The sequence below is a fragment of the Microtus oregoni genome, unplaced genomic scaffold, assembly GCF_018167655.1.
Source record: "Microtus oregoni isolate MIOR12 unplaced genomic scaffold, Mior012 000007F_ref0000211, whole genome shotgun sequence".
Taxonomy (NCBI): Eukaryota; Metazoa; Chordata; class Mammalia; order Rodentia; family Cricetidae; genus Microtus; species Microtus oregoni.
In genome coordinates this window covers 20,150,253-20,222,341 of record NW_024543066.1, presented here as the reverse complement: position 1 = coordinate 20,222,341, position 72,089 = coordinate 20,150,253, and the positions used below count along the sequence as shown (strand labels likewise).

At 46.0% G+C, this 72,089-nt stretch overlaps 1 protein-coding gene across 1 annotated transcript; it reads right to left on the bottom strand.

Annotated features, from left to right (window-relative positions):
• Positions 1-29,594: 29,594 nt before the first annotated feature.
• On the bottom strand, positions 29,595-65,078 carry Lonrf2 (LON peptidase N-terminal domain and ring finger 2). The gene is made up of 12 exons (XM_041655717.1): positions 64,006-65,078; positions 51,719-51,837; positions 48,852-48,974; positions 47,765-47,917; positions 46,798-47,002; positions 46,355-46,448; positions 45,459-45,573; positions 43,692-43,813; positions 42,881-43,039; positions 39,904-40,066; positions 36,399-36,548; positions 29,595-33,085 (listed from the first exon to the last, which is right to left on the bottom strand). The coding sequence occupies exons 1-12, from the start codon at positions 64,670-64,672 to the stop codon at positions 32,891-32,893; spliced, it is 2,265 nt and encodes a 754-aa protein (XP_041511651.1). The 5' UTR covers positions 64,673-65,078; the 3' UTR covers positions 29,595-32,890.
• Positions 65,079-72,089: the final 7,011 nt, after the last annotated feature.

The window sequence follows — 72,089 nt, the reverse complement described above, 5'->3', positions numbered from 1 at the left end:
CTAGAGTAATTTATATAGATAGATGGCATCTTACAGCAAATGTGTTCCATCCACCATGGTAACAAAGTCCTGGTTTTAGGAACGGCTCCTTGAGAGACCTGGAAAGTTCTGATGGGATATAAAAACCGGCAATTAATTTCTGAATGAATGTTTGAGAAACTAATGAGCTTCGTATGTTTCCTCTTTTCAGAAAGAGGCTGACTGAGTTGTGTTATTCACACATTTCAGGTGTGAATCCTAGGGAAAGTGGGCTTACCTAGGCTTAGGTCAAGTGCTGTGGGAGCCAAACACAACCTGTCTCCAGAAATTAAAGTCATGAAGAGAGCACCACTAACGAAAGCATTTTCCTTTGAATAAAAACGAACAATAAACAGATAGAGTTGCTGGGCGCATGCGTATACACAGATTTGCCTTCTGTCAGGCAGGGACCCCAGAGAAGGTGGTGGCATATTAATTCCAGGAATATGTGTCTGAGAGGAGAAACACAGAGCGTGTTTTGTGAGCAATTCCTCTTAGGGGCAGAGGTCCAAGTCTGCTCTAGGGGTGGTCTTGAGGCCACCTGGATAAGTTGGGTTCCTTGCCAGTTTTGAAACTGGCTCATTTCCAAGAGTCATTAGGAGAGGGTTAAAATAGAGAAGGAGGGAGGAAAGGAGGGAGGTCAGGCTGTCTGGGGAATCTGGACAGAGTGGACGCCATGCACTCCAGGGCTCTTCAGAGTCAGGGTAGAGTTAGAACCATTCACCGGCACGGGGCATGAATGAGGCTGGTGCTGGATGAGAAGCAGCTAAACAGTTCAGAAGTGGGAAAGATGAGGAAATATGGAGGTGGCAGCAGGCCAACAGAAAGGAGACGCTGAGCCAGGCTTTACCAACATGACCCGCTGGGCCTGACTGCTGGAGAAGGACACCTTGCTGCACAAGGCTCCTCGGTGTCCTTATTGTCTCTGCTCTCAGTCACATTTGTCTCCAGGAGACAGAGACCAACTTGGGTGTGAGTTTTTAATATGATTTCATAACCCATAACTGGACCATCGGAAGTGTGTGTTAGTGCCTGTATCCCGAAAGACACTTGGCCTTGGCTCTGCGGGTGGGGTGTCCTTTCGGCTCCTGTTTGCCTTCCTGCTTATTTGTGGGCTCTTGTCATCCATGCACTAAGAGATGAGAGAAGAGGCAAGAAGCAGAATCTGCTGGAAGGGAGAAACTGTGTGTGTGTGTGTGTGTGTGTGTGTGTGTGTGTGCGCGCGCGCGCGCGCGCAAATCGAACTGCAGTGATATGTGCTCCATTGCTGAGGCTGAACAAACTGGAGAAAGACCGAGGACCACCAACCCCAGTGCATGTCCAGGGAACACGCTGGTGTACACTACCACGGGTTTACAAGTTAGCAATACCCCTGGATGCAGAACACATGTACAATCCACCCCATGTTTCCACCGCTAAGATGTCAGCCTCTACGACCGCCTATGAAGGCTCAGACTTAAGAATGCACTTGGTTTTCTTTTGAAAAAGTTGCACATGGAAACATGGAGGAGTGAGCCAAGCAAACCCCAAGGACAAATATTAAATTGTGCGTTTCCATGGTGGAATACTATACAGCCTATCCCGAGAACACGCTGGGGCTCTGGGTATTGACACGAACAGTAAATATGTTGTTGTCACAGCAGCTCTGACATGAGGAGCCCACACTCAGAACAATCCACAGCAACAGGAATAGGGAATGAAACGGAGACCTATGCTCCCCGCCCCTGTGCCTTTCTTTAGTCTCTCTGTAAGTTACAGCTTATACGATTCCTGTAAGTGTCCCGAGTCTCTAAAACTTGGTACTGTGTAATCAGAGGGCCCATCCCCCTCTACTCTGAATCAAACACGTTTTCAAGCCCCGGACCTTTGCAGGGGTTGTTTGAATGCACTTGAGGACATGGGGGCCCGTGAGGAGATGCTTTACAGAGGCTGAGAGAGATACATGTCCTTTGTGAGTAAACAATGCGATATGAAGGCCCATCTGTGGGCCAGCTCTGCTTAGATCCCGTGCTCAATTGCAAGAAAATGTGTGCCCTTAAGAATGGTTAGGCTTAGCCAGGCGGTGGTAGCTTGTCCCTTTAATCCCAGCACTTAGGAGACAGAGACAGGTGGATCCTGAGTTCGAGGACAGTCTGCTCTCTACAAAGAGAGTTTCGTGGCAGCCAGGGTTACACAGAGAAACCCTGTCTCAACCATCACCCCCAAAGAAGAAGAGTTAAGCTTCCTGAAGTGGCTTCCTCTTCTGCAGTGCACATTTGAGCGGGGACTCTCTTTTCAGCTTCCCTCTAGTTGAGCTGGGCTCAGCACACACTGTCAAACGGGAGCAGACCTGGTGTGGTGATGTCTCCCAGTGGGGTCAGATGTCGGGCACATGCTGATGACGTCAATAAGATGCAGGACCCCAGACTGGATAGGCGTCCTCACAGATTCTTTCTAGAATAATCTACGTGTCCTCCCCTACTCCAGGACATTTCTGCTTCCCCATCTCTACTTGTTTGAAATAAATTACAGGGGAAGGCAAAGAGACAGACAGACACGCTGCCGGGAAGAAAGGACAAACAGTGAAGGGACTTGATCAGGGGAGGGCAGCCAGAGATGAGTTCCTTTGGGTGCGAGTCACACTAACAACATAGTATGAAAAACAGGCCATGGCCCAGCGACGTGATGACTGACACACAGCTACAAACCAGCGGTCCCAGAGGAGCGCTCCACTCCACAACGTGGCCATTGATGCAGCCCAGGTGCGCACAGCCTCCGCTACTCTCATTTTCCCTGCCTGCCTGGCCTCCCTGCTGCTCAGGAAGCTGTGCAGTCAATCCTGGCTGTGCATGCAGAACTCCACAGCAGGTCAGGAGTCTGGGGAACTGGAGGACTGGACCAGTTCACACTGTAACTGCAGTGTCTGGAGCAATGGCAAGTTCACAGCCTCTGAGTCCTTTGGGGACAGCCTTGCCGAGCTCACAGCTTTCCTGACTGCTAGGGTCGGGCTTGGGAGGGAGGATGAAGTCGCCTATGATGTTAGAGTCACCACTGCGTGTTTGCTGAGCACTCTATGACAGCCCGTCCTTCCTAACAACTGTACGGATGGGACTTAAAGAGAGTATCACTCACAAGGGAAAGTCAGGAACTTGTCTAATGTCACCCATCCAGAGGGTACTGGAGTCTGGACTCAAATATAAGTGCTTCCCATCACTCCACTAACACTGCCTTTGAAGACTGCCTTTGGCTCTTGCCAGATGTAGCTCCCATCCATCTTCCTGCTTCCCTGCCCCTGGCCACCAAAGAATTCTCCTGTAAGACACTATGCCCAAAGCAGGATTTCTGCTTCTCTCTCTCCATGATGCTTCTAACACATACTCAAAAGTCAATGAGAAACCTTAGTGGTAATTGCAAAACGATCAAAACAACAACGTCACATCACCTCTCGGTGCCTGAGGGAGCAGCTGCAGTTGTTAGGCTCTCTGCTGTGAGTCACCGTGTGTATGAGTGAGACTTTACACACTCAGAGGGTTCAGCCTGCTAGTCTGGCCTCACATTCCTGCCTCTCAACTCTTCTTTGTTTGGGCTATGCCAGCACTAGTCACATTGTGTGTGTGGGGGGGGGGGGGCAGAGGAGCCCCACCCACCTTCTGGTAGATGACAAGGTTACAGCATTTCTATATGAAACTCTGTATACAAGAGAATTACACATGTGTCAAACTTGGAAGTCGGGGAGACACTACCTGAGGGAATTAGCTGCTGTCTCTTCTGGAAACTGAAGCTATCTTAAGATGCAAAGGGGTTTTTGGAAACCTGTGGAAGAAGAGGGTGAAGAGGGAGCTTTAGGAGGGGACGGAGGGCAGGAGCTGGGGGTGGTTCTCAGTTTCCAAAATCATGTAGCCCAGGAAGAAGGCTTCACTGATGTTATAAGTTGAAGAATGTAACCCCTCAGCCACATTCCGATGTCCCAAACCCTTCTATAATTTGAATCTGGAATGTCCTTTGAAATCTCATGTGATTTAAGATTTGACCTGTAGCCCATGGCATTATTGGGAGGTGTGTTGGCTAGCTTTATGTCAACTTGATACAAACTCTAGTCATTTAGGAAAAGGGACTCTCAAATGAGAAAATACCTCCATAGGATTACTTTAAGCAAGTCTGTATGATGTATGAGGACCCAGCCCACTCTAGGTAGCACCATCCCTGGGCAGGTTGTCCCAGGTACCATAAGTAGGCTGAGCAAGGCACAGGGAGAAAGTCAGTGAACAGTGTTTCTTTGTGGTCACTGCATTAACGCCACCCTCCAGGTTCTTGTCCTAAGTTCTTGCCATCCCTTCCTTCAGTCATGGATTGTGACCCGAGAGTTATGCCCTGGAATAAACCATCTCCTTCCCACGTTGCTTCTGGCCATGGTGTTTTATCACAGCAATAGAAACCCTAATTAAGACAGGACATAATGAAAATCTTTAAAGAGTGGGGCTTCATGGCAACCTTTCAAGCACTGAAGAAGGTGTCCTTGATGGAGACTGTGGGACACCAGGCTCCCTCTTCCCCTCCTGTTGTCCTTGCCTGAGGCGAGCAGCTCTGTCAGGCTCTCTCCACTACAGTCAAAACAATGGCACCGACTATCCATGGGTGGAAACCTTCAAAACTGAGAAACAAAATGTTCGTTTCCTCTTTATAAGTTGATCGGCTCAGGCGTCTTGCTGCAGTCGAGGAAGAAGCAACTGGCAATGTCCCATAACATCTGAACATCTGAATGTAACCGTATTTAGAGCAGGGTCAGTGTAGACATAGCTGGTAATGCAGAACTCTATCCATACAAAAGGGAGTGCTGGGGGCTGGGAAGGCTAGCTCGACTGGGAATGTACTTATCTTGCAAACACAAGCACATTTGTTCGATCCGGAAGCCTTCTTTAAGAAGCCAGGTGTGGTGGCATACACTGGCAATCCCAGTGCTGGGGAGATGAAGACAACAGCATCCCCGGGGCTTGATGATCAGGCCAGCCTTGCTTAATTGATGGGCTCCAGGCCAATAGAGACCCTATCCCAAAAGAGGTAGACATAGCTGAGGTTGTCTTCTGACCTTATGCGTGTGCATACATGTGCATGCTTACCTGCACACACACACACATACATGCACACATGTTACAGGGGGGAAACATCTGGACACACACATACAAAGGCAATGAATGGCATTTGATCATGAAGGTATCTACCTCCAAGGCACCAAGGAAAGCATGGAGTGGACCCTTGTGTTCGGCTGCCCAAGAATGAATGAATTCCTGCTACTGAAGCAGCCTGTGGTATTTCGTGGCCATCCTCAGGAACAAACATAACTGTTCATTTTCCAGATCTGCCATTGCCTCTGGGAGTCCTGGACTTCCTCCCTCTGACCTCAGGTGTTTAGTTGCACTAATATGGCAAGGGGAGACTTAGGTGCTTTCATCCCGAAACACAGTCCTGGGTCTTGGTGCATTTGGCTCCCTTCTGGAGGATCAGGCAGCTCTGGGCTTCCTGGAGAAGATACTTGTGTCTTAATTGACAGGCTTTATATAAGCACAAAACCCCAGGGATCTGATACTCTAAGCACAAAATCCCAAATACTAGATGGTAACTCGATTAAATGCATATCGGTTACATCGAGCTGTGTGTGCTTGGCTGGGCTCTGTAATTGCCAGTTGGAAAATCAACGTATCTGACAAAATAACCTAACTTTCACTCACCATTCTTATGTCTTAAATCATATTGGAGAAACACGCATTTGTAGAATACAGGCCTCCAAACAAACAGAATCAAACCACGATGTCCTTTGTTTAAGGAACACATTCAGAATTAGGGCCATGAGAACATTCTCAATCTCGTGGCAATTTACTCTGATGACTTGATTAAACTCCGCACTCTAATTTTATCTCCAGACATTCTGATTTTTCTGTAATTTGATATGCATTGTGCTGGGTGAAAGTAGAAACATGCATTCCATATTTGAAGTTTTTCCCACGTCACCCCAACAGCCTAAGGACTGAGGAGCGAGCTCACGGATGGAGAAGCCCTGTATTCCCGTGGTTGGTAACAGCTCTGGAGGACCTTCACCCGTGCACTCAAAAGGAGTCTCCTTGCAGTGAAGTAATACAACGCTATTCTCTCTGTACACACTTAGTTGATATCTGTGGACCCCACCACCTCGTTTAAGATGGCTTGGGGCAAGGGACAGTTTTCCATTTGTCCTCTGAGGGTCCCGCCAGGTCATGCTGGCAGCCAGGTTTGGTTGGCCCTTTCCAGAGGGACAGAGTGAAAGGCTGTAACGCAGCCTGTCTTTTCTAGTTTACTGGTTTTGACTAAAATCATAACATTCCCTCCGACATAATGACGGCATCAGTGAGACTTGGGCAAAGGAAACTCCCTGATGGAAGAAATTTAGTTGTAGGAATGGAAACCTCTGCAGGAGACCCTGAAGCAATGATCTGTGGCCTCTCAGGAGGTTGGGGGACAGATGTGGGCAGACGGGAAGTCCACAGGGATGGATACCCAAACTTGAGCAAGTCCCTGACTGCTTCTCTTGCCCCTTTATTCCTGTGTTGCCCTCCAGCACTCGGAGCAGGGCTTGAGGGGCACCCAAGACCCAAAAAACCATAGGCTGAAACCACTGAGACTCTTACCCTGGAAGAACATTTCGGGTGACAGGGACTCATATCCAGATGTGCAAACAGCAAATGCCCAGTCAGTGAAAGAATACACCATCCAATTTTAAGAATGTTAAAATCTCCTTTAGATGAGCCCAGGACTTGGGGTATTTATATGACTTCCCTCAGTGCAAGTCATCCACTTACAAACTTAGAGTGGCTTCTGGGATATTGCTACAATTTCTTGAGGTCCTGAGTTTACATATCAGTAGGCGTTAGTCATTTTCCCAGGGTGACTTCAAAAGCAAACAAAGTAAAATGAAGGTCCTATAGAAAGTAATTTTGAGTAATTGTTTACGACACGAATGTCACACCAGTACTGACAGAATCAAATGTTTATCTCTTTCTTTTCTTTCTTCTTTTTTTTTATTTAAAGAAAAAACAAACCTGCCAACCAAGTTGAAAAATTCTTTTTATCCTGGCTACTGCTCAGGAGGAGGAATGAGGTGAATCGGGCATCAGCTACAGACACCACAGATCCTGCAGACACCTCCAAGCTGCAGCCCTCCCCAGGGATGCTATTAGTGTCCCAGGTTCTTGTACAGAAAGGGAGACAGGAGAAACTGATTGCTATTCAGATCAGCCTCAAGGCCAGGGCTGTCTGGGCCGGCACTGCCAGGTAAATAAAAGACGACCACTGTGGGCTGAGCACATCCTGGGCCCCCAGAGTGGAACGGGCATAGGCTGCTTCCATAGTGTCTGATGTCTGTGAAATGCCACTCGCTAACCCCTGCCCACCCACCCACCCCCAACCAAAGCAGTAACGGGTGCATCTTCAATATCTGCTGTCATTCAGCCTCCTTTCCACCTCTGCCACCCCTAGCAGGCACGCGCTGAGCCTCGATGGAGTGTTCCAAGGAAAGGACTGTTTGTTTGTTTCCTGGGAGATAGCCCCTCTACATAGCGACACTGTCCACCCACTTATCGGGACAGAATCAACAATAGCAGTAAGGTCACTGGCACCATGGCTTAAGTGAACTAACTAAACGGTCTCACGACAATGGCTGACATTCACTGTGCCTGAGGCTGCTTAATATTCATCATTTCAGCGGAGCTCTGTGCGGGAGTTAATACCCTCACTTTATAGGTAAGAAAGCCAAGACACGGGGAGGTTAAGCAACCTGTCCCAGGGTCACACAGCTTGATTGGATGGTAGCTTTGGCGGACGACAAAGCCAAACCCTCCCCAATTTCCATAGTCTCAAGGCAGACAAGCACCTACCCATGCTGTACCGCTGCTCCTTTCCCCGGCTCTCTGGGGTCAACACAATCAATCAAGTCACTTAAAGAGATGCATTGTCTCATACCAAAAAAAAAAAAATCCCTTTTCCTTGAGTATCAACCGGGCTTTATCTAACCCTCCATCTTCAAGCTGACTTGCAGGGAGCAGAAGGGCTGTGGTCCATGGGAGTTCAGGGCCCCTCCTGGGAATGTCTGTCTGTGTAAGACTAAACCGTGCCATATAAATCTTGTCCGGGAGAAAGAAAAGAACGGTTGTGCGGGAGTAGAGTTACTCCAGCTGCCAGGACCCCCTGTGCACAGCCCTGGGAGATCAGAGGGGAGCCAGACCGATTGATTCCTGGCCCAGAGGGCCCTGTGTGAAGTGAGCCCTCCTCAGGTTTCCAAGGTTTCCAGGAGGGCAGGTTGGCTGGGAGCCTTGTGGTGCTGCCTAGACTGAAGGATGCATTCTGCCATGTGGCTCGAAAGATAAGTTGGGGGCGGCAGACTGGATAACAAGCTAGACTCCCTTCTACTTCTGATAAGATAGAGGGCCTCTCTCTTTGAACGGGTTATTAATACCCTGCTCAGCCCTATGGCCAGGGGAAGAGTGGTGAGCCTGTTCCTTTCATCAGAAGAACCAGGGCCTCCCCGGGGCTGTGGGAGGGAGGATACAGACAGAGCTGAGGGCCCAGGATACCACTCCACATCTGGGTTCTTTCTCGGGCTCCTGAGGAGTAAGGTTGGGGGGGAGCTCAGCCCCAGCTTAGCCTTGAGGCTTCTGCCACAAATGTCTCCCTTGCTATGTAACCAGGTTTAATAAAACATGGATATTGTATAATAAATACTGCATTTTCATGAATCTGCCTGTGAGATCAAGTGCTGTGCTAGAAAATATTATGAAATATGTATCAAAATCTATTACGGCCTCCTCTGAGCATTTTATATAAATCGCTACCTGTCAGAAGGGTTTGTGGAGAGAATCCAGACGCACTCCATGGAAGGTCCAAAGCCTTTTCTCTGTTGCTATGAGATATTAATATATTAGCATAACATTTTTAAAAATGCAAATCTGCCCCTGGTATCCACATACTCCGAGTGGCATCCTAAGAAACATGGTTTCCCTCTGCTTGATCAATGACCTGCTCCTGCCCGGGATGGCTCTCTGCAGGTCCCCTTGCCAAGCAGCAGCCAACTCTGCTCGACAGTGCCCTCTACTGCCAGGGAGTGAGAACTTGCTTCCTCAACGCCAAGCTTCCTCTTTTTAAAGGGTCGGACCACTTTTTCTGCATCTCCTTCCTCCTTGCTGCACCCTACCTTCAAGTGTGCAGCAGCTCATTGTATACCTGGTTAAAGGTGCTGTGGCCCTCCCCAGCGCGCGTGCGCACCCGTCTAGCTCCTTTCTGTGTTGTTCTCCCTTCTGACTCTCTTGCAACTCTCTGGCGTTTTTGTTTTTGTTTTTTTCCTGGGAAAATCTTATTCGCGTTTCATTTAAGACCAAATACAACAAACCTCAGGATTGTCTGATGCAGATTTAGTGTTGGTGATTGACCGTAGGCAAAGCACGTGCCTGTGTTTTGCCATGGAGGGGAAAGCAGCTGCTTCGGTGCCCTCCGTTTCCGAAACTCGGGGAAAGTTCCTGAATAAGGCGTTCTCGTCTCTCATTCTGCTTCTATAGTGAAACCAACCCACACACACTGATGGAAATGAACTTTGAATAGACGGCTGCACTCAACCTGATTAGTTGTCTGCTGACTTTGAAAACCAAACCTTGGCACTGCTGGCCCTGTATAACTCAGCTAGAGGAGGGGTCAAGCTGCGGGCAGACTGGTCCAGCAGGCTGTATACTGCCATGGATCGCGTAGTGTTCTGCTCGTGTATGGCGGATTGTCGTGGGAATCACTACCCAGTTCTCTGCCGAGGCCAGCAGCTTTAGGGCCATTCTTGAGAACCTCTAAGGTTCTTACTGCTCTTATTTTTAATCCAGGTCCTGCCACAGATGCCAGGTTTTTGCACAGATGTGAGCCAATTGCGCGCCTCACACCAAAGCTCCTCACGACTTCCTGACTCAAGGCTGAAGTGTAGTCAGCCCAGAGGAACTGGTTTACAGATTTGTCACCTTCCTGTGCATGACAGCTGCACCCTGAGATGTTTAGCAGGGGGGGCTCAGCGAGTCTTCTCCCTTTCTCAGCTTTCTCAGGTGAAGGGTTCAAAGTCTCAGCCCAGAACATTCTACCTAGAGTCCCAAGGGGTGCTTCAGATGACCTGGGTAATGACGTCATTATTCCCCGCCCTGTCCTCCATCCCCCTAACCCCATGCATTTTGGGACGCTGCATCCCTGAGTTAAGTCACCTTCTCATTGGACCTCAACTTGGGATAGATTTGGAACACAGCTAAATGGTTTCCATCTCGCACACATGAGTATCACCTGAGAAACCAGGAGGAGGGTATCTCCTCAGAGGAGCAACCTGCCAACAAGACCGTGGATTCCTTTTGCTCTGCTGGGTGCTCAGACTAGACACTCCTAGGTGACACGCCTAGAGAAGTTCCCGTTTGCACACATTTCCACAAAGATAGGGAAAGACTCCTGGTGGCTATTCTAGAGTGAGGGAAGTTTATTATCCAGGTAACTAAACACAGGTGCATAAAAGTGGTTCTTGGAGCAGGTGTGCCCAACCCGCTGCCCACAGGCAACATGCACCCCAAGATAACTATGGGTGTAACCTAACACACACACAAACTCTTAAACCAGCTTACAATATGATGAAGGTGTGTGTGTGTGTGTGTGTGTGTGTGTGTGTGTGGTGATTTTTTTCGTCACTGTATTACATGGTAGATAACATCCTGTCACCACGACAAAAGGTTGGACGTACCTGTTAGGCAACACAGAGAAATTCTGACATCAATTTTCAGTTACCCACGTCACCAAGCACAATGTTTTTAACTGCTTGAGAAGAAGAGAACCTATTGTCCTTTGAGCCTTTTTTCTTTTCTAGATTTTCCTACCTTAGAAAATCTGCACAATCATTTCTAGAATCAAAGTTGAGCCTCGGAATTTCACTTTCTCAAAAACCTCTGCGAACTGCCTTTCTCTATCTGGAAGGTGGCACCCCCTACAGGCTGCCGAGCTCTGGTCTTGGGGGCGAGGGACTCATCTCTGATACTTAGCCCCTGGCTTGACCTGCTACAGAAACTAACCAGGAGGTTCAGTCCCTGCCTTTTCGTAGAGAAAAGTCGTATCCTGACTGGGTCAGAGCTGAAAAGGGATTCCCCACGGGGCAGAAACATTCTCCACGCAGTGCTGGGGGCGAGAGGGATGAGGGAAGAGAGTCCCTGTCTAGCTATTTCCTGCCTCAAATGATGAGCCACAAAGGGAAGACACAGCTGTCTGGATGGTGTGGTTATGTGCTCAGCTCCCCAGGAACAAGTGCTGTGACCTTTTGTAAAGAACAAGATGGGGAAGGAAGGGAAAAGAAAGGGGAAAACCCTTGGGGCTGTCACTCCAGCGCCCTCTGAGAGAGTTTACTGGGATGGAGGTGGGGCATAGGTAAGCAAAGGCCTGACAAGCTGAGTCCTTTTTATCAATGTATTCCAGTTTCTTGGACTGGGAAGAGTATAAGATACGAGTTACTTTACCCTGGGAAGAAACCTCAACTGCCAGGCTCTGGTCAGGTCCTTCGGAAGGAAGCTGGGGACCTTCTGCTGGTATTCTCTTCCCCCTTCTGGAAAACTTGCTGTTGACTTCCCTAAACGATACAGGGCACCCTTAGCCCACGGGTGTAGGAGACTCTGACCTAAGACAGTTATTGTCTCTAGAGGCTGAGGCCGCCTAAGTGCTGAGAGGGAAGCCAGCTGTTTGTGCATTGGAGATAAAGCAAGCCTGTTAGCAAAGCCCTATCGACTTGCTATGAGCAGGTCCCGGAGGCCCAACCTCACACCTGGCAAGGCCAGGTCAGTCATTCCCTCAGACTCCAAGGCAATCTGGAGAGAAAGGCTGGTAAAGGCACTGTGCTGGCAGCTTCCTCTGGAATGCAGGTTTTATTTTCTTCACATTTAATCTTGCCAGATGTTTTTCAACTCTACCCTCAGAACTTAAGAGGGAAAATGTTACTTTTATGAACTAACATCGAATAAGTAGAAAAATCTACACTTCTTGACTCAAATTCTATTACTTCCCTTGATTCTTCTTTTGAAGAATTTCCTTAGCCCTCAGCCAGGAGTGTCTTACAAGCTGCTTTGTGTAATTTTGAGTGGCTTTGAAAAGTCCCTTTGAAACCACTGGTTCTTAAAACTCCCAACTCTGGGGGCCTCTTCTCAGAAGAAATATAATGAGCCCATACACAAGGTGACATACGGGATTCTAATGCATGAGCCAGTCACCCACCTCTCTCCGAGCCAGGTAGTTTTTTTGGGGTGGGTTAAAAAGTTCTAGGTGTCCCCTCCCCTCCACAATGGCTATATGTACAATACAAATCCTGCATCTGTGGCTCAAAGAACATCAAGGAGGTGGGGGTGGGGGGGGGAGCATAAAGATTGCAAGGGCCAGAACACGGGAAAGGCTGCTGCATGATGTTGTCTCCTAGAAATGGCAGGGGAGCGTCACCCAGGACACCTCAATAATATGGCTGCTGTGTTAAGACCTGAGCACCAATAGACATACTAAAAGGGAGGGGCATTCTGTGAGGGCCCAACCCCTGGGGGGAAAGTGCACAACCTATAGGCAAACGAGGAACGCCAACACTAGAAGAAATAGTCCTCCATGGAAGAAGTCCCCCAGTTGTCTGTCCCATACCAAGTGGTCAGTTCTGAAACCATATACACACTTTTGTATGCATATACATCACAAAACAGCATTAACAGAAAGCAATGATTTCAAGAGGTAGCGAGGAGGTAGGGGTTAGTACATGGGAGGAACTGGAGGGAGAAAAGGGAAGGCGATAATAAAGTCATATTTTGATTTAAAAAAAATGAAGAAGAATGAGAAAATGAATTCCCCCGTCACCTCCTCTCTGCCATGTGCCCAGAGGCCGAGCACTGCAGCTGGAAGCCTTTAGAAGCCATATTCTCAGGCTGCAGAGATGGCTCAGAGGTTAAGACCACTGGCTGCTCTTCCAGAGGGCCTGAGTTCAGTCCCCAGCAACCACATGGTGGCTCCAACCCTCTGTAATGAGAGCTGATATCCTCTTTTGTCATAAAGGTGTACACACAGATAGAACACTCACATATATAAGATAAATAAATCTTTTTTTTTTTTTAAAAAAAAAAGAAGCCATGTTCTCTTAAGGAAGTTCCAGTGCCTCTCTCACATGCCGGGGCCCTGCCTGGCCCCTGCACTTCCCTTCTGCAGCTACCCCTCGCTATAGAAACACCTTCCCTATACTTTGGTGTAAAGCAGTAACCAATGGCTATTTCTCATAACCCCAAGGACTAACCAGCCTCACGTGGGCAGCTCCTGCTCAGGTCTTCTACATTTATAGGCAGACGGTGGTGGGGCTAGAACATTCTAAAGGTTTCTCCGTTCCCTCGTGTGGATGAGTTGGGCTAGCAGATCACGGATGGTGATGCCCCCTCCACGCTGCTCTCCACCAGCAGACTTAGCCTCTTAACGGTATGGTTTCTGGGTAGTCAGACATTTACGGGACATCTGCTTCATGGTGCACAGGAGTTCTGAGAAGCCTAGTCAGTGCTTAGACCTCTGTCTGTCTCTGTTACTCTGTCTCTTTCTCTGTTTGTCTCTCTGTCTCTGTTTCTGCCTCTCTATCTTTGTCTCTCTGTCTCTGCCTATGTCTCTCTGTCTCTCTCTCTCGTGTGTGTGTGTGTTCTTTCCTTAAGACAAGGTCTCACTATGTAGCCCTGGCTATCCTAAAACTCACTCTTCAGATCAGGCTGCTCTAAATTCACAGGCATCCACCTGCCTCTGCTTCCTAAATACTGGGATTAGAGGTGTGTCACCAAGCCTGACTTAGGGTTTCTCTTGACTGAGCCTCAGAAGACTTGGAATGCCACACCTACCACTTTCTCTAGGTAAGGCTAAGGCCACATCAGATCCAAGGGCAGGAGACTCAGATGCCATCTTCCAGTGGGAGGAAGGGAGCACAGTGTGTGGCCTTGTTTAATCTTTAAGCCACCACTTCCACTTGTAAGGCCAAGCATTTTGCATGCTCTAAATTTCATATTAAATGCCTTTTTCTAGTTCTTGGATCTCTAGACAAGGCTAATTTCTCCTTTTTGCACAGTGTATCTACACAACTCTAAAACATTGGCACATAGATTTTCCAGACCTTCACACTTAACAGCTAGGCATTTTTCCTGTGAGTGTAAATTCTACAAGAGCTAAGTCATGGTTTTTTTAAAGTGTGTGTGTGTGTGTGTGTGTATGAAGCCTAGAAGAGGGCATCAGTTACCAGGAGCTGGAGTTACAGGTGATTGTGAGCTGCCCAGTAGGGGGGCTTAGAATTGAACTCAGATCCTCTGAAAGAATAGCAAGCAATTTTAACTTCTGAGCCATCTCTCCAACCCAAAGCCATGATGTTTAGTGTTTTACTCTACACTAATTCCCAGACACTTATCCAGTGTCTGGTCTTTATTTAGCTTCCGCATTGAACTAAATCAATATTGGGTTTCAGTGAATGGGGAAAGAGGGTCAGAACTAACTTAGGTGGTGACTCCCTGGGGTTCCTTACTCACTTCTCAGCCATGTTTCTCATCTCCCAGATCAAACAACTGCTCTTTCAGGTCTTTCAAAGAAAAGCCACGCTATTTTAGAAGCCTGTTGGTCATGTGGCCATGTGGCCAGATGTGATGACTCCGACATCTTCAAGGACTCAGGGGGTTGTGGTGGAACAGGTCCTGTCCAAGCCCCTTTGCAGTGGCTAGACAGTGCTCCAGTGTCCCAGGCATAAGACAGCAGTGTCTCTGTTAGCCTGTGCCTCAGCCCACCTGTGAGGTCAGGAGGCTCCATGGTGGTCACTGACTTCTCAGAATGGGGAGGCAGGGCGTGGGAGCAGGTGGAGCGTGGGAACAGGGAATACAGAGCAGACCCTCAAGAAAACAAATGCATCTCGAGGAGCTCCAGGAATTTGATGAGAATCTGCTCCTGGGACTAGGAGGTTAGGAGGGATTTTTAGAATTGAGTTCTGATTTGGCCACCAAGCCAGGAACAAAAGATAAGAAAGCCATCATCAGCCTGGGAGGGAGGGGCAGGGCCAGACCTCAGTCAGCACCATACATCAAGAAGAACACATCTTTCTTTCTTTCTGTCCCTCCTGCTAATTCCTGAATACTCACTATGGTTGCTCTTAGGACTCTTGGAGGGAGACTTTGTCCTTCATACTTCCTGCATGCATTGTGATTTGTGGGGTCGCGTTATTAAGTCTGGCCAGCGAAGTATGAGACAAGAAGAAACCCCCACTCCGTGTGTGTGTGTGTGTGTGTGTGTGTGTGTGTGTGTGTCAGAGCCCTCCGAGGTCTCTTCTCTTTTGGTCCTATGTCTAATGTGACAATATTGAACACAGCAGCTGCCCCCATCTAGCCTGGGTCTCTGAGTCATTTAGTGAGGAAGAGAAAGAATCCTCTGGCCTGCCCAGAACAACCCAGCAGCTGGAGGAGTCCAAGGACCTGTGCTGCCTCGGGCACTGTTGTACAAGATGGTCTGTGGGCTCTCCAACTCACTTCATGTCAGGAGCATCCGGGGTCCATTCTATCCCTGATTCTGACTCTAATGTATAATCATTTGTTTTCAAATACCCTCAGAGTCCTGGGGGAGTTGAGAGGTCCCCACCTTTTCCTCACTCTTTCTGGGTCATAAATTCATTATGGCATCAAAGGGTTACTATGAACTAAGTAAGGTTCACTTTTTTTTTTCTCTCATTTCCGTAGTTCTTACCAAATCATTTTTCTGTCCTTGCTTCTCCTTGGGCTCCCCTAAACTGGGACAGCTCTCAGCTTTTTCTTGGGTTTGACAGTCTTGGTAATTTTTTTTTCTTTTGTCCTTGATGGTTTTGAGGGATACTGGTTAGGAGTTTTATAGACTGTTCCTCAAAACTGGGGCTTGTTTGATGTCTTCCTCATGGTTAGACTAGGGTTATGAGTTTTTGGAAGGGCCTGGTAGACAACCACCAATGGAGGATTTAGACAGTTTGCCCAGCATTGCTGTCTATATCGGCCATGTTCAGTTTCTTGCGGTTGGCTTTCTCCGGTCTCCGCAGTGTAAAGCTGTAACTTCCTGTTCTCTCACGGAGTCTCGGAAAGCGTATTAGCTCCTTTCCTGCTGTTGTGATAAGAACACCACAACCAAAGCAGCTTAGAGAAGGAAGCACTCATTTGGCTTACGTTTCCAGAGGGACAGGCCTCCATCATGGTAGGGCAGAGCGGCAGCAAGTAGCAGACATCATGGCAAGACTAGAAGCCCATCTTAAACTAAAGCAGGAAGCAGAGGGAATTGAGGATAAGAGGCTTTGAAAGTCAAGGGCTGCCCCAAATGACGCACTTCCTCCATCAAGACCCGCCTCTTCGTGCATCCACCCACTGAGACAGTGGAGCTGATCTACGGGGAGCTCACCAAGGCCAGCTGGACTGTGACCGAAAAAGCATGGGATAAAACCGGACTCTCTGAACATGGCGAACAATGAGGGCTGATGAGACACCAAGGACAATGGCAGGGGGTTTTGATCCTACTTAATGTGCTGGCTTTGTGGGAGCCTAGCCAGTTTGGATGTTCACCTTCCTAGATATGGACGGAGGGGGGAGGACCTAGGACTTAACACAGGGCAGGGAACCCGGACTGCTCTGTGGACTGGAGAGGGAGGGGGAGAGGAGTGGGGGGAGGGGGAGAAGGGTGGGAGGAGGGGGAGAAGGGTGGGAGGAGGGGAAGGGAAATGGGAGGCTGGGAGGAGGTGGAAACTTGTTTTTTGTTTATGTTTTTTTTTCTTCTTTTCGCAATAAAAAAAAAAAAAAGAAAAAAAAAAAGACCCGCCTCTTACATTTACCCAAACAGTGCCACCAGCTGGGGGCTGAGTGTTCAAACACCTGAGTCTATTGGGGACGGTCTCATTCAAACCATCACAAGAAGGCACCAAACAGATAAGTGATGGGAGTCATCTGCCACCTCCCTGAAGAAAGGGTGTCTACATGCATTATTGGAATAGCAGACAAGGAATTTTTCTCTTCTTACCCACTTATTTTATTCAGTCACTGCTTGCATCAGCACGGATCCATTTACTTTATGCACTGTATTCTTCTGGCCCTGTAGTCGGTTACTGCAGTGTTCACCACTGGGAACTCAACTAGGTGTCGCCTGCGTTGCTTTGGGACACCCTCATCTTTATGTTCTTTGAGTACTTTCTTTTTCCTCACCACACAGCATGCCAAGGCTCAGCTTGCTTATTTCTTCACTCTGACCTAGATGCAACCATTGCTCTAAGAAGCCCTGGATTTATCGCTCTATTTATCCATTTATTTATTTAGAAAGATGGGATTACAATCCAGGTTTTGGTGCTTGGTTAGACACCAGGACATTTCATTCTAATGCACAGCAAGGCTCGGGACCCAGTGAGTTAAAGTCACGGTGCTCCTCGGTCCTGTTGCCCATGAGAGTTTAACTTGATGTCAGCTGGCTCTTGTGGGTTCATCAAGCTCTGTGTGGTACAGAACTCCATCACCTGTCATAAACTATTTACAGATAGGGAGACACACATTTTCACACGCATCAATGGAAACTGGCTTTTACAAAGGCATAACTATGCATCATTCACTGTAATACTTCTTGTAGTTTAAGTATTAGCAGAATTGATGTTCTAATGCCAACTTCTCTCTGAGCACAGTCCTCTTAGCACCGAGAGAACATAGAGAGTAAAGAGTTTAGCCTCTCAAGGTACGAAGACCAGAGGATCTAATCCAAGACATTGGAGAGCAAGGCATTGAGGGATCCAAATTCTTTCCAGAACCAGCAAGAGAGTACTTGGTTTGAAGTGTGTGTGTGTGTGTGTGTGTGTGTGTGTGTAGGAAGGTGAGTGACTAGGTATGACTGAGTACACACACCACACACACACACGTAGTATGAGTGTGTGTACTTCAGTTTTGAGGTGTGAACAGATGTACATGAGAATGTTGGTAGGCACAAGGGGAGGCATTAGTGTGCATGACTAAGATGTGTGAGTGTGTATGTGTGTATGAGCATTAGAGAGTGTAAGGTCAGAATCGGACAGATCAACTCTTTGACACCCATTTACCTTCTTCATTCCACACAGAATGCTGGCGAGTGCCTCCTCAGCCGCCTTCTGAAAGGAGATTGGGGTCTCCGGAACAGGGGCTCCTTGCCAAGCCTCATCCTCCCCTATCTCCTGAGAACCCGGGTGCACAAAACAGTGAAATATTTCCCCTGTCACCATTAATGATGGCTCCACAAGTTCCCAGAGAGCAGAGTTAACTCATTCCCATAATTAGCAATTTTCTGATATCCTACCAACACCAGTTAATTATTTCCCCTGGAGACAAAGCAGACTCATAGAACGCCACTAGTCAGAGGGCGCACCCGGTCCAGAAGCTCAGACACACACTGCTTGACCGTTACATTGCCCCTGGTTTCCAGACAGGCTTGGTGACCTGGCGTGTGACCGTGAGACAGAGGTAAGTGAGGGTCTGTTACCACTGTGGGAGCCCAAACTGCTCCCTATTGGGCTTGCTCCTCTGCTGGCTCAAAAACACCAGAGCTCTGGAGACACGCTAACCATCCTGCCAGCCCTTCACCGACACCATGACAAGACCAAAACACCCCCAACCTGGTCCGAGGTCCCAGGGAGCAGAAAAGAAGCCTTCATCTCCACCTCTTCCAGGTGGCCAGACACGCTAATAACCCCCACTTTCTCTAAGGCCACTTGCACAGTGTTTGAGGGTCACACTGACCAGCTCAGGGTCACAGAAGCACATTAACACAGTTACTGTCCACCCCTGCAGGCAGGACCTCCCACAGGGGGCCTTAATGTATTGCTGGAAGAAAAGAGCCTGGGCCCAGATGTGGCTCACAAACACCTGGGACAGATGGCCACCTCACCTCTAGTGACACCTCAGCTCGCTCCCTGGTGAAAACAAGAAGCCAGCAGTGAGAGCTCTGCTCACACTCCCACTGGAACAAACCACAAACCCACAGAGACTCATTTGACGAAGAGAAGAAAATCAACCCCGAGGCTATTTTTGTTGAGCGACAATAATGGTTCGAGTGGACACTGGGCTTTCTCACCTCAGTTACTCAAATGGCAACCCCAGTTGGGTTCTCTTTTCACAAGAGAGAAAGTCCCTCCTCGGGAAAGTTCTGCAGGCTCTTACCTGATGCCTCTCCGTATTCAAATCTCTTTTTAGGAGCTGTAGCTTCTTAGGAAGCTCTCAGTTCCAGCAAAATGGAGAGGAAAGTACAGAGATCTGCAGGGTGCCTTAGGTCTCTCCCCACACAGTCTCGCTCCTGCAGACGCCCCCCCACCAGAGTGGCCCACTCATTATAACTGACGAGCCCCAGGACACATTCTTACCACCCAAGGTCCACTGTGTCATCCGCGTTTGCTTTTAGGGTTGGACAGTCTATGCATTTGGTTCAATGTAGGATGGCATGGACCCATCCCATAATATGCATGGTGGCTTCCCACCCTAACGACTCTAGCTTTGCTTCTGCCTCCTCCTTCTCTGAGCCTGACTTGGCCATCACTCATCTTGCTACTTCTGAATGTTCCAGAACTCAGACTGGATTTGTTTTTATAATTTGTTCATGGAGGGACAGCAGACAGACAATGGGAAGGATGGACTCAAGATTAAGGACAAAGGTGTTGAAGCAATGGCTCAGTGGTAAAGTGCTTGCTGATGCCAGTGGTCTGAGTTCAAATCCCCAAAGCCCACCTAAAGCGGGTGAAGCTCCTCTGTAAACAGGGCTCCTATTGGGATGGGAGATGGAAAGAAATCCCAGAAGCTCACGGATTAGCTAGTTCAGCTAAGATAGCATCAGAGAGACAACAAAACAAGACACAAACAAAACCACTGCATCAGACAAGGTGAAAATTGAGGACCAACAATATCTGAGGTTATCTCCTGACCTCCACACGCATGCCTAACCCATATAAACATGCACTTGTAGCGCGCACGCGCACACACACACATGCACGCGATTAAGGGTGAAAATGAGCAATTAAGATTTCTTCTTCCGCTGGGCAGTGGCACATGCCTTTAATCCCAGCTAGCATGTGCAAAGCACAGGTTCCCTAAATGCCATTCCTGGTGGCTTTATAGAGTGTGTGTGTGTGTGTGTGTGTGTGTGTGCGCGCGCGCGCGCGCGCACGCATGCGTTGCATGCGTGCACGTGTGCCTGTCCCAGGTGGCTGGAACATTTCTGATCAAGAAAAACAGTAGACTAACGCAAGCTTACCCAAGGCTCCTGAAGAAAACTCCAATTACTCCCATGGCTTTGTCTTATTATTTTTTTATTGCATTTTAGCTTTATGACATGGGACCTCTTACGGGTAAAAATCTCATCAGATCACAAACACAGCTTTTTTCTGAACTAACTAACTATGCATATGTGGGTCAGAGTCCCAGGATGCTAGAAATGCCTCCCCACAAGGCCCAGCCATCCCTACCCATACCTCCTGGGCCCTGGGGCTGGCCAGATTCTGGATTTCACCAGAATGCTGAGCCCTGTGCTCACTCTCTAACTGAAGCTCTTTCAAGCCAGGCATTAATTTGCTACAGCCCTTGTGAATCCAAGCTACACTCGGGCATCTACCAGCAAAGGAGCAAACAACCCTCAGAAAACAGATGACGGGCGCTTGGAAAAGTGGCTCAGCAGGCGGTAAGAGCACCGGCTATTCTACTGCAAGGCCCCTATGGCATCCATAATGCCAGTTCCAGATGATCTGAGACCCTCTTAGGACTCTTTGACCTATATGGGCACCAGGCATGCCTGCATGTAGTACACAGACATGCATGCAGACAAAACAGTTTCACACATAGAATAAATACAAAATTTTAAAAAATAAAACCAAAACAGACTGCAGGATTCACAGCCCACCAGCTTTGGGTTGAGGACAAGTTATGAGACAATATGTATTTATCAAGTACCTACTGCATACAGGACAGTGGAAGCAGAGACCACAGTGTCCTTCGAGGGCAATGGCTCTCAACCTGTGGGTCATGACCCCTTTGGAGGGTCAAACGACCTTTTCTCAGGGGTCACCTAAGGCCATTGAAAAACACAGGTATTTACATTACAACTCATAACAGTAGCAAGATTACAGTTAAGAAGTAGTAACAAAAATGATCTTAAGGTTGGGGTCACCTCAGCATGAGGAACTGTACTCAAGAATTTCAGCATTAAAAAGGGTGAGAACCACCGCTCTAGAGCTTCAGAGGGAAAGATCACCTACCTCTCTTAGCCCAGAGCTGTTTCTCCACTGGGAAATGTTTGGTTTATCCCACAGATGATAAAACCAAAACCTTCTGCCACATCACGAGAGCAAAGATATTTTCAACACCAAAAGTTAGTGAGGATTTCCTAAAAATAAATAATAAATAAAATAAAAATAAATAAATGATTTGTGTGTGTATAAATTAACATATCAGATAATACATTAACCATGTAGTATGTCATAAATATGTCATGTGCATTTTATATAATAAATAGTATATTTTTAAATGCCGTTTTTCTTATTTATTTGTTTTGCAGTGAGCATCTGCTGCAGTTGGAGAGCTCTCAAGAGCTCCGAGCAGCGCTGGATGCACCCCCACTTCCTCCTACACAGTGTTCCTTCTCAACCTTCCTAGTGCTGAGACCCTTTACTACAGTTCCTCACATTGTGGTGACCCTCAACCGTAAAACTATTTTTGTTGCTACTTCACAATGATAGTTTTGCTGCCATTATGAATTGCAATGTAAATACTTTTAGAGATAGAGGTTTGCCAAAGAGGTCGCGATCCACAGGTAGAGAACCCCTGCTACGCCTTGAAGGCGGGCTTTACGACATCCCACCTGTAAAAGCTGGCCAACTGGGCTCCACCAAACACGCCTGAGATGGGCACAGGCTTGGTCACTGCCTCCTGGCACCTGGGTACCCACAGTTCAGTGGTGCACCTTGCTGGACTCCTTTATGTAGTGAAGGTCGGACTAAGATTCAGTTTTGTTTCAGAGGCTTATCTGTGAGGGCCTGTTTTTTGGCCGTTTCCTCAGAATTGAAACATTCCCTTCCGGAGAAAGAGATCGGGGAGGCTCCAGGAACAAAGGGCAACATGTCTAGAGAAACAAAACTTGGAAGGTTCTGGGGGGTGCCCTAGCCTGGCTATATAAACAGAAGTAAACACTTGCTGGGTGCGGAGATTCTGACCACTGAGCTGGAGCAGAGGCTTCTCTGTCTAGCTTCCTGTAAGCCGTGCCGAGCCCTCGGCTTGCAATTCTCACGAGTGGTCACCATGCGGGGGTGGGCTTTTCCCAGAGGCCCTGCTTTTGAGTCATCTCTGCTTCTTGTAAATCACCCCTCCCCCACATCCTTGATAGTAACCTCAATTAAAAACCCACTGGCTCACCAAGTTGGACATCAGTACAATCATCCCTTTGGTCTGTTGTGGGCTCCCTTTCTGGGGTGAGTAGGTGTGTGCGTGTGTGTACGCACGCACGTGCATCATCTCCCAGGGAAAAAGTCTGTCGCCCTACAGGAAATGCAAAGACGATCTTCAAAGGCAGAGTCCGGCCCAAGCTCCAGTTGAGTTCGTGCACCCAGAGCACGTGGCGTGTGGAAGCGACGAGAAAACTGCACCAAGTCCTGAGTAGATGTCCTTGAAAGGACATGACTGGACGTAGTGGAGTTCAGCTGTCAACTTCCTTAGCTCTGCCTAGGCCGGCTGGAAACCCCTGCTGTGTCACCCGTGGTGGCTGTGCTGTTCCACTTCACTGGCTTGGAACTCAGATCTCAGAAACTTGCCAACACCACCGATTCCCACCAACACTTTCTCCATGAGCCAATGGGCAAATAAAATATCTTTGCAGGTGGAAGGTGCCTGAGACAACTGTCCAAAGTCACAGTCGGCCCTTCCGAGGACCCGTGCACCAGCCAGTCCCCACCCTCCCGCACGCTGCTCTCTTCGTGCGGTATCTAGGCTACCGTGCCCCAAGCTCAATGACTGGAGGCTCCGATGGTGGCTGTAGTCCGGCAGAGTCCACACAGGAGGTGGAGGCCAACACCTATAACCCATCCCCCAACCTTGGGCTAGGCCAGCTGTGCTGTGGGATAGGGGTTTCTCTTAGGGGTCGGCTCCAAGAAGCCCCGTGGCTAGACACACCTGTCTTCTCCAGGAAGTTAGACTGAAAGCTCAGGTGGGCTGAGAACTGCCTACCCACAAGCCTCTTGGGTGTGGAGCCTGGTGGCAGGCTCCTGCCACAGAAAGATGGGCTTCCTGGGCGCCCAGGTTCACCCCATGTTCTATGCCTCACCCACATTCACAGCAGCCCCAGAATGAATGAGACTTTCCATCTCCCAAGTCACAGAAGACACCCCAATGTGGCTTCTAAGTGCAGTCGCTAAGCGCCCCCCTCCAGATCCACCTCCAGAGGCTGAATAAATCTAGACTTGAGGGGGGATGCCCACTCACTCGATGAGCATCTAGACAAGGTGTGCAGATCCGGCCAACCTAAAAGCCAACTGCTAATGGCCTGCACTAAAGTCCTGGGATCTGGGGTGATACTGGCCAAGTTGCTAGGGTGAGGTAAAAGGCCTGTCCCCTCTTTCCCCAGTGTGTGAATGTAGGTAAGCTTGCCTGACTCTCCCAGACTCCTTCCTGCCTTCCTCTGTGAAGTGTAACAGTAACTGTGGAAATCTCGGGGTCTCCCTGTGAGCAGCCCACACATGCCAGTGGCTGTGGCATATTGTGATTGTCACGGCTGTCACTGCTCCTCTGATGACGGCTTAATCAACAGTGGCCATGATCAAGAGCCATTCACTCTCACCTCCATCATGTTCATCTGCCCCAGTAGGACAGCCTACGCTGGCACCTACCTCTGGCCCTGTGGTACTTAGTCTGCTGTTGTAGGAGTTCCTAAGAAAGCCACCAGTCTTGCAGGTGGAAAGCTGGGCTGTGGGGAGGGGAGCCACATCCCTTCCCTATGGACCAGTGGGAATTATGTCTGGTTAACTGGTCACTAGCTCGCTGCTAGATGCCATAGCAGAAAGGATGAGAGAAAACAATGCTAGGGGCTGATGAGGGGAGGTGGGCAAGGCAGGGGTGGGGATGCCAAAGAGCGGAGGGCCACTCTAAGGAGGGTAACACTGGCATCACACTGATAGCTCCTCGTCCTTCAGAGCAGGGCTTCTGAAACACACTCTGTCAAGACCAGCTTGTTAACACCTGTTCATCTCCATCCCTGAGCTTGTGATTAGGTTGCGAGAGGGGCCCAGGGTTTGCCACGTAAAATTCCAGGTGATGCCAATGGTGCCGGAGAGCAGACTTTGAGAAACAATGCTGCAATTCCAAGCCCAGTAACTCATTAGTCAAACTAATTCACCGGCAGGCAAAATTGAACAAATGAACCAAGCAATAACATGAGACAATTTTTTGGGGGGGTGGGGGTTTGCTGTGGACACTCAAGACCCAGTTCCAAACCAAACAGAAATTCAGACCAAGCAGGAAAGAAAGAAGAGTAAGTCCAGATCTCATGGGGGGGTGTGCCCTCAAAGAACAGATTAGAAGCCCTCAACATTCAAGGATGTGTTTCAGTGAGTCCCCATACTTGTGAAGATGTGAGCCCCACTGACTGATGACACAGAGGCCCTACCCCTGTGCCTGCAGTTTACCCGAGAAGGCAGCAGAGGTCTCCCTTGGCCTCAGAAGGCTTCGGTGGTCCTTTTGGCCCTGCCTTCCCCAGGCTGCTCTGAGCCGTGCCTCTCCTCTCTCCTCTCCTCCCCTCCCCTCTCCTCTTTGTAGTCCCAAACTTGGAAGTGAAGTCAGGGCAGATTGCTCGCCCGAGACTTCCCTGATGCTATGTGCATCAATCCCAAACCAAGGTACATGTCACAATCCCTAGTGTGTAAATAAGACAAAGCAAGGATGCGGGATTCCAGGCAGCTAGCCCAAGGTTGCTCACCTTGAAGGATGGTTCTCTGACACCATCACCAGCAGATCAAGCCAGAAACTGATTTACCACATTGGACTCCCAACTCCCTGGCCTTGACCTTGATTTATTGGATAGTTGTTTCCTCCCAGAGAGAGGCTCTGTAACTCCTGAGCCTCCTGAGCTGAGTACCAATGCAGCAGGTACAGGAATTCCCATCATTAGAATAGCCAGAGAGAATCAGAGTAACATCTCAGATGGCTGCTCCCTCGTTCAAAGCCCACCACGTCCAACAGCAGAGGGGACTGGGTCCCAGAAGCTCAGCTTGGCAGAAAGGGGGAGGTCTCATCCTGCCGATAGGTGGCTGGTTTCCATCTAAACCCTTCCAGACAGGCTGCCTGGCTGGTGTTCCTTCATTCCTGAGGATGCAATGACCCCATGTGGCCATTGCTGAGCATAGCCGCCTGCAGGGTGTGACAGCTATTTCTCCATCAAGCTTCTGTGCGTTGAGCTTTTAGGAGAGTTTGTCCCTAGCCCCCTTGACTGTGAGACCACAGCCCCCGGCGTGGTCTGAGCACACCCCTCAGCCATTGCTGGAGAAGATGTGAACATCATTGTGTTCAAGGTGACTGACTCTTGGGTCTGCTTTTCCCTGCAGGATCCTACCCTCACCCCTTCCCAGCCCCTCCCAGCATCTTAGGAACAGGTGAGACCAAGGGAATTGTGTGACCCGTAGACGCAGGAGATGGAAATGAGAGACTTTTACACAGAACTGGGAGGGTCGACAGGGATTGGTTCAAGCCACATTCACGTTTATAAGTGCAAGTGGACCAGAAGCACTGGAGGAGAAGTTTCTCCTAATGCCACCCCAGATGATATGTATGGATGGGGGAGGAATTGCCTGTGGCGGCCACTGACATGTGCTGAGCTTGACACAGCTTAGGAAGGGTTTTTATCCCTCCCACACCTGATCTTAAGTCCCCTGAACATAGGTAGGTGGTTTGGTGGGGTATGTCCTCACCTGCTTCTGTTTCCCCGCACCTCACTTCCATTCCTCCGGCTATAAATAAAACCTGACTGAGACACAGGGCAGAGAACTCTGAGCCACTACTCCCCCTAGTGCCTGTCTGGTTCTTTTCTGAAATGGCAAATAAAGTCAATTAAAATACTCCAAAGCCAGACTGCTGTAATTTATCCTTTAAGAGTCGTAAATGTGAACTCTTAACTGTAAATGGAAGGAATGTTCTGGAACATTCTTAATTGAAGAAGACATGCAGCCACTATTTGAAATAAGAAAGGAAAGAACAGGGGGAAGAAAAGCAAGACCTATTTTCCTCTAAACCCTTCTTTTCTTTGCCCAACTGCTGCTCCCCCAATCTCAAGGAGAAACTCTGCTGTGAGTGAGTGGGGACAGTGTTGGCAATAGTGGCCGGTCTGCCATATACACGTCATATACAGATAGACCTGCACAGACTTGATCTTGCAGCTTCCAAATCTCAGAACTAAATGACTTTCTTTTCTTTTTAAGAAGAGATTTGAGTGTCTTCTGGCCTGGAGATAAAGAAACCCCAAAGCATGGGAGGGCTTCCCTGTTTGCCTCAGTCAGTCCCCTGAGTTTGGAGGGCTTAACATTGACTAAGGGAAGACCACACAGCCCTTGGTTGTGCCCCTGGTTGATCTTTAATTGCCAATACCCCTCCATGTTTGATGTGGCCACTAGATATTCCTCCAACCGTTACTAGCTTTTGCTCTCAACAGCCTGCAGCCTGTCTATTCCACATCTATGAATGACGTCAGAGCTGAAAAACACCAGCTGGACTGCGGTATGCAGAATGGTTGTTAAGGAGAGTCCCAAACTGACATTGATGGACGAGAAAGGGAGGAGGTGTGGGTCAAGGGAGCAGTCAGGTGACAATGCCAGTCTGTCAATAACCTCAATAGCCAGAATGATCCATCAGTGATGGCCCGTGTCAGGCGGAGCCCAGCCTTTATAGACCCATATCGATCAGTCACAGATGTGAGCTGCTTAGGAAGGAATAGAGAGCAGGGGCTGTGGACAGACAGCATGTCCGGCCAGTGGCCAGCAGGCAGTGCTTCATTGTAAGAGCCAGGGCAGTACATTCTCAGGCTAGCTACAGTCCACACTAAGCCTCTTTGATTTGCTTTTAAGTGTGGATTCTGGAAGAATCTCCGGCAAGATCTCTGTTGACTTCCTTCTTAGGAGAAACTCAAGGAGGCAGGGTGTGGGTACATGGCTCGGTGGCAGAACAGCTGCCCAGTCATGCGGGAATTCCTGTATTTGCTATCTAGGACCTTAGAGAAAGAAAATAATAGAGGGGGGTTGAATACCAACATCTTTGGCTGTGCTGCTGGTCCCAGGGCTATAGCTGGTGTCCCACCGTTCCCATCTATACCATCCAGTCTGCCCTTGCCCTCAGCAATGTCTCAGCTATTCCCAGGGGCTTTACTGAGAAGTGTGAGCCCCTCATCTTCCATCTAGGGTGACTACACCTGGTTATTACTCTCTACACCTAACAGAGACATCTCAGGGGTCACCTCCATTCCACACTTCTCTTCCCCAGCGTGTGACAGCAGCTGGGCAATCCCTTCCTCTTTCTGGTTAAACACCTTTCCCCCGCACCGGAAGGGCAACTGCTCCTGGTCATCCTTAAATGTCCAGCTTGAAACTTAAGGTTGGATGTGTGATTCAGCTAGCTTTGGTCATCTTTTCAGACAGAAGTCTCCCTTGAGAAGCAGCTGTTTCGAGCTTTCACCAAGGGCTTTGGAAAGCACTTATGTTCCAAGAGGTTCCTGGGAATTAGAAGTACCACTCGTTGGTTCTCAGACCCTCGGGTCCTCCTCTACGGGGACAGAATACTTTGTAAAGTTGATTAACCCTAAGTGTCTCCTGCATTCTGGAGAGTGGCATTCTGTTCTGTTTGTTTGTTTTTAAAGATTTATTTATTACGTATACAACATTCCCTACATGTATGCCTGCATGCCAGATCTCATTATAGATGGCTGTGAGCCACCATGTGATTGCTGGGAATTGAACTCAGAACCTCTAGAAGAGCAGCCAGTGCTCTTAACCTCTGAGTCATCTCTCCAGCCCGGCATTCTGTTCTTGTATCTCTGAATTGGCCCTGTGCCATTATCAGGCCACCCTGACTTCCTGTGAGCCTAGGTGGGTCCCATAATGTAGTCCCCTGGACACAGTTCTCATACCTTTATTCTATAAGGAGGATCTCCAGTCCTTTGAGAGTGACACAGGATACCCAGTGCCGACAGAGAAGCACTCTGGGAGTACTCTGGCGGCACTTCTAAAGATCTCTGTGGTCAGAACAGGCAGGGGATCTGTCTATTTCTACTAGAATGAGCCACCGGCCTTAATAAGGTGAAAGGAATCCGCTGTGATGAGTTTGTTGCAAGCTCAGACTTGTCTGTTGTGGCAAGTTGGGGACTTGTACGGTACAGCAGTAATTATGAAAACTTTGTCAAATGAATGCCTGCACCATCGGATTCCTTCACGGCCTCCACCCTTCCCACCATTGAGCCAGCACTGGGTGGCCAATGACTGAGACATCTTGTGTATTAGCTCACGAGGCACCTCTTCTGTGGGGGAGGATGGTTTCCAGAAAGCCAACACAAAATATGATAGTCATCCTTCTCTGTCTATTGTCCACAGATGCTCCAACATGCCTCTGCATCAGACCCCGTCCCAAGCTTTCCAGGCCTTCCAGGTTCCTAACACCAGACGAACTATTTGGTGCTGCCTGAGAGGCCATCTATATTCTGATTTGGCCTGCTTTCCTTCACCCACAGAGTAAAGGAGCAGGTGCCCTGCCCTCTGTTCTGCCCACGATGAGGCTTATCCTACACAATTCTTTCGAGACTATCCATGAGTGAGGCCATATGGGGCTGTTATTGTTTAAATTACACATCTACACAAAGCCCACTTGAACACCAACTAAACTTGGCCATTTTCTTCTCCGTGTCTGCTCTTATCCGTAACATAGCATGGCTATGAAGTGGTAAGTGCCGCTGGTCCATGAAAGCCTCTGGTTCTGCCTATGTACAACTGGATATTCCTTCTCCATCTTCAGATGGATTCTTGCTGCCCCATGCCACTGAACCTCATCTGCTCTTCATCACAGAAATGATCTTAAAGGGTAATGATTTTTATTGCTGTTTTCTTTAATCCGGGTCTCACACAGCCCAGGTTGGCCTTGAATTCACCATTATAGTTAAGTTTGATCTTGAATGTCTGAGCCTCCTGCCCCATGTCCCAGGTGCTGGGAGTACCCACATGCACACACCATACCCAGTTTATGTGGTTCTGGGGATCAGCTCCGGGCCTTGTGGATGCCGGGCAAACATTCTACCACTGAGCTCCATTTTCAGCCCCATAGAGTGTGTTTTGTGTGTATGATGAAAAGTCACTGGTAGCCTATTCCCTAGTTAGATGGAGTAGTAGTTAAATAGTGGACTGGTTCCACATATCTACTGTGTTGAATAGCATTCCTCCAAAATTCATGTCGAAACAGAACCGGTGAATGTGGCTGTCTTGGTTAGCTTTTCTATTGCTGTGATAAAACACCACAACCAAAACCAACTTAGAACAGAAGGGTTTATTTGGCTTACAGGTCACAGTCTATCACTGAGGGAAGCGAGAGCAGGAACCTAGAGGCAGAAGCTGAAACAGAAACCATGCAGAAGTGCTGCTCACTGGCTTGCTCCCCATGACTTGCTTAGCTGGGTTTCTTATATCCCCAAGACCACCTGCCCAGGGGTGGCACCACAACCACCAGATCAGGTTTTCCCATATCAAACATCAGTTTGCTTGCCCACAGGGCATTTGCATGTGGGCATTAAGAAAACTGAGGTTCCCTCTTCTCAGATGACTGTAGCTTGTGTCATGTTTATAAAACAAGCCAACAAACACACACAACCAACACAGCGGCCTTATCTGAAAACACCGCTGTTTTGCAGATGGGATCAAGTCAGAGGGCGTGCTCTGTAAGGAGAAGGCCATAGGAGTGAGCACTTAGCGAGCAGAAGGCCACACACTAATGAATTGAAGTCCTAGATGTTTATCGAAGAGCCAGGGTACATGGGAGATGGCTAGAAGATGCAAGGGAAATTCTCCCAGAAACTCACAGGATGCATGGCTCCACCACCATCTTGATTTTCATCTTCTAACTTCTACAATTGTGGAATCATGTATTTCTCGTGTTTTCAGCCAGAAGTCTCTGGCGGTTTGTTAGGACCACACCAGAAAGCTAATTTAATATCTTGCACAATCTAGACATTTACCTCGTTATCTGGGAGGGATTATTTACTAAAGAACTGTTACAACATTGTATATGTACGTTTTATCTATCTCAACTATCACATATTAGATACACAATTTCAATTCATTAAAATGAACAGGCAAAGAACACAATGCGGTAAACATTACAACATTTAAAACTGTCCTTGTGTAAGAAACGTACTAACACATCTCTGCCCCAGTCTCAAACAAGAAACAAGAGAGAAGCTGGGTGAATATTCCATATTATATGAATATTTCACTACTGATCTGTAAAGAGGCAGAAGTCTTGACGTTCATTGATATGGACTTCACTCATTCAAACCTGTTCTGAAATAAATTACACACAAGTCACAGTTGGTAACAATCACTTCACGAGTACAACATCAGCTGTTAACATGGTGCAGCGTAAATGGATGAGCTGTGAGCATGCAGCTTTACAGCCTACATATTAACTGCTTTTCCAAAGTTCAGCTACATAGCTAAAACATGAGCTTTGGGACTGTCTGCAATTCTGCAAACAGGTTTTACACATCTAGGGTAGCGAAGGTCTCTTCTGTTGTCTGAGGCTATTACAAGTCGCCACTGTTAAAGCCTTAGCCCATGCAACAGAACTCATGTAACACCTCCATGCCTGACTTGAGTGCTTCCCCCACACAACCCTAGGCAATGGGCCTCTCATCTGTAGAGAACCTGGAGCATCTACTGTTTCTCTCAATGGCATTCGTCATTCACTTGTTTGTAAATTCAGACCCAGGTACAATTTAGAGAGCATGTCCTAAGCTTGGCTGAGGGCAGTGGTGGCACTTTAACTTCATTATGTTGTGCTACTGAAACATTCTGACAACCAGATTCCCCGAGAAGCCCCGGACTACTACTGTGTGCTGTGTGGAGGTGTGCAACGGAACAGAGTGTGGGTGGAACAATCATACCACGGTCCCTTTGGTACCAAAATCCGAACACTTTGGTTGTTCTTCTTGGTGGCATTGTGGCATGGGATTTTACACTAGAACCCTGGGGAGGAGAAGACTCGAGAGAGGCCGACAGAATCAGGATGAACAACATAACGGCTCTGAGTTCAAGAACACAACCAGTTCTAACTTTAAACAAGTCAGAGGTGAGAGTAAAATTTTCCAAACACTAACCCAGCATAGACACCGGAGACACTACGATCACACCAGCTGGACGCTTCCAGATGGAAACAGGAACAATATAATATCCAAAAGAAGGAAGGAAGGAAGGAAGGAAGGAAGGAAGGAAGAGAATAAGTCAAAATCTATTCATTTTCATGGGCAAATTCCAGTAAAGGGTTTCTGCCACAGGAGTTCCAGTTTTGTTTTACTTGGTCAGACGATGTCATAAATGTCAAGAAGACATGACCTGGCAGTGCATTGAAACTGCTTGCTCAAAGGGCTTTTAGCCTCTTTTTAAGATGACATTGAAGATTCATAGTAAAGGAGATGGGTGTTGTATTCTAAGTCCCACGGTGAAGTTGAATTTCAGTTATTGGCAAGCACAATAAAATACATTATCACTGCAATCATAAGGCCTTCCTAATAAAATGCTTGATGGGTTTGATAAACCATCAAGATTTCACACCATAAAATGTACTTAAAAAAAAAAAACAAAAACAAAAACAAAAAACCCAAAAAACAAAAAAACCCCAAAAACCCCACCCCTTGAATGGGCGAAGCAAAAGCCGAACTCGTCACTGGAATTTGCTCAGCAGGGTCTTGTCTGTCAGGATGCTCACCTTACAGACGAAGCAGCCAGCTCAGCACAGCAGTAATGTCTGGGTATTCCAATCCATATTCCCAAACCATGCTGGAGGCCAGGAATTACACCTAGCATTATCAGACTGGAAATTCCCAGTTGAATACACATCCAATGCACATACAGTTTCAATGCATTTCGATTACACTTTCGGGGTGTTTATAAATATATAGTCTCAAAATAGCTGTTATTCTCAGTCTTTTCTATACACAAGATACATATTACATTTGTAACACTCATTTAATTACGACATGCAATTTATAACACCTGGAATTATAGCAGGACATGAAACACGAACACAGCTCTGTCCAGTAATTATGACTTCGTGGGGGGAAAGACTGGACAATGATTCATTTACAAATGAGTTCACCGCAGCAAACAGAGCCCAGGTCTATTTTTGGCGTGCTTGTATTCAATAGACCTGTTTCCACTTGAAAGTGTGGCTCTCACTACCTGGCCACTGGCACACACGTTCTCCATCTATCATCTCAAGACACTGACTAGGAATGTCATCACCTTCAACACCTACATCACATGTCAACCGTGTGTGTGTCCCATGCTGGTAGTGGGCTGGACTCTTGAAATGCCTGCTTTGAAGAGGTTCTCTCACGGGACTCCCCACTGTACCTTCCACTGGGGGTTCAGACTAACCTTGAACAGTGCCAGAGTCCCACAGGCAGACTTGGAATGTGTGAGAAAACTGGTATTTGGCATCTGTCTCATTTATCACATTACTGACAAGCATTTTACAAAGAGCAATGAGGAGGAGGGGCACCGGTCCCCGCCTGCAACTCAGAAACACACAGGGGCTTCCAGCAACCTTCACACAGAGGAAACTCAGTTATCTCCCTGTGCGTTGTTGGCCATCTCTTGGCGACTGTTCATCTTTTGGGTAATGATGGCTAGGATTCGCCGAATGGCAAGCAGCCGCTCTTTCAGGGAGGCCATGCCGAGAATGGCCACCTGAGCCTTGCGTTCCAGCGGCAACACGGCCAGAATCCACCAGGACCAGGCGGGGCCGATAGCGGTGCTCTGTCAAAGACACGAGGAGATCAGCAAAATTAATGTCCAGAACATGGGCTGTTCCCTAATTCAGCTTTTTGTGTAACTAGCAAGCAAAGGCAAGGATGCCACCTTCTGCTGTAGGAACAGGTCAGAGTTCACCAGGCCCTGAGAATGCAGAGTTCCTGTTGAATGTGAGCCACATATTCCAAGGTGCAAGGAAAGGACAAGAAAGGAAACTTGCTGAGAGAAGCTCATTCCACAGAGAAACTCCATGGATTATCCATCTCTGTTCTCCCAAGTGTTCAGATAACGATGCTCACCCACCAGAAAGAAAGATCCTAAATGTCACCTCCAGGTGCCAATGTTGTATGCTATTGCTCTTCAAGTTTTAAGTGGGCTAGCTAAGGCACAATGTTATAAAGGTCAAAAGTATTTGGACAAGTTTGAGTGCCATGGGAAAACCGAACTTAAAGTCAAAGTGGCAAAGTGTGTAACACACGTATGCACACATCACTGTATGTGGTAACTCTTGTGAACTTTTATGTGTAGATAACACACTTCAGTTTTGTTTAGGTACATGTGCATACGCACATTAGCCTTTACTTCACATAATCAAATGAGCATTCTGGGCTGAACTCTAAGCCAACATCGATTCTCAACTGGTTTCTGTTCACGGTGCTGGAATAAAGACATTTAATCCCAAGCCCGTTTGCTTACAAAGTTTAAATTCTCTTCTATTCCCTTTAAAGAGGTACCAACCAGGAGCTAGGGAGAATGGACCGAAGTGGCTTTAGCTTTCGAGTTCGATAACTTCACTGGAGGGTAAGAAATAAACCATGAACCAAAGCTCAAAGGGGCATCTCAAGTAACTGCCAAAAAGATCCTGGCCTGCCCTTCAGAGGTGACCTATAATCTCAATTCTCCCCTTCTCTTATCCCTCAAGACAAAATGCTTAATGAGAAGCACCTCATGAACAATATCCTCCCTTAACTAAAATCCTTGTCATTGCAGGATAATGGTCTCCAAAGATTTCAGTGTCTGGGACTGTAAGTGGAAATGGGGGCTGTTGAAGATGTGGCCAAGTTACTACAATGGGAAGATTATCTTAGTTGACCGATGGAGCCGCATGGATCCTTCCAGGACTATGGCCAGGGGAGATGTGACATGAAGAAAGGAACTGGAGAGTGGCTGGCTTAATAGTGCCAAGGAAGGCCATCTTCAGAGGCTGAGGATGCCAGAAGCAGTCTCTCCTACAACCGCAAGGGGGCGACGCGCACTGCTATTGCTGCGTCAGGCTTGGCGAAACAAACGCCAGTAGGGCTTCTGACCCACACGTTCTGTCTGGTAATACACGGGCACTGCTGCCGCCACAGCAGGGGTAGGAAGTAACTCTACCCACCAATTAGAGATTAACTTGAATTGATTAGTGTAACTGCTTTCCTTTTGAATCCGAGACAGTACAGTGGGGAAAGGGAGTGGTAAGAAGGGGTGGCCAGGAAGGAATGGAGGTGATTTTAGAATCTAAAGCAGGGCCTCCTAAACTTGAGCTACTCATGACATTTTTAACCTAAGGATTTTTTACAACTCTAGGCACAGAGGTACCCTGCATCTGCTAATACAAATCAAAAATAAATCATAAATAGATTATTCTTAAACAATTCTTTTATATAATTGTAACATTTATTAAAGGTTAAAGTAAATTCAACACTAATTAGATATGTGTGATTATTTATTTTTACACACAATAAATAAATCTTGGCTGAAATACTGAATATAGAGCACTGTCAATGTTTTTCAGAACCAAACGAAATTCTGAATTTACACAGCTATCAATGTTGAGAATGCCAACTTCATATAAATACAGCATGTTTGGGGCCATTTCAGAAAATGCTCAAAATATTGTCCTAATCCCAAGCCAAAATTCATTTATTGATTTTTTTTAAATGAGATTCAAGCTAGCAACTGTCCTGATTAGCATCATCTGTTGCACTGGCCCAGCCTGGAGTCGTCTGAGGGATTCTCAGTTGATTACCTAAGTCAGAGCGGCCCGTGGCCACAAGACAGTCTCTGAAGCACTGTCTCTGAGCATTAATTGATGCAGCTGGGCCCAGCTCACTGTGGGTGGCACCATCCCTAAGCAGGTGGCCTGAATCATATAAGAAATCAGCTGAGCACGAGCAGGCGAGAAACCAGTGAGCAGTATTCCTCCACGGTTCTGCTTCAGCCCCTGCTCGACTCCTTGCCTGGTTTCCCTCAGTGATGAGTTGGGACCAAGAAGTGTAAGTCAAATAAACCCTTTCCTCCAAAGTCTCTTTCGGCCAGCGGACGTCATAAAGCGACAGGAACGAAACTAGAACAGCAACTCAAACAATTTTTCAAGTCAAGCATTCTAACCAAAGGCACACTGATGTGACAGAGACCAAGAGACTGCCGGCAAATTGTTCTCTCTCTCTCTCTCTTTTTTTTTTTTTTTTGGTTTTTTCGAGACAGGGTTTCTCTGTGGCTTTGGAGCCTGTCCTGGAACTAGCTCTTGTAGACCAGGCTGATCTCGAACTCACAGAGATCCACCTGCCTCTGCCTCCCGAGTGCTGGGATTAAAGGCATGTGCCACCATCGCCCGGCCGGCAAATTGTTCTTAATGCTCACATTTAGTTGTGTGACCCCCCATAAGGAGTTACAAGAAACAGCACTGAAGCAGAGGGTAAAGGAAAGATTCACCCAAGAATCGGAAGATGGAAACAGATGGGGAAAGACAAAACGCATTTCACTTTATACGAAACATGTTGAAAGCTGGCCCCTCCCACTACATGCACGATTTCTGCCATCCAGAGGCTCACACAGAGCAGCTGGAAGGAACTATGTACTTCGTAAGCATTCTGCACCTGAGCAGCTCTGTCATTAGAAGGTGATGCATTAGAGCTTAGATACACACCACAAGCTGCCCATCTGCTTCCTGAAGGGTCAGTTGCAACAAAAACTACTGGGCTGTCAGTAAGGACCTAAGGCTTCCAAGACAGCGATGGCTGTGGGGTTTTCTCTTCAGGCACTCAACATCTTGCTTGGCATGCGCAAGACAGAGATGAAGCATGGTGTTCTGAGCTAACGGAATGATTTTTGTTTGAGGTGATCTTCGTGCACGGATAGAAAACGTTGATCTAGCTACTCTGCTACACAAGGCACAGGCTGCTGTACTAAGTCTTCTTTGGGAAGCTAGAACTCAAGCTGGCTCACGGTCACGACGGCACACAGTGCTGCGCTGCTGAGTTTATCACAGAATGAGCAGCCTTGTCACATGACCATGGGAAACAGCAGCATGACCAGAGAAGGGAAGAAAGCCTACCTGTGCCTCAGGCTCCCTGTCTGGCATCGACCCAAAAAGGTTTAGTATTTTCGTTTTCATGGGATCCTGGAGAGAAGCAAGCCAGGAAACAACTTCCTGGTACACTGACTCATGGAGGGCGGTGAGTTCTTCATACTCTGGACCTTCCACCTGGCCAGAGAAGACAGAGAGACATTTCAGTAATCCATGCAGACATAGGCCTCTGCACACTGGTAACCTCTGACAGGTAGGTGGATTTGTGACATCTACTTCTTCACTAATGACACAAAATGACATGTTTACTATAGAAATATTTGCTTTTTAATAAGTCTGAGATCTACGAATTGCACCCTGGTTCTTCTCTTAAGATTCTAATGTGAGCACGTATCCAACGTTATAAATAACTGTCCATGGGTACAGATTATGTATCTGATATATAATAAGTTATTTACCCATATACATAAGATACACTTTGAATATCCTGACATTTTATTTTTAAAATGATTTTTAAAATGCCAGTAATACAAATATGCATACAGAGGAACCAACAAGACAATAATACCAAGTAAGAATGTCCAGTACCAAGCCTGACAACCTCATTTTGGTCATCAGAACCCTCGTGATAGAAGGGAAGTACAGATTCCTGCAGGTTATCCTCTGATCTCCACATGCACACTGTGTGTGCGCACACAACACAACAAAGAAATAAATATACACAAGAGAACTTTTTGTTGGGTATTGCAGAACAAGGAATCAGAGCTAGTATTTTACAAACCATTTTCCTAATACCAAATCACACTCCAGGAGCTGTGCTGGGCGGCACCATGACCACCAACAATAGCAACTGCTCAGCCATACTGCAGTGTGTTGTGCCTGGCATCTGATACTCCTCACTGTCCAGCCAATCATTTGGCTCCACCTCAACCCTGCTTAGGATGATCTGGCAGAGCACGGGACTAGTGATTGGGCGTGTCTTAGCTTCACTGTCGGCTATCATGTATGTGTGTCAGTCAAGATCACAGCTTTGTAAAGCAGAATAAACCATCCAGGTCTTTTCTGGGTAGAAAACTCTTGAAGCTACAAAATCCACAGAAATTGTAACAGACAGAAAGAACCATCATAGGTTTGACTTACACAGATCAACATTCATATGTAATTGGGATTTTCTTTAAAATTACTTCATAAGCATCTTTTAAAGCCAGTTTTAAAGTAAATCCATACCGCAATAAAAATAAGGTGTCATTGGGCTGGAGAGATGGCTCAGTGGTTAAGAGCATTGCCTGTTCTTCCAAAGGTCCTGAGTTCAATTCCCAGCAACCACATGGTGGCCCACAACCATCTGTAATGAGGTCTGATGCCCTCTTCTGGTCTTCAGGCATATACACAGACAGAATATTGTATACATAATAAGTAAATAAATAAATATTAAAAAAAATAAGGTGTCATTGATGGCAATACTAATAACGCTTCATTAGATCTGTTGTCAGTTCCGTAGGACGAGCCTGAGAACTTCCACACTGGATCAGTCTTTGCAGCCAGCCCCATGGTCCAGGGGTCCTGGAGTTGGGCACCCTGAGGTCACTTTGATCTTTGAGGCTCTCAGGGCCTTAAGCCACCAGAAGTGGCAGCTGGGATCAGATGGAACCAGTACTCCGGGCATGATCCCACTTGAATGAACATGCGTCTACGTCTCCAGTGTGACTTCTAGTGTGATGTGAGAGGGTACATGCTTTTATATCCACATTTCAGATTTGCGGCAAAAATGGAAAAGAGGGATACAATAATCCAAAGTATTTCCTCTCACTAAGCATTCCTAATTTTGTTATAACAAAATTTATAGACCCCTCCCTCTCTGCCACAGATCTGGTGGGGCTCAAGGAATCCTGTCAACTGCACAAGGCCGCACAACCACCACGCCAGCCCCTGTACGAGGAAGCCAGCACCCTACACCAGACAGAGAACACAGCTACTACCCAGAAAGACTCCCCAGCCCCATCCCAATCAGATGAAAAGTCCACCTTGCAATTCCGACTTCTGTCCAGGCCACGTGTTTCCTGTTTCTGGAAGTAGTCAATAAGACAAGGCTTTTGCCTGCTGTCTGTGTGTAGCGAATATGCAGTGTGCAGCCTCCCATGATTGGTTCCCCTCTCTGCCTGGCTGTAGACTCACCCATGCTGACAGAGCACTAGTTCGTTAGGTTTTGTCTCTGATAAGTCTCTACTGTAGGATGAACTGGAATAGCTCATCCATCTGCCCGAGGGGCATCTAGACCACCTCCACTTTCAGCTACTGGCGAGGCAGTATGGACATCTCTAAACATCTTCATGAGGACCTGTTCAAAACACTTTGCTGATTTGTCAGAATATGTGCTCTGGCATTTCTGTAAGATAAAAATATTTCCCGAAGGGTGAGAGATTTTTATACTCGCTTTGAAAGGCTCTTTCAAGCACGACTGTTTTGTGTTCGACCTCACTCTGGACCATATGAGGAATCACCGCTGGGACTCAAACGCTGGCCGTCACCACATTGTTAGCCCTTTCCCCGAGGTATGTATTTTATATGTATGGGTGTTTTGCCTACATGCATGTCTGTGCATTTCTGGGGAGGCTGTAAGAGGGCATCTGCTTTCTTGGAACCTGAGATACAGAAGGTCACAAGCCACCATGTGAGTGCTGGGAATCGAACTTGGGTCCTCTGGAAGAGAAGCCAGTGCTTTTAACCACTTAGCCATCTCCCTGGCAACTCCCACCATGTCTTAATAAATAACATTGTATTGAAAACCAGTCTAACACAGTCCTTTACACATGGCCTATTGCTGCTTATTAATCCTAAGAATAGAAACTAGTTGCAGCAGAGACCACATGTCTTGCAGGGTCTAAAGCACAATCATCAGTTAGTGTCTAGGAGAACCGAGCCAGAATATCTCCCGCAGATACCCAAGTCTATATAAAATGATGTACCACTTACATAAAGCCCACACATGTCCATCCCCCTTATAATCTGAGCCATCTATAGATTACTTGACCTACTAGAAACAGTTGTTACACTCTATTGTTTTGTTTTGGAGACAGTGTTAGGCAACGTTGCCCAGGCTGGCCTCACATGTGGGTTCATCATTCCTTCTTCAGTCTAGAGCATCTAGGACTACAGGTGGATGCTACGTGCAGTTATACCCTGCTGTTTAGGGAATAACGGTAAGACAAACATGTCTATACATTTGTAGAGGCATAGTTGTTTTTGTAATGCTCAATGCACCATCAACTGACTCTATGAAGAAACCAGAGACAGAATTGTCACCTGATATGTGTCTGGTCTTTATAGGAAAAGTGTGTCAGTCCCCAGCCTCAAATATCAAACATGGAACCACAAGCCCAGGCTCCCTAAGGGCATTTCAATGTAGGAGATTTCTCTACTAACTTTAACCCAAGTGAAGATGCAACAACTCAAGTGCTGGATTAGGACGCAAATAACACTGTAAGCACAACAGAGAGGAAAACAGAATGAGGCCCTGTAAAATGACCCTCACCTTCTCGTCTTCCAGGTATTCGATGTCCGCAGTGTTATAGCCATCCCTGTGGCGGTGGCTGAGCACTCTGAAGCGGCTAATCCCGACTGCATCCACAATGGAGCTTCCGTCGGGGAAAGTTCTGATGTCCTTTATCTCCAGCATGCAGCCGAACTCCGAAATCCTGAAAGGACGGGTGGGCGGGGAAAGAGGCAACTGTGTGATTAAATTCAGATGCCTTCCTTTCCTCTAAAGTCTGGCTTTCAAAAGCAACGCAAAACCAGACTGAACAGTGGGTGTCCCTACATCGGGTCAGCAAGGTTATCATCCAATGAGATAATGTGTCCTTCTGTTGAGTACTGCCTACACTGGAGATGGAGACGGCTTGACAGAGGCCTCAGGCCTCAGCATCAAATGAGCAAGAGCTCTGGAAGGATCTGAGGTATGGGAAAAGACCAAATTTTAAATGGAGTGCTTTAGCCACTTAGCCAGGCCGTATTGCGTGTCCAGTACGCACAATATTTGGTGTTGCTCAGGCACTCTGCTCCTGGCCCACGAAGAATCTCCCCACTTTCACGTGCACTGTCCAATCAAAGTCCTGAGGCAGGCAGTCTACAGTCACTGCCTGTCTCTCTGCCTCCCCTTTACATCCCACCACTCCCTGTAAGATCCCAACAGAAGATACAGATACCCTCCAGGTGGCCACAGTCAGTGGGCACGTCCTGCCGCTGAACTAACACCCTCTACGCTTCTCTACACTCAGTGACCTCTCTGGTCCTCCACACTGCGTTCCCTGCCTGCTTCTGACACGCTGGGATACCCAGGATGTCACCCTTAGCCACCCCATCTATTTTTCTCACACGCTGGGATACCCAGGATGTCACCCTTAGCCGCCCCCTCTATTCTTCTCACACGCTGGGATACCCAGGATGTCACCCTTAGCCGCCCCCTCTATTCTCACAGCAACACTTTCCCTGGAGCTCTTCCCGTGTTTATTACTAAACCCTCATCAGTGTTTCGGTGATACTCATGATTGGACACACAGGGGTATTTAATATGTACCTGCGACAGCTTCACGGAACACGGGAGCTTATTTATGATTTCAGTCAAGATTTGAAACCTAAGATGCTTGCTTCCTAAGTCCTACAGTGAGCAACGGCACCATGTATCTCCTAAACTGAAGATGACTGTGGATTCTCAAGTCACAAACCACTTCCCCACCTAATAAAATCTTCCCTTCCTGGCTCTCTAACAGAACACTCTCATTCCCACCTGTGGTGTGCACATACGTAGGAGCAGCCAGAAGATGGCCTGTGTTTTTCTAGCTATAGGCAAACAACCTCCGAATGCCAGCTCTTCCATGTCTGCCTCAGCTGCAGAGCCCATCCCATCTAGGAGCACCTTACCTGGTCTGTGGACAAGAACCCATGAGTGGGGCAAACGCCTCTTGCCTGCAGCTCCCAGCAGATGCGGCCTTGTGCTGCTCCACAACGGGCCATCGCTGTGCTTTTACAAACTACCTGATTTCAAACACACTGCTATCCCTCTGGCTTCCCTCCCTGCCCTACACTAGGGGGACTCGGGTGCCCTCTGTCCTCTGGTGTGTTTGAGAAGTCTTGGAGTAACTGCTGTAGCTTTACACACTACTTCTACTGACTTCTGATGAGCCCAATCATAATATATGCTAACTTACTAAGCCCTTGCACACAATTGTACATGGTCAGCGTCATATGTTAAAAAAATCTTTGCCTGCTCCCAGTTGTGAAAATAATTTCTAATATTTTCTCTTAATCTCTCTTTTATATTTTCTGATTCACGGTTTTCACAACAGGAATCTGTTAGAAACATATACATAATAACATAAAGAAGGGAAGAGGCTTTTGCTTTCCTACTTAGACTGCACACTGCCCACTACTTTGATTGGCAGCTTAAGCTGGTGTTCTCTCTCCTTCATGCAATTATATATGAATCTGGAGTTCATATTTGAGCAGAGCTCATCTCCATGTTCTGAGTGCAGCTTAGGATTCTGATATGGGGGGGGGGGGAATGTCCTTCTTTCTGGTCATTTGATTTGTTCAAAACTATCTGGTCCTTTGCTGTCATGCTGATTGTAAAACGGGTAAATAAAATCCTTTTGGGATATGAATGAAATGAAGGAGCTGTATAGAAATGGCCTCCTATGGAAATTGAGTCTTAGCATCCACTAACCAGGCTGGCCTTTCAGGTACAGCTTCATAGATATGAATCGGTCAAGTTTTAGGATTTTTTTTTCATACATGTGTATTCTCTTAAAAATTGATTTACCCCTGGGTGTTTATGGTAGGATCTGTTGAGTGGTTCTTAAAACACATTCTCCTCTTCCTCCCAGGCACATGGACAGATTATGTGTCCTGCCCTCCTTCACAGCAGGTGACAGCATACAGGAGGTGGCTTTTTTCCCCTCCAGAATCCTCTAGGGGTGCATTACCACCAGCTGCCATTTGGATATGACAACATCAAGGTCATGACCACGGTGCACTAGAAAAACCTCTCAGCACAAGAAGGGACTCAAGTTCTGAAATCAAGCCCCAGCAGCCTGTTGCCTCACAACATCCTCTCCAGACAACTGAGGTGAAGCAATAAGAAGTGAAAACAGGTGGCTGGAGAGATGGCTCAAGGGTTAAGAACACCGGCTATTCTTCCAAAGGACCTGGGTTCAATTCCTAGCACCCACACGGCAGCTCACAACTGTCTGTAAATCCAGCTCCAGAGGACCTGAGGACACAGTCACACAGACACACATGCAGGCAATATACCAATGTATATAAAAATAAATAAATCTTTTTAAAAAAGAAGTAAAAACAGGTGGCCTGGTTTGCATAAAACCAAAAGCCATGAGCTTATACTTTTTGAAAAGCAATTAGAACGACTAACGATTTCCAGGTGTCACCTTTAGTTGCTCTTCAGGACAAAGAGGAAGTTTGCCCTTAATCAGGAGCCTTGAGACGCTGTTTCTTACCCTGCATTTTCTGAAGACAAACACATGCCAAATCGCTTGGTGCCGGTTTCCATGCATCTTCTTATCATGAGCCGATAGCTGGGCTCAAAGACATGGAGAGGGCAGGAAACCGTAGGGAAGGTCATGGCACACACAAAGATGGGCACATCTCGGGTCAGACTGCAGAGCAAGGGGAAATGTTAGCTTCGATGCGTAAGCTGTTCAGAACAGAAGCGAGCAGTTGCTATAGCAACCAGAGCAGCCAGCAGAACAACGTGAGCCTGACTCAGGGCTAAGTGTGCGATGACGTCTCCACTCAGCCAGTTTGCAGCCAAGTCTGTCCTCCTTAATGTCATGTTTGAGAATTTTAGAGCATCCTGTGTTATAGCACTGTACTTGGAAAACATACAGCTTTGGATTATACTTAAAATATTGCACAAAGCAAAAAGTACACAGCACACAAAGGCATCAAGTTTTACATAAGACGCGGAGGATCGACCGGGTCTACATGGAAACACACACTTTAACCAGCTGGAGAGAGGAAATTTCCATGAGTCACAATCCTGCTTCCTGTTCTGGTGTTTGCTTTTCCATTTAGAAAGATGGTCAGGTACAGAAAATAAATATGCAACTTTCAAAAAAATAGATTTTGAAATATTTCTTATGACTTACACTTATATACCCACAAATATTTTCCAACTAACCTTTTCTATTTAAAGGCCAAAAAAAATCTGTTATGAAAAAAAAAAACAAAATCTAAGATAAGGTGTCAATGAAGATTGTCCTCAGTATTCTGCACCAAAGACCGACTTCATGTGATAGAATCACTTACTCCGATAGTTCCAGCATTTCTTCATCGTGAATCCTCTTCCTATCAGACAGCTCATCTGGTAAGTACCGGAGTATCAGTTCTTCAACCAGAACAGTCACATGAAAGTTTCTGGTTGCCAACAACTGTAATAAAAGGTATATTAAATGATACCAAATGGCAATTACTCCTACAGGACAATGATCAGCACGGAGCTGGCTCTTGTTCTGTACATGTGAGAAAGGGGTTGCCGGGCATTTGCTGTTTGGGTGTCTAGTGCTCCCTGGCAATACAATAAAAACTGGACACTTGAAGTTTTTGTCCTCAAGGGGCTTATATTTAGTGAACGTCCAGGATGTTCCTGGATTTTTCGTTCCATTATGACTTTGTTGGTCAGCACACCGAGCGATTGGTATTACTGTGACATTTTCATCCACGTACATGATGCTCAGGTTTTGCTTCTTCGCCCAGCCTTTGTGAGACAGCGGGAAAAGTGCAAGCAAAAGGCTTGCGTTACAAACGGTCACAGAGGCCAGCTTTTGTTCTCATGAACATAGGGAGTCGTCCTCAGGTCCCTGGATCCCAGAAACACGGGTGCATCAGAGAACAGGGGAGGTGTGCCTGTCAGCAAGAGACGATACTAGCGTGGGGAAGACCACGGAGGAGCTCCCAAGTGAACTGCCACGTACACTCAGAACGTAAGGCACAGTATAACACTGATAACCATCCTGCGACCCCTGACAAGTCTAGAAATCTGCAATGTGAATGCAATTTAATAATGCAAGTGCATCATGCAACATAAGCCAAGTATGTACACACGTTTTAGAGAGGTAATGGTGATGACATATTTTAACATGCTTTGGCAACAAATTAGAAGTTATACTTGCTTTCTTTTTTATTTTATGTGTGTGGTTGTTTTTTTTATTGATTTTAATTGAGCTCTACATTTTTCTCTGCTCTCCTCCCTGCCTCCCCCCTCCCCACTTCAACCCTCCCCTAAGGTCCCCATGCTCCCAATTAACTCAGGGGATCTTGTCTTTTTCTACTTCCCACGGAGATCAGATCTATGTAAGTCTCTCTTAGTGTCCTCGTTGCTGTCTAAGTTCAATTTTATTTCATTTTAATATCCTCTCCTGCCACGTCGGACTTTTGAAAAGTTATTTAGCCTAGGAGGATGCTTCAGTGCGTGCTAGAGGGGGAGAAAGGAAAGGATAAAGCGTGTTATCTAGAAGCTGCATGTTTCTTCTGGAAGATAATTAAAACAGAGGTTACCAGTGAGAACAACAGAGCCAGCACACAGCTCTGCAATGCTATTCATTTCATCTGTCTTATCTGCACGCTCAGCATAAATGGACTCCAGAGTTTTGATTTGGGTTAAATGTCAACAGATAATTTCCATTTATACACTACATTTTACCGGCTTTGGCTTCGGACCAAAGGCAGTAGCGACTGATGACTGGGAAGAGCATAAAAGAGATTGGACAGCCGAGTGGAGCAACCCAGACACATGAGCGTATCACAGTATGTCAAACGGTTTGGTATGACTATATATATATCCTGATAGCTCTTTTCAACCTAACTCAATGATTTATACCTGAAAATTACTTTATTTGGCTACTTCTGCATCTAATGCTTCCTTATTGTTCTGGCTGATGAAAGAGGTGGGAAATGACCCATATTAGATTTTTTTTTTAAAAAAAAGTCTGATTTTTAACAAGTAGATGGTAGAAGAGAAGCATGAAATATTTATCAAAGCACAAGAGGGGCCTTTTGATTTCACAAACCACTTACTTCTGAAAGCTTGTCTTTGCACAGTGGGCAGTGTGGAGCATGGTCAAGGCAGCGCTGGAGGCATTTCAGGCAAAATGTGTGTCCGCAGGGCGTAGTGACAGGTTCAAAGAGCAACCTAGAAAGAAGACCATGGGTTTCCACCAGGATATCTCCAGAATAGACGTTCAAAAACCTGCTTAAAAGGATGCCCTATGCAGTTTCCATCCAGCCGTGGGAGTCATTTGTATCCATTCCTCTTGTACATCCTCACTAAACTTTTAGAAAGTAAATCAATTATTACTGATATATATTACGTTGGCTAATTTTACGTTATTTTGACACCAGCTATAGTCATTTAAGAAGAGGAAACCCTAATTGAGAAAAATGTCTTTATAAGATTGGGCTATAGGCAAGCCGTTAGAGCATTTTTTAAATTAGTGAATGATGTGGGAGGGACCAGTTGATTGTGGGTGAGGCCACCCCTGGGGTGGTGATCCTGGGTTCTAAAAATAATCAGGCTGAGCAAGCCATAGGGAGCAAGCCAGTAAGCAGCACCGTTCCACGGCCTCTGTACCAGCTCCTGTCTCCAGGTTCCTGCCCTGTTTGAATTCCTGTCCTGGCTTCCTTCATTGACAGACTACGGATGTTGAAGTGTAAGCCAAATAAACCTTTTCCTCCCCAAAACTGTTTTTGGTCATGGTGTTTTATCATAGCAGTAGTAACTCATATTAACACACACATACACACTCATACACACACACTTACACACACTTACACACTCACATACACTTACACACTCACACACACATGCGTATGTAGGCGTATATGTGCATCTTCAACAGCAGCCCTTGCATGTGGTTATAGAATTCACAAACACCCACTTTTTAAAAGACCTATATGAATTCTATCCAGCTCACCTCATACACAGAGCACACTCAAAGTCAGCAAGGTCAATCGTGAACTCTGGCTCCTCCAGAGAGTTCACGTTCCCCTGAGGTGAGGAATCCACATCTGAAAAATTTTCAAATGTTGTAACAAACATCCAAACTTCTGAGAAACACCCTATGACAAACGTATTTCTTCTGGACACAATGTTTCAATATCAGTGTTAACAAATGCTGCTGAAGAAAAATTCTTACAAGAATTGACCAAGGAGGTGTGAATTCAGGGAAAACCATCCAAGTGTTTGTTCTCTTCCTCACTATAAAGCCCCAACAAAATTTGCTCTAGAAAGAAAGCTGGTATACTCATTTCTGTATGGATTTTACTGTGTTAAGATCTTTTACAAATTCATCGGAGTACTCACTAATACTCTACCCTTTTGATTTCAGAATATCACGGCAAGCAACACTTAGCTGACCTTTCTTGGGAACTTTCTCGGGGGTGTTCCCATCACACTCATCTTCTGTGTCACTTGGGAGCTGTCTCTTTAAAGTGCTGCTCGGTGCTGCTGGAAAGACGCTTTCTAAAGCCTTTTTGTCCTCTTCACGGTTTTGGCCCATAATAAAATACAAAACCGAAGAATTGATTTCCTTCTTGACTGCATCAGACCTCTCAGATGGATTCTATCGAGAAAGAGAGAGAATCCTGGATATTGAAGAGCCATAGGATACAAGGGAAACAAAACCAAAGAAGCCGACATGCAGTAAGCCTTCTTAAAACTCTCTGGAAAGGGGCCGTGGGGAAAGCACTTATTGTACAAGCGTGAGCCTTGGGGTTAGAGCCTTGGAGCCTTGGGTTTGCATCTGTTTGCAAAAGCTGGGCATGTCTGTCACGTCAGTGTGAGGGGAGACAGCCAGGCCAGCTGAAACAGCATGCCTCAGGGTCAGCGAGAGGTCCTGTCTCAGAACATAAGTGGGAGCAACAGAAGATGACACCCAACAGTTACCCCTAGTCTCTACACACACAAAATCAACTTCTGAGGAAAAGGGAGTGCCCATGCTCCCGAGCCTGACTGGCTTTGTCAATCAGGTAATCAGATGTGCTTTACACTTCTCGTGGTAGAACACAGGATAATTTCTTTCCGAGAAGACCAATCTGCAAACCTATAGCCTATACATCAATGTATACATTATATATCACATGTCCAGATCTGTCTCTGCTTTCTTTTTTCTCCAAGACAAAATAATATGAGGTCTCCTGACGTTTAGGAGGTGTTCCTAAACAGTTTGGAGGGGCTCCGGGGCTCCCATCTGTGCTGTTCCGTTAGTTCTGCCCACTTCATTTAAAAGCTTTGACTAGTGTTTACATCTAGTCATAGGATCCATGATGCCCCGGGAACTGCCAAATAGTAAAGTCACCCAGCGGCAGACACATGCAATTCACACCTCAGGACTGCCCGTATTCGCGTTCCTGCCTTCTTCCACAGGACACTGGGGATTCATCTGGCCATCACAGTGGGCCTCTGGTCCACTTTGGGTAGAAGCTGTTGAATTCTGATGCTCACTTTCTGAAGCTGAAAACAACACCTCACATATTACCTGTAAATTTTTCAAGAAGAGAAAAGACGTTGTAAAAAATCCACTGGGTAGTGTGTGTGGGTCTCTAACATATTTTAGAGGTTCAGAGTCAACACAAGCCAAACAGGTCTGTAAAAAAAATGGCAAAGAACAACCACCGTATTCCAGCCACTAATCTCTTAAAATACTAACATTTTGAAACTATACATAATGTGTTAAGAACTGTAGATTCTAGCCCCTTTCCACCCATCTTACCAATGGTAAAATATGGGAATGTGCCCAGAGGAGGGAACCCAGAGACCCTTCTCTGCCTGAAAAACATGCTTCGAAGAAAGCAAGCTGTCCTTAAGTCCCCCCTAAGGCGGGTTCACACAACCGTGGGAGGAAAAACTGACTTGTGTTCCACTGTAGCACAAAGCAGAATGTGCTCATCAGCAGAGATCATAGTGTAGGCAGGCGGTAGCCGCGTGAGTTAAACCGTGTTCAAACAGGGAACACTGACAAAAGCAAACCAGAAACTCCCAGTCCCTGGAAATGCCACACAAAGACCAAGTGAGTACTGTCTAGGCATTTGGCTAGGATCCATTCCTAAAGTAAGCGTGACTCAGTACCTTCTGGACCACGCTGGTGAAGCGCAGCTGCACATCCCAGGTCAGTGTGCGGGGCAGAACTCTCCCTAGGATCAACACTCTGTCTCCACAGCCGTGGGCTGCAACCTGGCCTCCCGTGTCAGCCTCTCATCACAACTGAGGCAGGTGTACATCACCTCAGCAGACATTCTGCTGCATATCTAATTAGAGGTCCTCCAACGTGGCGCGTATGACTACGGTGTCGCTAACCGCACTATTGTGGGCATTTGAAATTACACGTGTTGCTCTCACAGGCAAGGGCTCCCGGCATGACACAAAGCCACACGTAACACCTGCAGGAGGAAGTCATTCACGAGAACACATACCTTGTGTGTTTCTTTCCTTGTTGACTTACATCCAGGATTTAAAGCAATGGAGTAGATAAATTCCTTCAGCCCTTCTTTACTTCTTCCCAATCCAGAAAGAATCTGAGCTTTTATACGGTGCCCCTGGATTTGCCCAAAGACAAACACAGCAAGATTATCTACATCTGGAGACAACAAGCCCCGGAAAATGTGTTAGAATGGTTTGCTACATCTTCAGATTAGGTGAATGGAAACAGTTCTTAAGACAAGATTCACTGTTTAATAAATACACCTACAATCAGAATGCATCAATGACTGTAACTGAGGTTCGTGCCCAAAGAAGTTCTAGAGGACATGCGAAGAAAGAAATGGAATCTATCAACCTAATTTTATTGTTTTTGATATTTATAAAATCCATATAATTTACAAAAACTGTTGAATAGCCAAGAAATTAGATTTATAAGATATTTATCATTACTCTTAAAGCTATCTTGAACAAAAGATCAAAGCCAGGTATACACATGAATTAATCTGAATTCAAAATATACTATAAATTATGACAGCAAAACAGTTATAATTTCTATATACCAGCAATCATCATTTGCTTAAATGTGTTCATGTGTGTGTGTGTGCCACAGGTATAGGTGACCTTAGAGGTCAAAAGAAGGTGTTGGGACTAAAAAGGCAGTGCGCTTTTTTATGTTTCTTTGATATTTTCATGTCTCTTTTACTAAAATACTGTTCAAATTCCTTAACCATTTAACCAGTTGTGTGGATTCCTACTGAATTGGTAAGCTCACTTCATATATGCTGAGTACAACTTCCCCTTATCATGCACTCTTCTCTGTTCCTAATTTGTGTTTAATTTTCATTTTTGCACCAATATCCTTTGAAGATCAGGAGTTTCAAATGTTTGGTGAAGACCTACTCACCAAATTCTTGCTTTTGTAATGTGTACTTTCTGGTCCCATTCGTTGGCCATTGATCTTACATTTATTTCCTTTCTTTTGTTCACCTCGCTTTTATTTAAGATTTATTTTTATTTCTGTGTCTGTGTGTGACTTTCTGAGTGTCTATGTCACCTGTACGCAGGTTTCTGCTGAGGCCAGAGGAAGATGGTGGATGCTCCTGAGCTAGAATTGAAGGCAGTTGTGAGCCACTCACCATGGCCAAACTCAAGTTGTCTGGAAGAACAGCAAGCCTTCTTAACCACTGAATCATCTTTCCAGTCTCTCATTTTTGGTTTGAATTTGCTCTTCTTGATCTAGCTTTAATCTTAGGATAGAAACTAGATTCTGGATCTTTGTCCTTTAGTAGGGGATGATGATATAAATTTCTTTCTAAGAACGACTTTAACTTGATCTAAGAAATCAAATGTACAATGTATTTTATCATTAACTTTAAATGATCACTGATTTGGGACCTTTGATCTTTAATAGGAGATGATAATAATATAAATTTCCCTCTAAGAATGACTTTAACTTCATTTAAGAAATTACATGTATAATATTTTTATCATTAATTTTAAGTATTTGACAGTTCTCTTTTGATTTCTTCTCTGTCCAAAGGACTACTTAAGAAATAAGTTGCAGCCAGGCTATGGTGGCGCACGCCTTTAATCCCAGCACTCGGGAGGCAGAGGCAGGCGGATCTCTGTGAGTTCGAGACCAGCCTGGTCTACAGAGCTAGTTCCAGGACAGGCACCAAAGCCACAGAGAAACCCTGTCTCGAAAAATAAAAAACAAAAAACAAAAACAAAAAGAAATAAGTTGCACTGAGAGAACATTCATTTGAAGACTTCAATATTTTGAATCTTGACGCTGTTTAATGCACACTGAATCCAACATATATTGCAAAAGATATGTATGCCATAGTTAATACATTGTCCTACAAGTGCCAGTTAGGGTGAGACGACGTCACCTTCTAAGTCTCTAAAGTATTCCTTAAGTTTCTACTGATAGTCTTGGAGAGTAATATGGTCATTTAATTTTTGCATACTTTATGTTTTCATAATACATTTTTACAGTCATTTAAACACGCTCACGTCTTCACATTTAAAGTGAATTTCTTGTGGATACTGTACTGTGGGTCTTGCTTTGCAGGCATGCTGACATCTCTTCCTACTTTGAATATGCTGCTCCCATGCTGACTGGCCTCCATAATGTCTCATGAGATGTTAAGCATCCATCTTGCTATTTCCCTATATGCCACGTTTTCTTGTCACTTTCAAGACTTCCTTAACAACTCTGGGCCTAAGCAGCAGATTGGTTGTGGTTTGAGTTATTATGTATGGCTTTTTGTTCATTCCAGGCATCTGAAATTAATGCTTCCGACTGTGGTAGTATGACTGTAACTGGCCCCCATAAGCTCATAGGGAGTGGCACTAGTAGAAGCTGTGGCTTTGTTGGAGTGGGTGTGGCCTTGTTGGAGGAAGTGTGTCACCGTGGGAGTGGGATTTGAGGTTTCCTATATGCTCAAGCCATGGGACTTGAGTTCTGATCCCAACCAGCCATGTGAAAACAGCTGGGAGGGTGACATACTGGGAGGGGAAGACAGGAGGATCCCAGCGGTTCACTGAGAGACCCTGAATCCAAATATAAGGCGGAGAAGCAATTGAGGAAGACACTGCAATGTTAACCTCTGGCTTCTCCATGTACTTACATAGGTGAGTGCAATGGCACAAACACACATATGCATACACCTTGTATGCACACTCCCCCGCTCACATGCACACATACACTCTCATACACAGCATTGTGCACCCCCCCACAATATGCCCACTCACATACACACACCCTCACACACAGACACACACAGACACACGTACATACACCATAACCTTAATCAAATGGACCCTTTCCGAAAGACAATGAAGAAGCATAAATCACCTTAGTCAGGAGAGGCTCCCTCTGACAGACCGTATCAGCATCCTGCATGGCTTGCTCATAGTTCTTTGTGGTTAGATATATCTCAGCTCGCAGCAGCAGGAGTGAGCTGTCATCGGGGGCTGAAAGACAGGGGAGAGATACAAGTGACTGCATTTTAAAGATACACTGCTTTCTGATATTAAAATATTAAGTTGGGAAATTAGCACAAAGACAAACACAAAACAATTTCCAGTGATCACATGTTGAGTTCACTGAGTACATAAACACAATTCACAGAGTTCCTTTCAGGAAAACAGAAATAAGTTTAACTAGTCTTCAAAATGCATCAGGGAAAAATAACATTAATCCTTCAAGCACACGAGTACAATCTGCAATAGCAAATCAAGTAATCTGAATCCAAAAAGCTTTCAAACCTGAGTTTTGGGTTTGGGGGTATTTCAGACTTTGAATTTTTAAATTAGAATTGGAAGACACTCAAAAAGAGAAAGAGAGCCTTTATAAAATGTGAAACACTTATAGATTCAGCTCTTTTGGACTGCAGAAATTCATGTTGTAAAATTAGGTATTTAAAAGGGACATATGAAATACATTTCATGGGAAGCACACTAAGAAATCCATTCTTTAAAACCTAATAGAGATGGAGGGGGTTATGGCTCGGTCAGTCAAGCTTTTGCCACCCAAGCACTGGGACCTCAGTCTGAACCCCAGCACCAAAGTCACATGGTACAGTGTAGCATGCCTGCATCACAACACTGGAGAGGCAAAGGCAAAATCCAGCCAAAGTGGAGCCTCAGGTTCAGTAAGAGGCCACGGATCAAAACTAAGATAGAGAGCAACTGAGGAAAACACCTGACACCAGCTTCCGGCCTCCACATTCACACGGATGGACACTATGCACACACAGCAACACAGGCATACACACGTGCCACACAGCAAGAAACAGGATCAGAAGAGTAAAACATAACTTTTTCCCTACCTAATCATGTGCATGCCAATTCACCTATGCAACTGTATTATATATACCTCAGAACCTTCTCAACTCTCCTCCCCATGTTCCTCACACAGAAGATACACTGATGACCATTCATTCCTGTGACATTACAGTCAAACACAGCTCTCAGAGAAGTCCAGGAGTGGTTCTCTCTGTGGGATGTCACATAGCACATACCTCCACAGCTGGTTTTCACACCTCTGGACTCTGCTCACTCCACCCCCATCTTCTCGGGATCCTCGCAGCTGCCCTTTCCCGTTGATAACTATGCTGAGCATTTAGACATATTCCTTTCTCTCTTCCTGAACACCGCTGTGGATTGCCTTGAAACCCTGACTTTGACCTCAAAAGTCTCACCTGGGCCTTTGCAAAGGTCAGCAGGCTTCCTATTAGTTTATGTAGATAACCAAGCAAATGTGCAGCGAAAAACTCATGCAAGACAGGGCTGAAGGCATGGGAAGCTGCAAAAGAACTGTTATGGACACATGCTATTGAGAGGCGTGGCAGGGAAAGGGTGGGGCAATGGGGAGCAGGAGCCACAGGAAGACATTCACAAGGTTTTGTGGTGTTTTTTTTTTTTTTAAACTGAAACAAATCAAAACATAACAGCAATTGTTTCTCACGGAACTGTAATTGAAGGTAAACAACACAAAAGGGCTTCAGGAAGTTCCTGAAACTGGCAAGACTCGCTAACCCCTCCCTCTCAATAGCAAACAATAAAGACTGCTGAGAGTCAAGCTGCCAGGAGGACTCTTACTTAGACAAGCTACGATGACTCTCAGATGAGCCAAGCTGCAAGCAAGAAACAGGAATCAGCCAAGAAGCCTGGAAGGAACAGAAACCAGCCATGCTGCCAGGAAGAGGTGTAGACAGAGCCACCTGGAGCTGCCTTCAAGTTGTACAGGATAGTATAAATATCCAGTTTTTATGAGATGTCACCCAAGCTAGTGTAGGCTTTGGTGACGCACCTGTCTTTGAGTTATTTCTGCTACTGTGAGTAACCCCTCCTTTAAGTAAAACTCATTGGTTCTACGATTTGAACTTCAACTGTATCTGTGTTTTGGTGTGTGTTACATCTCCCCAGGAAAAGTCGTGTCATTGTTCGTCTCTGGTAACACAGGCCTATTATGAAATGTTTTGGTAAAGGGAGAATGTTTCCCTTAAGGCTCAAAGCTCTCCCATCCACACCATCAAGTGAATATGTCCATCTGTTAGCTATGATCCATAATGAGATCATAGATGTTCCATCTTTGAAAATGTACATGCAGACTGAGAGGCACTGACAGAGCTCATAAGCAAGTGTGTGATCTTTAAAAACGTTTTGTTGTATGTGTACGGGTGATTTGCCTATATGTAAGTCTGTGTACCGCATGTATGCTTGGTGCCCTCAGAGGTCACAACAGGGCATTGAATCCTCTGCAACTGTATTAAAGACGGTTGTGCACTGCTGTGTGCACTCTGGAAATCAAACCCAGGTCCTCTGCAAGAGCAGCCAGTGCTCTTAACTTCTGAGTCATCTCTCCTGCTCCGAGTGTATGATTATTTTTTTTTAAAAAAAAACATATGCTTTCTTTATTTTTTTATTTTTTTTAAAAAAGTATTTATTTATTTATTATGTATACAATATTCTGTCTGTGTGTATGACCGCAGGCCAGAAGAGGGCACCAGACCCCATTACAGATGGTTGTGAGCCACCATGTGGTTGCTGGGAATTGAACTCAGGACCTTTGGAAGAGCAGGCAATGCTCTTAACCTCTGAGCTATTTCTCCAGCCCCCTGCTTTCTTTATTTTTGAGAATTTCATACATGTATACGCTGAAATATGATCATATCCACCCCATCTCCCCATTCCAACTTCACTAATATCCTTCTCAGCTTTATTAATTCCAACATTCATTGTATTCAGTGAATTATAAGAAAAAAAATTTTTAAAGGAGACTTTTCACTGCCTGGCAGAAAACTATTCTTAATTCTCAGAGGATCTGCCTTTTTTTAAAGTGTGTCATTATATGGGAAATAGAACTGCAGACTAATAACTTCTACCTGAAAGATCAGGTAAAAGTTCCTTAACTGCACAATTCCGTGCCTTTTGATATCTCCCCATGGGAGGTTTTGAGAGATCCAAACCAAAGAAGCTACTGGAATTGCAAACTGAGCTTCAAAGACAAGTCATCCATGGACTTCATACCCTGCGCTCACGACATGAGTTTCTCATGGATCCCGACGGTTTGCCAACTGGTTCTCTCGAGTTTCCCACACAGCCGTATCATACGCAGATAATTAGATTTCTTTTACTGTCATATTTCCAGCCCCCATCTCCCTTCACTCTCATGTCGCAAAGGTATTGACAGCAAATCTGCATCCTCTCCCTCAGTAGGGATTTAATCCACATGCCCACACATCTCCCCCCTCCCGTTCTTGACTTCAAAAAAGGCCTGGGGAGATGGCTCAGTAGCTGCGAGCACTGCTGCTCTTCCAGAGGACCTGGGTTCAATTGCCAGCACCCACACGGTAGTGCACAACCATCTGCAATCCAGTTCCAGGGGATCCGATGCCCTCATCTGGCGACGCGCGCATACATGTGAATCGGTGATGTCATCTCGCCCTGACTTTATTTCATGGCATTCCTCAGCCTGCCACCCCAATAGCCACATCCACATTGGTAATGCTTTCTGTGAGACTGTCCGTGACCCCTAACATGGTCTAGACATAGTAACCAGAATAGCTGGTGTCTGTGCAGGCTAAAACTAAAATAACGACGTGGAAGTGAAAATTAGAAATAATTGCCATGTAGTGTCTGGAAAATACCATTAAGCCCTGCAAAAAAAGGCAGATGTTGTTCTGACCCCCCTCCTCCCTCCTGGACACTGATGTAATTATGGGTTGTCTTGAAAATCCTGCACTCTTGAGCCCCGCACCAAGAGACTCCATGTCTTCCGTGTGTATTTTGGATATTTATTCGTGTAACCTGCAGTGACCACTCAGGACATACCCAGGACTGAAGATGTTCCCTTTGTGCTTTGCCACTTGGCAGACCCCTGGGAAGAGTGACTACCACTCTGACGGTCACTGGCAGTTGATGCCAATATGACTGGGTACCACTGCAGTAGTGTTTAGGAGCCAATGTACTGCAATACATGTTTTCTAACTAATCAGTTAGTGAATGCTGGTATCACAGTGCACATGTGGATGTCAGATAACAACTCTCAGGAACTTTCTCCTGAGACCCTGTAAGAACGGAGGATCAAAGTAGGTCTGTGCACAAGTGATCCTACCCACCGAGTCATCTCACCGGCTCAGTATAGTGTTCTCATTACCATTCAGGACAAATGTTTCCTTGTTTTTAATTGTGATTTTTTTTTATCTGACCTGTTGGTAACAGTGTGGTTGAAAGCTCCCCAAGTGTACAGAGAAATCCTGCTCTATTGTTAAGAAGTATTAAGAGGTGGGACCGAATGAAGATATCAGGCCAGAGGGCTTTGCCCGCATGGACAGGCTAAAGAGGCTAACACAAGGGCAGGTTAGTTAGGAAGGACATCTAAGCAAGCTCTGTGCTCCCTGCTGTGTCTTGTTTTACAATGCCCTCTGCTACTGCAGAGCAAGAACCTCTGATACTGGATTTCTCAGCCTTCACAACTATGTGAAATCAGTGTCTTTCTTTTATAAATTGGTCAGTTTGTGGTATTTCGTTATGGCGGCAGAAGACAGACTAAGACACGTTACATGTTAACGTTAAACATGCATTGCTTTGTTTCCAAACATCTGGTGACTGCCTACTTACCTATTGCTTAATTTTCCTTTAGTGTTCGAGTAACACCTTTGTTTGATTTCAACCTTTTAATTTATTGCATTTATTTTATAGTCTAACCTAGGCATCAGCCTACACAGCAACAGGTCCTGTGAATTCAAACAGGTGATATATTCTGCGGGTACTCCATGTAGTAACACCTATTAAAAGACTCTGGGGCATCTCAGCATTACTGCCCCTTGCCCTGGAACCAGGAACCTGATAATCACCCTCATGTGCACTGGAGCTTTGAGTACTTTCCCCTGGAATTCTCCATCCCCTTTGCAGTTTTTTTTCAATAAATCAAGGCCCTAGAACTGGGGAAAAACGACCTGCAGGTGACCTGCAAGTGTTTCTCCTTGCCCAACCAACCCAGCAACCGCTGTGGCATTGATCAATTATAGTTAGCTGACCATTAAATGAGCTAGTCACAATAGTTGACAAGCGACTCCCCCTTTGCTTCTGCGGTTTTTTTCCTTTAAAAGTAGCCTGTAACAGCCACTCAGGGTCCTTCTCCTCCCAAGGCTGAGGGGCCCTGTCGCGGCAGTAAATAAAATTCCTCTTGCTTTTGCAGCAACTGAGGTGTGAGAGTGGTCTCTTGGGGCGACCCCTCCTTGGTAAGTGGGCTTTAGGGTCCAACACTATGAAATAAAAATACCAGTGTATCTATTCCAACATGTATTCTTAACTACTTTTCTATTCATGTTTTATCAATTACTAAAAGTTTTGTTTAAATTCTTTAAAACAAAAGTGTATTTCTATCACCTTATATTCTTGGTGTGTGTGCTTACATACTCATTAGATTCAGAATGCTTGGGAACACTGCTTTTTATGTTTCCTGTTTAACCAGATCATAGATCCTAGATATCTCCATCGCTCTTAATACACTTTGCCTTTAATTTATTGGATGCTAATTTTGTCACATCAGAGCCCTCTCAGCCACCACCGCCTCCTCCTCGTCCTCCTCGTCCTCCTCCTCCTGGGGCACCACACAGCCATGCTTCATTTAGTCCAGCCTGTCACCATTCTAGAGGGATATTCAGATCACTTAACGCTGAAGCAAATCGTTACTTTTCTGGGTGTCTCATTTGTTCTCTGTTACTTTGTTTTTCACTTCCAAAATTTTTTTTTTAAAGATTTATTTATTTATTATGTATACGGTAGTCTCAGTACTCTGCCTGCAGGCCAGAAGAGGGCACCAGATCTCATTACAGATGGTTGTGAGCCACCATGTGGTTGCTGGGAATTGAACTCAGGACCTTTGGAAGAGCAGGCGGTGCTCTTAACCACTGAGCCATCTCTCAGCCCCCTAAAATGTTATTGTGTGTTTAGACTGGGGGTGGGGAGGGGTTGCCCTGCTGTGGAGGCCACTGACGTTGTGGTTAGTCCTCTCCTTTTATGTTCAGGGGGTTTCTGGGAACAGAACTCAGATTCTGATGTGTTTTCCCTGCTGAGCCACCTCGGGTCCTCTGTATTTTGAATGGGTCAAATATCTGCCATCTCACTAGAGCTTTTATCCTTTTGCTGGTTGCTCAATCGAATGCAACATAAAACGCTGTCAGTAATACTTCCAGTATTTTTACCACACCCAAGGCACACATTCACCACACAATGTTTATCGCTCATCCTGGCTTTGTGCTACCTCCCAGATTTGCTTTTATATAAATTATAAATGCCACAAAACATCATTTTATTGAGATGCAAATTTCATTTGTAGGGTTACATTTCTGGTCTTCATTCCTTCCTTGGTCCCATGCTTTTACATGGGTAATTTTTTTTTTTAAATCAGTGAAACCTTTCTTTCCCTTAGGAGTCTATGTAGCATGATCCCAATACCAAAAATGTCCTTTGGTGTTGCCCACAGCTTTGGCCTATAGCATCTTGAGTCCCTTTCATCTGTGAAAGGTATTTGAGATGGAAAACAACTTCTGGGTAGACCTTTTTATTCTTAATTTTACATTTTATTCTTTCAGCAATCTAAAAAAAAAAAGCCTAGTCCATCTTCTCTGATTCCAAACTTCTCTTTCATTACTTGAGGAATCTTGATTCAGTAACTCACAATTTTTCATCGGCTGTGGAAAATTCTTGGCCCTTTTCTTCCCTCCCCCCCTTTAAATGTTTCCCTTTCTCTTCGCTCTTCCTTTGGGTTCTGACCTCAGAGACTTCAGAACCTTTGTCTGTGTCCCATAAACTTACGCTCTGTTTCATCATTGTCTCATGATCCAGCACGGAAATGTTCTATTAGTTTGTGTCTTAGCTTGCTTTTCCATGGCAGTAATGGAACACCATGACCAAAAGCAACTTGGGGAAGAAAAGGGTTAATTTGGCTTATATATCCCAGGCCACAGTCCACTGAGGACCAAGGCAGGAATTCAAAGCAGGAATTGAAGCAGAAGCGGTGGAGGGATATTAGTTACGAGCTTGTTCCCCTCTAGCTTCCTCGGGTTTTCTTTCTTACATACCTCAAAATGACCTCCCCAGGGGTGGCCCCGCCCACAGTGAGCTGTCCCCTTCTACATCAGTTTGGAAAATGTTCTCATGCTTGCCTACAGACCAAGATGGGGCATTTTTCAGTTGATATTCCCTCTTCTCAGACAACTCTAGTTCTGTTAAGTAAGTCAGCAAAAACCCAAACCTACATAGCTTGTCCCCGCAATTTTTCATCCTAACTTCCAATGTTTGCAGTCTGCTTTTTGGTTTTTTTTAAACCCATCTAATTAACTTCCAAGGTCAGACAAAATCTTAGAACATCCACCTTTGTGGTGTGTGTGTGTGTGTGTGTGTGTGTGTGTGTGTGTGTGTGAGAGAGAGAGAGAGAGAGAGAGAGAGAGAGAGAGAGAAGCCAATTATCTGCTGAATTCATTATCTTTTCATACAGTTCTGTAGTGTGAATTCTAATTGGTCTTAATAGAACCTGGAGTCAGATATTGGGGTAAAAACCAAAATATCAGAGAAACAGAACAGTCAGTCCTTACCTCTATGAAATCCTCAGACCAAATGGGGTATCCTGTCTCCACAAGTCCTCAGACTGAATGCCTTGAGCTCCTGTCTCCTCCCAGCCACACTCCTTTCTGTCTCCACTTCCCTAGTGCTGGGATTAAAGGCATATGACTCCCAAGTAGTGGGATTAAAGGTATGTGCCACCACTGCCTGGCTCATATCTGTTGGTGGGAGGACTGCTTGTTCATCCTGGCTGTCCAGAACTGAAGTAATTGCACGGAAACTGTATTAATTACATCAATGCTTGGCCCATTAGCTCTAACTTCTTATTCGCTAACTCTTACATCTTAATTGAACCCATTTCTAGTAATCCGTGTATTGCCACAACAAACAAAACAAAACAAAAGAGGGCAGAGGCAGGTGGATCCCTATGAGTTCTAGGCCAGCTTGGTCTACAAAATGAGTTCCAGGACAGCCAGGACTACACAGAGAAACCCTGTGGGGGGGGGGGGAGATGAACCAAGACTCCTCTAAAGGTTGCTATAAACACCCCTGAAAAAATTACTTTGCCCAACAAAAAGCAGGAAGCAGTTTGAGAAAAATTACATCCATATTCCCAAATATTGTTTATAAATGTTTGTTTGCATTTAAAGGGGATATGCTATAGAGATTTGCATTGGTATGGATCTTGGTTTATTGATACAAATTTTAGGTAAATTTTGTTATATATATGTGTGTGTGTGTGTGTGTGTGTGTGTATTTCTGCTCTTTATTAAACTACCATGACTGTATAGTTCACTTAAAATAAGCCGGGCGGTGATGGTGCACGCCTTTAATCCCAGCACTCGGGAGGCAGAGGCAGGTGGATCTCTGTGAGTTCGAGGCCAGCCTGGTCTACAAGAGCTAGTTCCAGGACAGGAACCAAAAGCTACAGAGAAACCCTGTCTTGAAAATAAAAAAAAAGAAAGAAAGAAAAAAATAAAATGTAATGTATAATTAAGAAATATAGTTAATAGATAGTCATCTATAATAGTGAAGCTTGTAGTCATGTTAGATTTTCTAGATTTATAGAGATGTATTTCAGATGGATGGGCATTCTTCAAACCTTTCAAAAACTACAGAATATGGTATTTAAAATGTTTTAAGAATTTAGGACTTTTCATGACAATGAGAAACATCTGCTCCTGGCAGCACCAATTACTTCAAGAGGAAGATGGGCATCAAAGAGGCTCCTTGTGGAGTTGGTTAGCCATTTGGGAAAGAAACTGCTCTTGCCTGGACTTCCTGATGAACTGCACATGCAGGATCCACAAAGAAATGACTGCTAAACTTGCCTAAAGGTGAGACCACCACCCTTCAGGGTTCCTGCTTCATGAAAGAGTCTGCCAGATATTCTACAGGCCACAAAAGAAAATGACTGACAAACTGCCAATACAGGCAGAACTGTCTTTGAAATTTCCTGCTTCATGGAAAAGTCTCCTGGATACTATGGGCCTGTAGGCTGAATACTGATGCCCCTATGGTTCAGAAGAACTTTGGGTGACTGTCCAGGTAGCCAGAAATCTCTGTCAATTTTAGAGTTTTGAAAGTTGCTTACAATGCACATCCTGTTTACCTAGGTAATATTATAGCCTTCTGGAGTCTTTGATGGAGTTGAAGAATTTATAGTTTACCTTAGTTATGATAAAAGATAAAATATATATAACTGTAATTCTTACTTGATAACTGTTTTTTTTGTACTTTTACTATGTTAAGTTAAAACCTTCCTTTTTTTATTTAAACCGAAAGGGGGAGGTGATGTGGGATTCCCCTTTGTATGCTGTGAATATGACTGGTTAATTAATAAAGAAAACTGGCTTGGCCTAATAGGGCAAAAGAATAGAGGTAGACAGGGAAAACTAAACTGAATGCTGGGAGAAAGAAGGGCGGAGTCAGACAGAAGCCATGGAGCCCCGCCAGAGAGAGATGCCGGTTGGCGATATACAGATTACTAGAAATGGGTTAAATTAAGATGTAAGAATTAGCCAATAAGAAATTAGAGCTAATGGGCCAAGCAGTGATTTAATTAATACAGTTTCTGTGTAATTATTTCAGGGATAAGCGGCCAGGAACCAACAAGTGGCTCTCTCCTCCTACACATATCTGTTCTCTTTAACATATGTATTTATTTAATCTCATTCACAAGTTATTGCCAAAGATTACTTACAAAGCCTCTACTTGGGTGAATCAGAACATTCGCTCTTATCTTGCCTTTGAAAGGAATCAAGAAAGAAGTATTGGGACACGGTGCTAATGACTACTACAAGCACAAACATTCTAATTCCAAACATTTATGACCTTATTTACTGAACCCAAACCTCTAATTTGAGCTAACATTATCATGAAATGTAACAGCCCGCATGTGTGTGTGTGTGTGTGTCTGTGTGTGTATGTGCCTGTGTGCCTGTGTGTGTGTGTGTCTTGTGCAGTGCTGGGAATTGAACTCACAGCTTCACGAATGAGAAGCACTCATGCTACCACTGAGCCTCAATCTCCTTTTTCATTCATACACTTTGAAAGTAGGAAACCCGAGTTTAATCTTCTACTCTGAAGAGAAAGCGAATATGGGACATGTTTAATATAAGTTGTGACATGAAATGACTGAACTAGTCAAAGCTTTACAGTCGTAGGTTGAGTTCTAAAATGTATAACGTACATAAAGGGCTTAAGACACAGAGTTTACGAAACTACCAGAAAGTTAACACATGTCTCCCTCCCCAAAGTCACGAAATACTGCATCACTACCCACACAGGTCCTCCTGTGCTTCCTCACAATCAACAGTCCCTTTCAATCACCACAACCCTTGCTTCTAACACCCCATAGCAGTGGTTCCCAACCTTCCTAATGCTGGTACCTTTTTAAAAATACACTTCCTCATGCTGTGGTGACCCCCCAACCGTAAGATTATTTTCCTTGCTACTTTGTAACTGTAATCTTGCTGTTTTGAATCTTAACATAAATTTCTGTGTTTTCTGATGGTCTTAGGTGACACCCAGAAGGGTCATGATCCCCAGGTTAAGAAACACCGCCCTGCAGTGATTTGCCTGCTCCCCTTCTAACAATTGGAATCACACAGTAAAGATGCCTGTGTGTTTGGTTGTTGTTTCTTCTCTTTATTCAGCTTTTTTTTGGGGGGGGGTGGTACTGAATATTGAATCTAACACATGATCAGTAGGCATTCAGACACATAGCTATATTCCCCCACACACACTTTTCACTATAAGACAGGGCTTTGAACTCACACTACAGCCCAGGCAGATATTGAACTAGCCATTCTCTTGCCTCAAGTCCCCCAGTAGCTAGGATTACAGACAGATCTGTTCTGCCAGGCCCGGCAAGTCTAGCCGCTTTCACTTTGCATTGTGTTTGTGGGTTCAGCATGTAGGAATAGTCTGAAACTGCAGCTGGCTGGCTTTCTTTCCTGTGGTATTCTGTGACGGTATAAGGATATAGTGACCCATTAGGCTCTCACTCAAAAAAAAAAAAAATGTTGCTTTCTGCTTTAGTTTTTTTTTTTGTAACATAATGAAATCTTATTTATTATTTTCCCATTAGAAGTGGAAGTTGGATTATTACAGAAATGATTTTGTATTAATATTCATTTTCCCTTGCTAGGAAATATTCTTATTAAAGATTTTAATAACAATTGAGAGTATTAAATAATCACTTAACCAAGAAACATGGGCTCTTAAGTTGTGAAATACGGTGAACATTGTCAACGGAGACTGTTTCCTACAATTTTTTTTTTTTTTTTTTTAGTTTTTATTGTATGTGTATGAATGCTTTGCCTACTCGTGTGCACTTTGAGCCTGCTCAGTTTCCAAGGCAGTCAGATGGGGGCGCCAAGATCCCCGGGGACTGGAAGCAGGTTGTAATTCCCCAATGTGAATGAAGGGACCCAAACCTAGGTAGGTCCCCTTGGAGAGCAGCTAGTGCTCTTAACCAGTGAGCCATCTCCCCAGCCCCGGGAGTAACTTTACAGTCGTTTGGGGCCCATGTATATGCACCTCTTTGAAACGATTAGCAACCAGTCCTACTGAACACATGGACGCTACCAGATTTCCAGGAGATGTGCATAGGACAGTTCTCATCTTCTCCAACATCTAAACACGGGTGAAGTGTTTCAAAAGAAAAAAAAATCATGTCTGAATTGGGGAGTGCAATAAATTCAAACCCACATGGGCAAAAGATAAAGTAAATATTGATTTTTTTTAAATACTGAAGATATGTAAAGGATATTTTGGATATAGAGTGGAAAGCACTGTTAAAATAGATATCACTTGCTTTTCGTCACCCTATTTAACATACCTACCAGAAATTTTAAAAGTTCTATGACTAACACTACAGCTCTTTGACTAACATTGCTTTACATCATACACCAGTCTTGGAAAAGTCACAAGAACGATGCACCTGGCATGTGACCTCATCCTGCAGGGTGAGGCTGGTTAGCCTTGTGCACCTCACTACCTTTGAAATTAAAATGCCACCGGCCACCGCCCAGCCCGTGGTCACCCTCAAGGCTGACTCACCAATGTCCAGGGCCTGCTGGCACCTGAGCAGCGCGGCCTCGGGCTGCTGCTGGCGTTGAAGCCCCCGCGCCTGGCACGCCATTCTGCGCAGCCGACAATACGCAGGGAAGCATCTCTCCAGCAGCCCGCTCAGCATCACGTTCACGCGCCGGGCCTGTGGCCGCCCGGGAACCATCTTCACACAGCGCTTGCATACCGTGAGCCCGCTGGCCAGCGTCACGGGCTTGTAGAGCAGCCTCCCGCAGCGCGGACAGCCCAGCAGGTCGCGGGGCGCCACCGGCCCCGAGGAGCCAGCCGCGCAGCCGGACCTTGCCACCTCCGGCAGCCACTTCTTGTGCAGGCCTAGGGAGCGCGCCAGGCCTCTTGCCAGCTCATCCAGCTCCGCGGGCTTCAGGGGGCCGAGCAGGGCGGCCCCGCGGAAGGCGCCGATGGCATCGGGGAAGAGGCCGGCGCGAGACAGCGTTTCCCCAAGGTGCACGCACAGGGCACGGTCCGGCTGCGCCATGCGGGCCAGCATCGAGCGGAGGAGCTCGGCCGCCGCCTGGTACTCTTTGATGAGGGCGGCCTCGGCTTCCTCCATCAGGCTCTCAGCCGAGAGCTCCTGCTCCTCGAGGCTGCAGCGCACGCCCTGGGGCTCCGGAGGCTGGGGTGCCGGCTCGGGGCTCATCGTGCGAAGAGAGGGCGAGAGCACGGCCTTCGCCTTTGCTGTCAGACACGCGCGTCAGCGGACCGGGTGCTCCGAGCCGCGGTGACCACGCAGGGACCGCAGGAGGCGCAGCGCACGCGGCTCAGCCCCAGCTCGTGCGAGGCGCCGTGCGCGCCCCAGTGGCTCACGTCAGCCAAGTGACCGTGGGAGCTTGGCGACCCCCTCACAGCTTCTCGACTGAACGTTTTACTGCTCCCCAGCTGGCGGCCCGCGCCTGTGCACGCGCATCTCGCCGCCGCCGCCAAGTCACTGCGCGTGCTCATGCGAATGTCCTAGTGTCCTCCTGCATCTCCGAACCTGCCTGTTTCCCAAGGTTCCGTTGCCTAGACAACCCTGGGCTCCTGAAGTTTCCAAGCCCTTCAATCATCCCCAAGAGAATAAAACCCTGCAAAAGAGATCCTGCCCCTGCGCTCTCCAATAACACAAGAATCAAGACAATAAAGATCTCTCTCTCTCTCTCTCTCTCTCTCTCTCTCTCTCTCTCTCTCTCTCTCTCTCTCACACACACACACACACACACACACACAAATAATCCAATTTACGTTAAATGTCTTGAAAGTACAAATGATGCTACAGTAATAGGAAGCGGACTGAAGGTCATGTGGGGCTGGGAGAAAGGACGTGTATGCAAAGTCACATGAGGAAATTTTTAGGGGCGATATCTTGATGGTCGTGCTGGTCTTGATAACAGGTAAGTGAGCAGTCAGACGAGGTAACCAAGGAAACCACAGCTCTGCCTCATGATGCTTGAGAAGCCCCTTTGTAGTTAAATACCCTCGAGACTGCAGACAGTTTGCTCTCACTAAATGAAAAACCAAAGTACCCGGACATTTCCCACACACGAGTGCGCTAACGAATTACAAGAAAAAGCTAAAATTAAAAATGTATATATATATATAAAAACCGGAAGTGATGCTGTCATGATGAGGTCAGTGAGGTTGGCAAGAGCTGAATCTTTTTCTCTGCTAATATAAAGAATAAAAAAAAAAAACAAACGCAGGAGCCAGGCGGTGGTGGCGCATTCCTTTAATCCCAGCACTTGGGAGGCAGAGGCAGGGGCAGGCGGATCTCTGTGAGTTCGAGGCCAGCCTGGTCTATAAGAGCTAGTTCCAGGACAGGAACCAAAAAAGCTACGGAGAAACCCTGTCTCGAAAATAAAAAAAAAAAAAAAAAAAAAAAAAAAAAAAAAAAAAAAAAAAAAAAAAAACGCAGGAAAAGCAAGACTTCAGGCCTAGCCAGGTTTTGTTGAAAGCAAAAGCCCAGGCACACTGCAGAGCCCACAAAGAAACAGACTCCTTAGGGAGGAGGAGCTCTGAACTCTAGAATCTGTGTTTGTCTGGCAAAGTCAAAAGCTTTCATGTCTGTGGGTAGGATAGGGGTCTTCTCCCTCAGAATTGTCTGGTTTGGGCTATAGCAGGGGATTAGAAAATCCAGAGGAAGAAAGGGAAGCAAACTGATTCCTACCAGAAGAGACCCCTGGTTGGAGATTTGAAATCTTTGTCTTGGAATGGGAAAAGAACCATGAAGTTGGCTGTATGAGATGATCAAGTGAGAGTCCATTAATCTACTACATTAGGGTGAACTGATAGAATGACTATGTTCAAAGGGGATTTATTAGACTGGCTTATGGCACATAATCTGGTAGCTCAATAATGGTTATCTCATGATGGAAAGGCTCGAAGTCCTGTAGCTGTTCGGTCCATGAGGCTGGATGTCTTTGCAGTTCCAGTCTGGTACTGAAGTTCTGGAAGGCTTCTGATCTCCAGTCTACATTGGAATCCCAAAGTTATTGGCTCTAACACACACACACACACACACACACACACACACACACACACACACACGGGGGCGTCATCCAAAGGAAGGAGATGTTTAGCCTGTCTTCCTCTTGGAATGCTGGTAAAGAAAGTAGTTTACAACCTGGCAATCCTCCTTCTTCTGATGAGCTAGGCTCCACCTGTATCTCCCAGAATATATGTTTACTTATCCCAGACCCTTTCCCTCTAAATCTTAAGCATTGCTCCTATGATGGGGGAGAGTCTTCTGTTTTGTGTTAATTTCATTGGTTAAATAAAGAGACTGCCTTGGCCCTTTAATAGGACAGAAAATTAGGTAGGCGGAGTAAACAGAACAGAATGCTGGGAGAAAGAAGGCAAATCAGTGAGTCGCCATAATTCTCCCACCCAACACAGACACAGGATAAGATCTTCCCTGGTAAGCTACCTCGTGGACTACACAGATTATTAGTAATGGGTTAGATCAATATGTAAGAGCTAGCCAAAAAGAGGCTGGAACTAATGGGCCAGGCAGTGTTTAAAAGAATACAGTTTCCGTGTAATTATTTCAGGTAAAGCTAGCCGGGTGGCGGGAACGCAGCCCACCATTCATAATACTACACTCCTAGGCCATAAAACTCATTCAAATGAGTGTTTTCACTTGTACTTTACAACAGCCTAAGAGACTTTCATGTTATCCCAGGGGCAGGCCAATCCTGACACCCACAGGCATGATGTTTGCCTCAGTCAATCTCCCTGGACTCCAAATCTTGGGCACTATTTCTGAGTCAACAGTACCCATCTTAGTAAGAGAAGCCAGATGTACTCTGTGAAGAATCTCAGTGTAAATGTGTCTTAAATTTGTTGTGCACTTGGGACTGAATTGTTATCAGAAAATTCTTTCCCCAAACTGTGCTGTGCTTAAATATGGCTAAAGTAAGTGATCCGGGCCAGACTCTAGAAGTCCTGGCTTAGCACTGCTACAAACATCTAGCTGATCGAGTTTCATTCTTTTTTGTTGTTGCTGCTGTTGTTTGTTTTTTGAGACAGGGTTTTTCTGTAGCTTTGGAACTAGCTCTTGTAGACCAGGCTGGCCTCGAACTCACAGAGATCCACCTGCCTCTGCTTCCTGAGTGCTGGGATTAAAGGCTTGCGCCACCACTGCCCAGCTCAAAGTTTTATTCTTACCTCCCCTTGATCATCTTCCCTGCCTCCCTTAAAGCCTGAAGGAACCCTTCCACAATACTAGAGTAGAGAGGACTAAATGATGAAGTCTCCTTGGTCCATCTTGCAGTTTCAGCAACTCACGGCCCCTCCCACTTCTCTGCCTCTCTGAACTTTTCCACAGGCACACTGCTTGTCATTCGTCTGTTGTGACTCGGTGCATATCCCCAAAGGGTGAGGCTGTCCTTTAAAAACATTGCCCTGCTCCATTAATTAACTAGAGTCACTTGAATAATCAGATGTCTAGTTAATTCATAAGTCTGTGGTTGTCATTTCACTGAGAACATGAAATCAGCTACTTTGTCAGCCTATAAAATAACACTTTGGAAAAATATTACAACCCCCCCCCCCATGCACTGACTTCAAAGCTTAGCTGGGGTCAAGGAAATGAATTTGTTACCCAGATGTGGTATGTCCAGTGATTCTGACTTGAGCAGGAGATTGCATTATCTCCTGAATTTATCAACGTAAGTCCACCTCAGTTCCACCATGCTCTCTGGGGAGAGAGCACTGTTTCCAGCAGTGCCAAGCCACCTGGCTCTCTTACTTCTGAAGGTTTCCAAGAGGAAATAATGGTTTGGGGAGCCAGACCAAAGAGCCCATGCGCCAACTTGGACTGGTGATGTGGGCCTGCCAGCTGTCTCCGTCCCAGGTCTATATACAGCTGAGCACCCAGGGCCAGGCTGAACCAGTCCCTTAGCTAAGACTTCAGACACGAATATTCAGACGTCACAGTGCGACACCGCAACACCTGTGTCAGATCGGCAAAGCTCCATTTACACTATTCTGGGCTCACAAACCTCCTCCAGTGTTGACACACTTCCTTTCCCTTGGAAAGAGGAACAAAGGAGCCCCCGTGCCCTCCTCACTGTCCCCTATACTTCTCTTAGGCGATAGTTTGAATCTGAAATGGTCCCCAAAGGCTCACATGCTAAAGGCTTAGCGGCCAGCTGATGGGCTTTGAGGACATGGCTGGGTTCTGGAGCTAGGAAGGATTCAGAATCTGAGGGTTATTATCGAGAAGTGGTGGAAAGTAAAAGGCAAGGCCTACTTGGAGAGAGTAGGGGTGGTGGTTACCTTGTCCACAGGGGGAAGATTTAGACTCACCATGAGAACATGCCTCTGGGCACGTCTGTGGAGGAGTTTCCAAATTAGGTTAAGAGATACAGAGAAAAACACAATCATTGTGGGTGTCACCACTGCATGGGATGGGGTCCTGGGCTGAATAAAAAGGAGACACTCGCTAGGCACCAGCATTCATCTCCGTCTGCTTCCTGACTATGACACAGTGAGATCAGCTGCCCGAAACTCCTGCCACCATGACCGTCTTAGGGTTGACTATTGTCGTGTGAGATGCCATGGCCAAAAGCAGCACGGGGAGGAAAGGGTCTGTGTCACTCACAGTCCCTTATAATGGTTTATCATCAGAAACAGGGCAGGAGCTCAAGATGGCCAGGAAACTAACAGGAGACTGAGGCAGAGGCCATGGCCGGGTGCTGCTTACTGTCTTGCTCCCCATGGCTTTTTCAGCCTGCTTTTTTATAGACCCCAGTACCACTGTCTCAGGGGTGACCCCGTCCACAACGAGCTGAACCTTCCCTGGTCAATCACTTACTAAGAAAATGCCCTAAGACAGCCTCATCTTATGAGGTGCATTTTCTCAACTGAGGTTCCCTCCTCTCTGATGACTCCAGCTTGTGTCAAGCTGACATAAAATTATCATGGTCGGATCTGTCACAGCAATACCCCACTCCTGATACCAACTTCTGTGCTAGTCACTGTTCTATCACTGTGAGGAGATACCATGACCAAGGGACTCTTCTATAAAATAAAACAAAAGTCATTTAATTAGGGACTTGCTTGTCATTTCAGAGGTTTAGCCTGTTGTTATCATGGCAGGGAGCATGGCAGGATGCAGGCAGAAATGGTGCTGGAGAAGGAGCTAAGAGTTCTACATCCTGATCCACAGGCAGCAGGGAGACATAAACACACGCGCACAAAGAGAGGCGGGGGGGGGGGGGGGGGGGGGGGGGGGGGGCTGGCATGAGCTTCTGAGATCTCTAAGTCTACCCCTAAAGACACTTCCTCCAATAAGACCACACCTCCTAATCTTTCTAGTCCTTTCAAATAGTACCTCCCCCTGGTGACTAGCCATTCAAATATGCGGCCTAAGGGGTCCATTCTTATTCAAACCACCACAAGAATTGCCCACCATGAAGAACTATACACTGAAACTGTGAGTCAGAAAACCCTTTCTTTAAGTTGCTCTGTCAGGGTGTCTTTTTATTACAAGCCAAATCACTAACAGTGGGCACCGGGAAAGTGACTTGGAAGTGTACGTCTACCTTTGACCCCTTCTGTTTTCCTTCTTCCTGGCTTTCTTGAGGTAAGAGTGGTTCTCAACCTTCCTAATACTATGACCGTTTAATACAGTTTCTCATATTGTGGTGACCCCAACAATAAAAGTACTTTTGTTGCTACTTCATAACTGGATCTTGCTACTGTTATTAATTATAATGTAAATATCTGTTTTCCGATGGTCTTGGGTGACCCCTGTGAATGGGTCATTTGGTCCCTTCCCATGAGTTGTGACCCACAGGTTAAGAACCACTGCTCTAAAGCTAGGAGCCAAAATTAGTCTTTCCTTCTCTACACTGTTTCTCTCCGGTATTTTGTTACAGTACCAAAAAATCTAATACATATTTTACAATAAAAGTAAAACTGAGAAAATCAAGGCACCTCCCTTGAGAGACCTGTTAAAGGCTGGTGCTGAGAACTGCATCCAAGCAGGCAGGCTCCTGGGGTCTTGGATCTCAACCATCAATCCCATGCCCATGACTTGGTCCTCTGCAGTTACTGAAGTCATAGTAAGAATGGTATGGTGATCCAATCGGAATGTTCTCGCTCCCTCATCAGCTTTGGCATGGCATGTTCCTCTTATGAAAACATTCCTATGAGTGCTTCCTTTTTATAATTTACTTGGGACTTCTAATATAATCTTAAGATCATCTTGAAAACCAGTCCTTCACTTTAGATGACGCCTGAATGACTATGAGTGTGGTTTTCACAGGGTAGCTGGCTGACTGTAGCTCCGGCAGGCCAGGATGACAGAAACGTCAAGCTAGTGCATTTAATTAGGTATGATATTTCCCATCCTGCTGGGAATAAAACTGGAGATGCTAAGAAACACTTTGTTGGATTATATTTCAAACACACATTAATTACAGCAGCTGCTACAAATTTTGGCAAGTTATTTTGGTGTTTAACCAGTACCAGAGCCAGGTGCGGACGTGTAAAAGACATAAAAATGAGTCGGATCAACATGAAAACGTTAAAGCAGAGGTAAAAGATACATATTGCGGGGGGCTAGCCACGGCTGTGGTTGACAGGTTCCAGAGAGGAAGCAAGGAGTAGGCGAGAAGGTTGATTACTAAATGAGAAAATGCTTTACAGCTGGAACTCAAAGTGTCATTTCCTCAGTCGAGGCTCCTTTCTCTGATGACTCTAGCTTATGTCACGCTGACACAGAAAAACACCTAGTACACCTAATAATCCAATATCACCAGGTTGTACGAATATTAAAAGCCTCCTCCCCCCAGTGGAGATCAAAACCAAAAGGGGCACAGTGGCTATTATGTGGCTTGGTCATCCAGCTTTGCTGGATCTTTGCCAAGCAGCTGCGCTGGCTTTATGACTTTGCCCACTGCCATCAGATACGGCTGCGCCGATCTAGGAATGATTTGCTAGCTGCCGGCAATGTGTAAAGTTGGGCCTCCTCCTGGAGCCCATAGTTAGTGGACTGGCGAGGAGCATCTTTAAAATTCTTCCCACTCCTAATTCTAGAAAGCTTTAGTTAAACCCACGCTCTACAAACTGTCAAAAATAAAACAGCGGACGTGCACGGTTGCTGTCTTCTGAGTCGCTGGATTGGGTTTCCAGCTGCTGTCCGTGGTCTCCTGTTCCGCTGCTACACCTGATGGCAGACAGAACCGCCAGCTTTCCCTGAGCCCTCGGATTTCCTATGAGCGTGATAGGATCATGCCTGTTGGGATGAGCACTTTTGTGGGAACCAGAAAACAATAACACAGAATTTACTTCTAGGGATTCATATATTGTCGAGAAGGTTGGCATTAGTTGGCATGGCCTTTATTTTATAAAGTTATGTTTCATAATTTTCACAAAGAAAGGTAACAATGAACTCTTGATGGAAACCCTAAAATAGGGTATTTGGACAGATGGCTTGGTGTTGAAGAGAACTTGTTACTCTGGCAGAGGACCTGAGGTTGGTTCCTAGTGGGCACACTGGCTGGCTTGTAGTCATTTGTAACTTTGTCTCCAGAGCGCCGGTCATCCTCTTCTGGCCCCCACAGGTATTTGCA

Excerpts from the sequence above, each read along its gene's own strand:
- Lonrf2 (XM_041655717.1), bottom strand. The coding sequence starts at position 64,672 with ATGAGCCCCGAGCCGGCACCCCAGCCTCCGGAGCCCCAGGGCGTGCGC. Across the intron at positions 48,975-51,718 it reads GGGAGCCTCTCCTGACTAAG|GGGCACCGTATAAAAGCTCA; the intron begins GTGATTTATGCT and ends GGGCAAATCCAG. Across the intron at positions 40,067-42,880 it reads TTGTCTTCAGAAAATGCAGG|GATTTCGGAGTTCGGCTGCA; the intron begins GTAAGAAACAGC and ends CCGTCCTTTCAG.